The sequence below is a fragment of the Monodelphis domestica genome, chromosome 3 (genome assembly GCF_027887165.1).
Source record: "Monodelphis domestica isolate mMonDom1 chromosome 3, mMonDom1.pri, whole genome shotgun sequence".
Taxonomy (NCBI): Eukaryota; Metazoa; Chordata; class Mammalia; order Didelphimorphia; family Didelphidae; genus Monodelphis; species Monodelphis domestica.
In genome coordinates, this window is record NC_077229.1 from 342,322,926 (window position 1) to 342,385,889 (window position 62,964).

The window sequence follows — 62,964 nt, forward strand, 5'->3', positions numbered from 1 at the left end:
CTTCACTTGATGCTTGATAGGCATTTTAAAAAAATAAATTACCTTTATGACTTTTTTTAAGCTCTTACCTTCTGTCTTAGAATCAATACTATGAATTGGTTCTAAGGCAGAAGAACAATAGAGGCTAGACATTGGGGATTAAGTGACTTGCTCAAGGTCACCCAGCTAGGAAGTATTTGAAACCGCATTTGAACCCAAGTCCTTCCAACTTCACATCTGGCATCCTATTTACTGAACCACTCAGATGCCCCAATCTCTATTACTTTTTAAAAGTTTCCCCTATATATTACGTATTCATATTGCTATAGCAAAATTTTCAAGTACCATTTCATGAAAGTAAATTAAAATCTGGCATCAAAGAATATTTTTTTTGGTATCATTTCATGCTAACATGAAATGCTTGCTAACCAACAGAGATAAAATATATTTTGTGAACACAAAAGGCAATTAATTTGTAAAGCCACCAACTCTGATTATGAAAATAATATTATTTTAGCTATCTTGGCCTCTATAACTCTTTAGCCTATTCCTTTGCCTTTGCCAGATACCTATACTGAATGGCCCCAAAAGAAGAAATGACCTGCCTCCCCTGTGGAAGGATAGACGAATGCTTACCATTTTCTCCCTCATATGACCAGTTCAGGTTTGCCATGTCCTTCTGTTTCTTCTACCAAAGGAGCTGTGATCAGTGTGACTGATGGTGTTGTACACAAGCTCTCTGCTATGGATATCTTAGGTTTCCACCTGTAGTTTTTATAGTTGCTCTCCAGATACTCATGGACTGTTATTTTATAATTGATAACTGTTGACTTTTCTGCATGACTCAGGAAAAATGGAAGAGAAACGACTCTAAAAACAACACACCCATCCACCAAATGCAGGTAATTTTAAGGTACAACAAATCCCTTAGATAATAAGGAAATGTTAACTAAGGAAAAAAAGTCAAAACTTTTACTCCATTTATATTACACAATATGTTTTTTTTTTCATGTCCTATAATTTTTTTTGTTCAGTTGTTTTTCAGTCATGTCCAACTTTTTGTGATCCCATTTCGAGTTTTCTTGGCAAAGATACTGGGAGTGGTTTGCCATTTCCTTCTCCAGCTCATTTTGAAGATGAGGAAACTGAGGCCAACAGGATTAAGTAATTTGCCCATGGTCACACAGCTAGTAAGTGTGTAAGGCTGAATTTGGACTCAGGTTTTCCTAATTCCAGGCCCAGTACTCTATCCACTGTACCACCTAGATGCTTCTACAACTCTTTACTACTTCTTAATTAAAAGATAATTTTGTTTTAAAATATTTAATAATAATAGATACTATGTACCACTTTAAAATCTACAGAGCATTTTACCTCTTTGATCTCATTTATCCTCACAAGAACTTTGTAACCCTGGTACTATTATATTCCCATTTTACAGATGAAGAAACCAAATCTCAGGGAGGTTAGGGGACTTGCCCAGAGTCATACAACTATTAAATGTCTGTTTTCCTTACTGTAAGCCCAGGGCTCTTTTTCTAAACTGTGCCACCTCTCAGTCATTTTTACTGTACTGAATGCTGGAACATGTGTTGATTCTCTTCTTCTCCCTCCCCTTCTGTGGCAAGTGTTATTAAGCAAAAAGAAAAATATGTATGTTATTAACATAATAATAATAATTAATAATCAAGAGAGACTTTCCAACCAGAAGACAAGTCCATCTTTTCTTGGCAACAATGATTCTCAGAGGAGAGATAGGCAAGTCTATTGCTACTGTTACATAGTGTGATATATTGGAAAGAACATTGGACTTGCCTGGAATCTGTAAAATGGGGTTTGAGTACAGGATTTGGCACTTAGTAGTGGGCTTCATCCCCCAAATAAGAATATTAATACTTAGGCTACTTATCTCAGTTGTTGTGATGAAAGCACTTTCTAAAAAAATAAAGTAGGGCAGGTAGTTGGGACAGTGGATAGAGTGCTTTATGTCAGACCTAGGCTCTTGAGTTTGGTGTATAATCCCAGGTGTGTATGGGGGGCAGTCACATCAGTATGTGACCCCAACCAGCAGCATTCTGTCACCTCAGCACAGGTAGAAATGAGAAGTGTAAATTGTTGTTGTTTAGTTGTTCCAGTTGTGTCTGATTCTTCATGATCTCATTTGGGGTTTTCTTGGCAAAGATACCAAAATGGTTTGCCATTTCCTTCTCCAATTCATTTCATAGATGAGGAAATGAGGTAAAAAGGGTTTAGTGACTTTCCCAGAGTTAGTAAATGTCTGAGGCCAGATTTGAACTCAAGAAGATGAGTCTTCCTGACTCCAAGGCCAACACTTCACCATCTAGCTGCCCCCAAATGTAAATAGCTATTGTAAAAAAGAAGAGTCAAGCTTCCTCATTAAAAAAAAAAAAAGAATGGCAAGACCAGTTGGTACACTAGGAAGTCAGGACAAAATGAGTTTTTGCACCCTCATTTTGTCCTGACTCCCTGATATACTAATTGGTCTTCTCATTCATCACAGGCCATTTGATTTTGGTGTTCCATACTCACCCTTCCCTTAATCTGACTTCTTTTTGAATTTACTTCTCTTCCTGTCTAGGACTTTGGCTCATCAACTCCAGGAAGAAATTACTCAATCATAAAATAACTTCTCCCCTTACTTTTTACTTGATCAGTCCTATAAATTCTCTAGCCCTAGCACCAACTTTAACCCATGGGTAGAATATATCAGTGAGATTCCAAAGCAGAAATCTGCCTACCTGGAGAAAGAAGTAAATTCCCTAATCTCCAATGCCTGCCTCCTTTACATTCCCTTTGTTCTTACTTTGGTGTATGCCAACTCTGCCCTGAATCTGTACAGGCTCAGTATCTATGTCACATTCTAAGTGTTTCATTTTTATATGTGTTCTTTGTTTTCACTCAATAACAAACCAAGAAAAAGAATAATTTCAGTTTCCTTTCTTTTCTGCTTTTCAGAGGAAATGATCTCCATGGTTTATGATGAGCAAAACTGATTGTTCATCTTATATGGCCATAAACTTTTAAAGAAGTATTTTTCCAGATGGTAGCTTCTGAAAGAAATACAAATTTATTAATATTTAAGCTAACGAACTAGCAGCTAAGTGCTTCATTGGATAGAGTGCCAGGCCTGTTGTCAGGAAGACTCATCTTCCTGTATTCAAAACTGGCCTCAGACACTTACTAGATATGTGACCCTGGCCAAGTCACTTAACCCTGTTTGCCTCAGTTTCCACATCTGTAAAATGAACTGAAGAAGGAAATGGCAAACCATTCCAGTGTTTTTGCCAAGAAGATCCTAAATGGGGTCATGAAGAATCAGAAATACTTGAAAATAAATGAAAAGCAACAAGAAACTAAAGAGGCTAAAGGTAAAGTATTAAAGTAAAGGTAATGGAAAATACTAAGATTAATGTAAAGTGTTTGATGAACTACTACTGATGCACAGAGAAACAAGAATGAATTGGGGCTAGATGAGAAACTGAAATTTGAATCACCTATGCCAGAAATAATTAATTTCCTAGCTTCTCAACTAACTAGCTAAATCAAGTCACTTCCCTCAGTTTCAGTTTCTTCATCTGTAAAACGTCAGTGTCGGACTTGCATAATGTACCAAGTATTGGTCTTGGAATGAGGAAAACCTTGGTTCAAATCTCACCTCTGACTCTTACTGGGTATTTGTCTTTGAGCAAGTCCCTTAACCTTTCTCAGCCTCAGTTTCCTCATCTATAAAATGAGGTTGGATTAAATGGCTTCTAAAGACACTCTCAATTTCATGTCTATAATTCCATCATCCTATAATATGGTTGTCAATTTTTCTTTCAACTCTAATATTTTGTACCTATATTTTAAAATGCAATTTAAAATTGACAGAAGAAATTCATTTAATTAATCTAGGTGTCATGAAGAGGAAAGAAATAGCAGTTCCAGTTGTTATTATTATTACTGTCCTCATCATAATCATCAGGAATTTATGTGTTTACTATGTGTCAGAAAGTCCCTCAGAGGATTTAAATTCTATGTAATAGAGAGACATGTAAGGAGTGGTAGACAGAGAAGAGAATAAACTTAGTTCTTTTTTTCCTTTTAAACATTATTTTATTTGGTCATTTTCAAACATTATTCATTAGAAACAAAGATTATTTTCTTTTCCTTCCCCCCCCCCCATTGGCGATGCGTGATTCCTCTGGGTATCACATGTGTCCTCCATCCAAACTCATTTCCATGTTATTGGTTTTTGCATTAGGATGTTCATTTAGAGTCTCTCCTCAATCATATCTCCTCCACCCCTATAGTCAAGCTGTTGCCTTTCCTCAGTGTTTTTACTCCCACCATTTGTCCTCTGCTTGTGGGTAGTGTTTTTTTTTCCCCTTGATCCCTGCGGGTTAAACTTAGTTCTTTACAGCACTTTTAGGTTTCCAAAACACCCTCCTTGAAACAACTTTGTAATGTAAGTGATTTAAGTGTTCTTATTTCCATTTGATAGATGATGCTTCATTCGCCCCAGTGCCTTAATAACAGAGACAGCATCCAAACTGTGGTACTAGTTAATACCTTTTCAATGACTAGGGTAGTGATTGCCCAATTGTACCATGTGTACATAGCAAAATCAATATCAAGATATTCAGAGGAAGGTTCTATTCATGTGGATAGATTTCCTGTAGTGGATTTATGGGAAGACATGTACAAGAATGGCCCCGGATGAGAAGGGATAGGATGGGTTGCAATCTACACAGTTGGAAGGAGTATACACTTCAAGAAGACAACAGTACAATTGAAGAAGCACACATTCAGGTTTTTTTATGATTGATTTGAATAACTTTTATATGCCTCAGTTTCTTCATCTATAAAAAGAAGGTAACAATCACACCTTCTTTCCAAGCTTGTGGTGAAGATCAAATGAGATAATATTTGCAAAGTGCTTTACAAACCTTCAATTGCTATATAAATGCTAATTATTATTTTTATATACTGTGCCATTTTGTAAGCTTCTCCTTTAATGTTGATACATTTTTCAAGTAGAAAACCTTTCAATCAATCAAATAAACTATTTTAATAGTCTATTACCCTAATCAATATACATAAACAGTCTGTTGGAGATATTGCTAAATTGTTTAGGATTTTGCAATTTTTAACAAGCTAGATCATTAGTAAAATGTTTACTGGCATTACTGGTTAGAAAGACTTTATTATTATCATTACCATACTTCATACTTGGAGGAAGTAAAATGAGAAACATTAAATGAGTAGTCCAGAATATCTCTTACAAAATGACTGAATGTCCTTGGGAAATTATTTATTCTTGGTTTTGCCTTGGGTCATTTATCTTTAAAGTGAGGGAAAAACTTTTTGTAACTTTTCTCAGATAATTGTCATGAGGCTTAATGAGAACATAGAGCTCTTCTGAGGCAGATGTACAGTGCTCAGCATAATCTTTGGCCCATAAATTTTAGAAAAATGTTTTCTTTCAGCCTCTAGGGAAGTGATGTTGATGCTAGAAAATAAGATAATCAAAATGATGGCTTGTGCACTGGGATTTGAACAATTGCCTAATAGGAGACCCTCCTGCCCCAAGATTAAACTAAGCCCCACATGGAAAGAGAAGTTGTCTTTATCAAGGGAGGTGAAGATCACTTACTGCAGTACCTTTGCCCTAGGCTCCTTCCCTCAACTTCTTTTCACCTTTCTAACCTGATTCCTTGATGGGACCTACTCTAGAAATAATTTTCATTGGCTCTTCTGGTCGGTCTTGGGATTCATCTTTGAAAACTAGAGACCTAAAAGGAATATGCAAGAGTTTGCAGTATTTCTTAAGACACTGAATGTTTCCCCCTTCAAATTCCTTACTATTTAAGCATAGCACTAAATACATTGTAAACCCTCAAAAATCTTTGTGAGATTGAACAGTTAATTAAATAAGAGAGTTTGTTTCTTCACTGTTTCTAGTGTATTCCAGAACTAGAAAAGATGTTGGCCCTTTTTTTTCTTTTTTTATCTGTGAAGCACTTTGATCCAGTGGGCCAGCTACCAAAACACTGGTAGGGTGTACCTTTTGGACTGTATCCACTTGTCTGTAGTCAATGATTAAGTCAAAGAAGGTACAATATCTGATTTCTGAGTATAGTTCATCATATCACACACCAAATATGTGTTCCTTTTTAGTAGTGGAAAAATCCATTTCTGTATAAAGGAGGTTGTCACTTTAATTCACTTGTTCTAGAAGACCCATAAAAGAAACATGTCTAGTGCGATATTTGAACCAGCCATTTGGAGAATGACTCATTGTTTAAATCCAGTGTTAATAGTAGAATAAAGTTACAGATTTCTGTTTTAGAGACCCTGGGATGGCACGGATGGCCTATGCTTTCAGAGACACAAAAATGGGCACTGACCAAGACTTAGAAGAATCAGACATGCTGTTTTCTTTAAAATAGTCTCTGAGTCTTAACTGCTGTCAGGAATTTTTATTTGTATGACCATTTCTTTGAATCATATACAAGTACAATTTGATATAGAAGTTATTGAGAATAAAGATTCCATTTTAATATGAAAAATTTTTTAGTGTCTTGTTGTGTTCAGAGCCATCTCTCCAGATGAAGCATTGATTTAGAGTTGGAAAAGACCTTACCAGTCATCTAGACCAAGACTCATCTTCTAGTTGAGGAAACTGAAGCCCAGACATATTTGATGGCTTACCCAAGGGCATATATCCAATCAATAAATATCAGAACTTGACTCAAGTCCTCTGCAAATATAATGTACCATCTCCACCATCCTCCTCTCCCCACCTACCCCCACCACAGTGCAGTGAACACACACAGATTCAGTTTAAAGATAAGAAGAGAGATTGGTAGTGGAGATATACTTTTGGGAGGCAGCTTATAGGGGTCATACCTGAAGCCATTGCGAATTAAATGAGGTAACCAAGGGAGAATTTGCAGAAAGAGAACAGAGGGCCAAGGACAGAATGTTGGGTATCATCCACCTTAAATGAGCAAGAACAGGGTGAGGAGCCAGCAAATTAGAAAGAAAAATGTTGTTAACAAGGAGAATGAAGTGTCTCTGAAGCCATGGGAGGAGATATTACTTGGAAGGATGAATGGTTAGTAGGGTAAAGTTCTATAAGTGAGGTCAAGTTGGAAGAGAACTGGGGAAAAACAAAAGGTCAATTGGCAACAAGGAGGACAGTGGTGACTTTTGAGAAAAAAAAAATTTCTGTAAAACAAGGTCACAACTCATATTGCAAAGAAGACTTTCAAGGAAGATCAGGAGACTTGGGTTAGGGTGGTGGTGGTGGTGAGGAACAGGACAACTCCAGGCACTGGAGAGGTGAGGGATGGACAGTTTCAGAATCTTTTCTTCTCCAAGCTATACATACCCCATTCATACAAATGATCCACATATATTATGACACCGAAACTGAGGAGATGGAGGGAAGTGGGAAGAAAGGGGGGGAGGGGAGACTTGCCAGAGTAAGTTTTTACTAACACCAAGAGGTGGGAGGATATGGGATAAATGATTTGGAAATTCTGTTCTTTGTTGAAGAGTAGAGATTTGTTTTCACTGTGCCTGGAGGAAACAAAAATGAGAGGATGATGATATTGAGTAAATTTGAGGACTAGAGGATGGAGATGAAGACACTCCCATTAGATGTTTTCCATTTCAGTGAAGTAGAAGGCCAAGGTATACATAATAACTATGAGGTGTAGAGATAGGGTAGGGTAGTGGAGTAGAGAGGAAAAGGTACAGAAAAGTTAATGAGTAATAAGAGAAGGAATCAATAAAAACAGAATAGAAGATTTTATGAGTAGCACAACCAAAGCTGAGGTCATACACCATAAATATTTGGCCTAGCTTTAGATTTATTTTTAATAGGAAGGATAGGAGATAGGCACAGACAGTTGAAGAGGCAATTATGTATGCTTGTTCTGAGTTGGAAGGCTTTCTGAAACTGGTTAGTACATTACTTGGTTTTAAAAAATCTTGAGTCCAATAGAAATAGTTCAGTTCATCCTGTCTTCTCTATTGAGTGACTCAGGCGCATATAAGAATCTCAAGGTCTTTTCAAGAAAACAGTTACTTCCTTTTGTACAGACAGAGATGATCTCTAATATTTCCATAAAAGAAATTAAATTTTTATCATTTTAAGGCACAGGAAGTAGAGTTTTGTGTCCCTGAAGTCATCTATATCACTTCAAGATCTCTAAAAGTTTCCTTAAGATGAGAGATCTTCAAGACTCCACAAAAGACTTTACCTATGGTATCATATTTGTTAAAACCATCTATATTTGTAAGTCCAATGTCAATTACTCAGCTTGGGAAGAGTTAATTCCACATTTGGTTCTGCATGGGGAAAAGTTGGAATGGAAACAGAGACTAGGGGAGAATGGTGCCTCTACTTCCTGTGCCTTGAGGAGTATTCTGTAACTGAAACTTAACTATAATATTTGGCAGTGAAGTAAAGTTTGGGAAATTATGATTAGGGTATCTACTGTGAACAGTATATCGTTCAGCAGAAGACCTTAATTTTAGTTAGTAGTTGGGTGATCCTGGGCAAATTACTGAGCCTTTCAGGGTCCCATACAACTCTCTAAGATTATCTATTATAGACCAGTTGTTATTCTATATAAGTGGAGGGAGTTTCTATGTTGTGAGTTCCCTAGAATGATGAAATCATAGGCCTGGACCAAAATATTTTTTAAATTAATATAAATATGATTTCTTTTTTTGAAGACAGCAGAGATAATGAAGATGTCTGTCCAAAGGGAAGTAGCTGGTTTTTAATGTCTTAGCTATTATTACAACTATTTCCAAGATGAAAAAACTGTGGAAATTGAGGTTTAAGAGGTGTGCTCAGAGATTGGATTAGAACTCAGATCATCCTGACTCCAGGTCTGGTGCTCTACTCCCTACACCACCAAGTGAGAGAAAGCCACTGACAAATTGCATAGTAAATAGTCAATGTTTATAGATCTCAAACTTGAGCTTCTTAGCTGGTCTGTGACAAGTAGGTACCAGTGTGTTAAAACACCTATTTTCCAGATGAGGAAACTGAGGCAGAAGGAGGTTAAAGCCTTTGTTGTGGTCATAGACCCCTTAAGAGTAAGAAGAAGGATTTGAACCCAAGTTTCTACTTACTCTAAGGCTCAGTCTTGTTGCTTTTTTTATGACATTACTCTGCCCTGTCTGGACCAGATTTAGAGAGAGAGAAAGCCAGGGAAGCAGCTGCCTCTTCAGCAGCCACTCCAAAATCAAGACCAGAGAATCCAAATCTCTCCTCCTGGGTCTGAGTAGATAGAAAGAAGCAAATCTGTGGGCAGAAGGCGCAGCTCAGAGCAGTAAAATGAAGCCTCTGAAGGAAGACTGCCTGGAATTGGTGTGGCGTCTATGAGGCAGAGATTTGATCTGGGGAGGCTGAATTTCTGGTGATGAGACTTAGCCAGGGTTTGTTACAATATGATCTTTTGTTGTTCCCTCCCGAGCTCCGCAGGAGTTCTCTCAGAGAGAGGCTGCCAGGGATTTAACTGAGCCGTTCCTCTGGCTGGCACCAGCTGCTGCTGGAGTTCTCTGCCCTCCTTTTTTATTGAGATTGGGTATGGAGACTCCCTGTCCTCCCCTTCTGATGCTGTCTGTGCAGAGCCAAAGAAGTCTGACCAGGATGGATATAATAATGCTTTTTGTAAGACCTTCTGCCCACTTCCAAGGGAAGGTCCCAGGGAAACATCAACTCTTAACTTAGTTACATGGGCACCACGTGTACCACAACTGCACTGTGCAGTGGATACTTATCATGGAAATTGTTTTGTTGTTTGTTTGTTTGTTTTTGAAGAAAACAGGTCACAGGCTGCAAATAAAGTGTCTAAATTTTCGATGGCCTTAAAGTGGGGATGGGTGACACTATTCAGAAAAAAATAAAATCTTCTACTAGTAGACAAATGCACTGAGACTGGGAGAGTGGAAAAGCAACTTCTAATGGCTTTAACCGTCAGATAACTAGCAGCAGTTTTCTGGCACAAAGTCTATTCTTTTGGGAGAGGTAAGCAGGGCACCCAGTCTGTAAAAATCCCAGTGTGCTAGAAAGGCCAGCTTTAATAGATGTGACCTTTTGGTGCCTCTGCACCTGGCATTGCTGTAAAGTAATCCTAGAACACCCATTTTACAATTTGGATGCAGTTGAGACTGACAGGGCAACTGGTCTGCCTAAAAGCAGGGTATTCAGATTCAGATTCTAGACTTTTTCTCCTCTCCTTTCTCTCAAGTGAATTTGGAAATGTCAGCTCTTTAGCCCTCCTAAAGCCAGAGCCTGCAGGGGAGGACTAAATCCTCTTTGCAAGCTGATTTGGGGCTTTCACTAAGATTAAGAATGATGACTAGTTGTCATAGCAAGTGTGTTTTTAATACTCAAATTCTCAAAGGGATCTGCATTTTTACTAATGTGAATGAGCTTTCCAGGGAAGCAGATGGTAAACTGTACATGCTGGTCCACTCTGTGAGGCTCTGGTCTGAGAGGTTCCCTCTCATGGTTTACCCCAAAGGCTGGAGATCTTCACTTTCTCTTGATATCACTGGAGTACCATTGGCCCCTAAGATCCATCCATAAGCTCTCCCTCACTCTTGCACCCTACCCCGCCCATTGTCTTTTTCACTTGATTCCTTTAGTGGCATCTTTTCCTCCTTTGCTTGGTTGGGATCTGTTCATATCCACTGTTGTGGGCTGGGGCTGAATGAGGCCAGTCTCTGGGTATAGTGGAAGAAGATAATATAATCATTTACCATTCAACAGTTAACAAAAGAAGCTTTACCTAGCCAGGGCTGGAAAAGGACATAAAACAAGCCATTCTATAACAAAGATATAAAACATTGAGAATGCCCCAGGTTTGATTCAGCTAAGTGAAGCTCCCCTCTCTGGATTGCGCATCCTGGTCAGCCAGCCTTGTCAGGTGACCAGTAAAAGATGTCAATAGCCTGAGCCAATCAAGTCTGTAGGATGGTTTCACTACCTTTTAAGGAAAAACTAGCCTGATTAGCATGGGAATGGGGTAGGGATGGGCTTCAGGCTGTTACTCCTACCACATCTGTCAGTCCCTTTCCATTTCCCTGTGAGTGAGACTCATTTTTAATCTTTGGAGACTACAATATTTGATTACTTGCAGCCATGTAATAACAGAGGTAGAGTATTGGTGAGCATCCTGTGGTCAAAGCTCAGTTACTAAATTATTTTCTGAGAACACAAACCACAGAGCATAAGACTGGGCTAAAATGAACTCAACCTAGTCATCTCATCACAATAAAAGCAAAGGAAGAAGTAAATGATAGTAAGATTATCTGGTTCTATCTAGAGGCTGAGAGTTAATTGGGTATCCTAGGGTCATCTGAAAATCTTGGCACTTTCAATTTACTTCCCTTGTAGGCTACTGTGTCATAAGCAATTGCTGCACTGGGGTTTCCAAAAGGCACTACTGAGGGGTCATGCTGACCCTAGAGGCATGGTCTGCTTTGGTCTCACCACAGGACTTTATCTACTATGCCACAGAAAACTCTTTACCCCAGAAATTCATTCCACCACCTATCTTCTTATTATTTTGGAAATCTTCTTTGCCTTTTCCCCTGACTGGCTGTTTTTCTCCAGAACTCCATTTTAAAGAGAGGCCCAGGCCAGTCGTTTTTATTCATCGGTAGGCTGTACATCTGATTCTACAGAAGATTTTCTCTATTGGGATCATGTCCAAGAACCTTCATCTTCCCTTTCTTTTTCAGTTTTGCTTTATGTGTTGTCTTCAGCATTACAATACAAGGTCCAGGATAGCAAAGATAGTCTTTTTTTGTGCTTGTGTTTATATTGTTGCTCAGTCATTGCTGTCAAGCCTGACTCTTCATGACGCCATTTGGGGTTTTCTTGGCAAAGCTACCTTAAAGGTTTGTCATTTCCTCCTCCAGCTCATCTTACAGATTAAGAACATTGAGGCAAGCAAGGTCAAGTGGCTTGCCCTGGGCCACCCAGCTAATAAGTGTCTGAGGCCAGATTTGAACTCAGGAAAACTCTAATTGATTCTAAGTCCTTTATCCACTTTGCCACCTAGCTGCCCTGTTTGTACTGCCAAAACTTATCATAGTGCCTGCTACATAGTAAGTACTTAAAAGCTTACTGACCTACTGACAGGTCCTACTCCTAAGGCCACACATTAGCCTGGTTAGGGTACAAGCAATTCTTAGCAGAGTACCGTAAGAGTCATCTGTTGAGTACAGGAGAACATTTTGCCATTGTAATAAGCAAACTATTGTCCTTTAAAACAATGGAGATCATCATGAATCAATTTATAGTTGAACAAATATTTATCTAGCACTTTTTAAGTGGAAAACACATTGCTAGACACTAGATGATACAGACAAATAAAGACATGGTGTTTGATTTCTAGTCTAGTTGAGGGAGGTAGATGAAAAGTTGATGAAATTGATATTAAGATATTGTCAAGTTGGAAAAACACAAAACCTCTAAGATGGTCAGAAAAACCAAATCTTTAATCAGATAAGAGACAAGTTCTTACTATTCAGCCACCACAGAGTCAAGTGCTTAAAAAACACAGAACCAAGGCTCTGGGAGTCTGGGAACAGTGTTCCTGAGAGAATGCACTGCCAAAAATGATTCTCCATAAAGTGACAGAACTTGGAGTCTTATATACCTTTTAGGTTACAAAAAAAAAAAGGAAGTAAGATTGATTAATTCTAATTATCAAAGGAAATGATGAGCTCAGGGCTTGATTAACAGGAAGGGGCTAATAATTTGCAATGGATACAAAAAGATGTTTTCAGTCAGGTGCTGGACTACCTGGGAGGGTCTCTGATACGATGGGAGAAACTTCTTAAGTTAAGACAAAAAGGGTACCTAAGACTTAATTAGATACTAATCTTATCTAAACTGGGATCCTTAAATACTTTAAGGCTATTGTTCAGTTTAGAGATAAATTCAGTTTGGGACTTCCTTCAAAGACAAACTCCTATGGGACAGGAGCAAACTTGTAGGATTCAAAAATGTAGGATCATATAATAGATTTATGACATAGAGGATAAGTAGAAAAAATGGTAAAAACAACATTTCCATATAATACAAGGGCTGGCAGGAGGCACTACACAGTTAATGAAGAAGTGAATAATGTTAATAATAAATAGTAGGGAATTTCAGAAGAGAAATTGGAACATTGATATATATATAGTAGTCTCTCGGTGACCGAGAATGACAATTGTCTTTGTGCGTTTTCATCTATTGATGTACCCTCATGTGGCTTTGGAGTCCAAAGGCTGAGGCGCAGAGTTTGTGGCACATGGGGCATGGGATGCCAGTTGTTACGGGAGGTGCGGTTGTGGCCTGGTGTCGGCGTTCACGCGCAGCGACAAGACGTCGATGTCTCTCATCTTCAAAGGTGGTGGCGGCATGGTGAATGTGGGTTCGCCAGCTGCTTCTGACAGAGGCAGCGAGTTCTAGTTGCTTTGGTGTAATGCCAGCCCACTTCAAGTTGGACTTTAGCTGATCCCTGAATCTTTTCTTTGGGCGGCCTTGTTTCCTGAGTCCGGCTGACAGTTCCCCATAGAATACCTGTCTTGGTATTCGCTGTGGGTCCATGCGGATGACGTGTCCAGACCATCTTAGCTGGGCTTTGAGGACCAGGACTTCGATGCTGGTGGAGTTGGCTCTGTCGAGGACTTCCTGGTTGGTGATTCGGTCCTGCCATCGGATCCTCATGATTGACCAGAGGGAGCTTTGGTGGAATTGCTCCAACTGTTTCATGTGCTTCCGGTACAGCGTCCATGTCTCACAACCGTACAGGAGCGAGCTGAGGACCACTGCGTTGTACACTTTGAGCTTCGTCGCAGTGCTTACACCTCTGTGTTGGAGGACTTTGGAGCGCAGCTGCCCGAGTGCCTGGCTTGCCTTTTTGATCCTGACATTAATCTCGTGGTCTAGGGACCCGTCGTTGGCAATGGTGCTGCCCAGGTACTTGAAGGTGTTGACGTTAGAAAGCTGTATGCCATCGATTGTAATGCATGGCTGGTTAGTTGGCCTCCCTGGTGCAGGTTGGAACAGCACCTCTGTTTTGCTGAGGCTGATAGTCAGGCCAAACAGTTTTGTTGCAGTGGAGAACCTGTCCACAATGGTTTGGAGATGATTTTCTTGGTGGGCCATGAGAGCACAGTCATCTGCAAAGAGAGCTTCCAGGATGAGTCTCTCTATTGTCTTTGTTTTTGCAGTCAGGTGGCGAAGGTCAAATAGTGAGCCATCCAGTCGGTATTTGATGTAGACGCCCAGGTCTAGATCCATCACAGCATGTCGTAATACTTGGGTGAAAAATAGGTTGAATAGTACCGGAGCGAGGACACAGCCTTGTTTCACGCCATTGGAGATGTTGAAGCGATCGGAAGTCTCTCCACCAGATAGGACTTCCCCTGTCATGTCGACATGAAAGAGCTGGATCAGTTTGACGAATTTTGCTGGGCAACCGAGCTTGCTGAGGATCACCCACAATGCGTCCCTGTTCACTGTGTCGAATGCCTTTGTCAGGTCTATGAAGACAATGTAGAGACTCAGGTTCTGCTCAAGGCATTTTTCCTGCATTTGCCTCACCGTGAAGACCATGTCGATGGTGCTGCGATCTGGTTGGAAGCCACATTGTGATTCAGGCAGGTTCTGCTCTGAAACAGATGACAGGAGTCTGTTGAGTATAACACGGGCGAGGATCTTTCCGGCAGTGGAGAGTAGTGAGATGCCTCTGTAGTTGTCACAGGCTGCTCGTGAGCCTTTGTTCTTGTATAGGGCTATGATGGAGGCATCTCTGAGTTCTGGGGGCATGTCTTCCTCTTCCCATATGCTGGTCAGTACTATGTGGAATGCCTGGAGAGCCTTTCCATTTAAGGCCTTGTACATCTCGGTTGGGATCCCATCTTTACCGGGTGCCTTGCCTGCACTCATTTGTTTAATGGCTTTTTGGACTTCCCCTAATGAAGGAGGGACATCAAGTTGTTCAATGGAGTGGTTTGGGGGGATCTGGTCAAGGGCGCTTTGGTCAACTAAAGAGGGTCAGTTGAGAAGCTGACTGAAGTGTTCTTTCCACCTGTTGCTGATGCCTTTTTTATCTTTTATGAGAATGTCAGAGGATAGCAAGGGAGTGGTGGTGGGTTTTGATGGTCCATAGACAGTCTTGAGGGCACTGAAAAATTGTTTGTAGTTTTTCATATCAGGAAACCGCTGGATTTCTTCTGCCTTTTTTTCCCACCATTGGTCTTGCAACTTCCTGATCTCATGCTGCGCTGTGGCTTAGAGAGACTTGAATCTGTCCTTTTTAGGAGCAGAGTTTGGGTTATTTTGCCACTCCATAAAGGCTTTGTTCTTCTTGCTCAATAGGTCTTCAATAGCAGTGTTGTTCTCCTCGAACCAGTCCTGGTGGTTGCGTTGTTTTGGGCCTAGGACTGCCTTTGATGTTTCCTTCACTGCATCTCTGAACTGGTTCCATTTCTTGGTTGAGCTTCCAGTGAGTGGTCCCTTGGCAGACAGCTTGTTGTCCAGGCAGGACTGGAATGTTTGCAAATAAGATGGATCTCTAAGAGGACTCACATTGTAAAATGCGCGAACTGTCTGGGGGCATTTTGGATGGCGAGACGCAATGCGCATTTGAAGAGTCGCTCTAACCAATCAGTGGCCTGTCCAGCATTCAGCTCCTCTCATGGCTCTGGTGATCTTTACATCCTGGATGTCTCGCCGGCGTACAATGATGTAGTCAATGAAATGCCATTGTTTTGATCTTGGGTGCATCCACGTTGTTTTATATTTGTTCACCATTCTGAACACAGTGTTCGTGATGGTGAGTTCGAACTCTGAGCATTTGCTGAATAGCAGTAGGCCGTTGTTGTTCATTTTGCCCATGCCGTGTTTGCCAAGCTCTCCTTTCCATCTTTCATGGTCCTGGCCAACGCGGGCGTTGAAGTCTCCCAGTAGTATCAGCTTGTCATTTGTGGGCACTGAGTGCAGGATGGCACTCAGGTCAGAGTAGAACTGCTCGATGGTCTCCTCTGTCCTGGTCAGTGTAGGGGCATATGCGCTGATAAGCCAAAGAATATCCAGGGCAGAGTTATGAGGGTGTAGAAGACCTCGAATTCATGCTAGATAAGAATGGACAAAAAGAACTGAGATGTTTAGCCTGGAGAAGAGAAGCCCGAGGATGAGGGGAGAATAACTTTTTAAGTGGAAGTGGTATCTGGGGTGGGGTAGCACTAAAAGAAATGGACTGAAGTTTCCCAGAGCCATATTTAGCCTTGGAATAAGGGAAAATTTCCAAGTAACTAAAGCTATGGAAATTCAGAAGGATCTGCTTTAGAAAGCAGTGGATTCCCTCTCTTTGGAGTTCTTCTAGCAAAAGTTGGGAGAGGAGTGGTAGGAAAGAATATGAATCATGTAACTATAGAAAAACATTTTAAATTACTCAATTAAATAAATAAAGTTTTAAAAAAAGTTGGATGATTTGTCCAGTTTGATGTAGAGGGGATTATTGTTCAGTTGTGGGTTGGAATAAGTAGTCATTAAGTTTCCTTCCTGAAAATTCAGAGGCTTGTTGATTGTATGATTCTGAGTGGGGAGAGGGAGCATTGGAGAAATGAATGAAATGAAAAGAATTAGGACTGAATATTAAATGAGTATGGGGAGGAAGTTGGGAAGCATGCTCAGGGCACTGTGAATATATTCTTGTGAGCAGGGTTGGAATTTTGAGAAATAGATACAGGTAGGTTGGGAGCAGGCTACAAAGGACCTTAATTGTGCAATGAAGACATTTCAGCTTTATCTGTATGCAATGACTCTGTGACTAGGCAAATTACTCCTTCCCTGAATTCTTTTTATTCTCTGTAAATGAGAGAATTGGAAGAGATGGCCTTTGTGGAGATATCTAGCTTTAGATCTATGATCCTATGTACTCCAAATCCAGCCCTCTTCCCACTATATTATATTGCTTCTGAGACCCAAGCCATTAACCCTAATATTTACATTGAACATATTTGCAATGCTTTATGAGCAATGGGGTAACCTCCACGTTTTTTCTATATTTAGGATGCTGTCAACATTTCTATAAGATAGAGATTGAGGAGGAGGAATGTTGTGCAGCAGAGGATAAATGAACAAGATGGGAAGAGTGGGGGGATGATGTGGATTGTCTGGAAAGCACGAAGGATATTTTTTCATTGGATTTTTAAGAGATAAGACTCAAAGAGGAATTTAAAGATGATTTGTTGAATAAACAATTGAGGGATGATCTCAATATATAAAGAATGTGTACATATAAAGATCTGTAGTGGCAGGAGGTGACAACATTATTAAATGGTAAGATTTGGCTGAAGCATTACTCTTTTTTTGCCTGGAGATTCTGAATTTAAGTTTAAATGTCTAGCACCTGAGGGCAGGTCTTGTAAGCATCAAGAGTCTTATTAGGAAATTCTGCTATAAAGAGTAGGATCTTGCTCTGATACCATCTTAAGTGTGATTAGGCATTGCCCTCTTGTTATAATAGAAGATAAAAGGTCATTTAACAAATTATATGATTACTTTGTACATAGTGGGGAGAGCCTCTGTATTCCATTTCCCTCCTTGGTAGGCATGGTTCTGGAGACTGATACTAAAACAGAAGCAGGTATCAGTGAGGATATTCCTATCATTGGCAGTGCTCCGAAACCCAGAGCCTGATGAAAGATGTTCCCTTCTCAGTCGTCCAAACCTGTTTATCTTCCTCTTTCTTTGACATCTATCCTACCAAGATTATTTGTGCATCCCCAAGGTTCTAAAGACCACAAAGGCTTGAGACAAGAAGACTCAGTCACTAACATGAGTGCAAATCAATCTGTCAATAAACATTTATTAAGCATTTATTATGTGACAGGAACTGTACTAAATAGTGATGATATAAAGATTAAGCAAAAACAATTCCTGTCCTAGAGGAACCTCTATTATAATGGAGTGACAAGTAAATCAGAACATCAAGATAAATACAGAATAAATGGAAAGTGGTCACCATTAGAGGAGTTAGCACAAATAGCTGGATGAGGTCGCGCGTGCGTGTGTGTTTATGTGTGTGTGTGTGTGTGTGTGTGTGTGTGTGTGTGTGTGTGTGTATGGAAATAACCTAGGAGAGTCTTCTTGGAAAAGGTAAGCTGTCTTAAAGGAAATTAGAGATTCTAAAAGTTTGAAAGGCAGAGTATTCCAGGCATGGTGAAATAGTCAATGCAAAGGTAAGGAGATGGAAGATGGAGCACTATGTTCAAGTAAGAGCAAGTAAGCCCACTACAGCTGGCTTGAAGAGTGTGTGAAAAGGATTAAAAGCATAAAAATCTTGGAAGGAGGAAGGGGTCATATTTGGAAGAGTTCTAAATGCCAAAGTGCTCCAGGCTGCAGTGTTATGCAGTTTTTGTATACTGAGGCTGATCATTTCTTCAGGGGAGCATGGCCCCATGGATTGACAGTGCAAATAAGCTTCTAACATATATCCTAGAATCTCCAAGTTTGAAGAAAGCTCAAAGGCCATCAAGTCAAGCCTGCTCCTAAAGAAGTATTTCTTCTTCTAAAGTAGTCTATTCCATTTCTCATCCTCCCACTTCACTTTTGAATAATTCTAATTATTTCTAAAATCAAGCTAAAGCCTACCTCACTAAAATTTCCACCCATTGTTCTTAATTCTATCCTCTGTGGCCAAGCATAATAAGCCTAATTTGTCTTCCACATGATAGAATTTCAAATAACAGAAGACAATTTGTTATATTTCTCAAAAGACTTGTCTTTTCTAGGTTATCCCAATTTTATCCAACCCTTTGTTTATGATATGACATTAAGATTAATCATCATTATGGTTTTCCTCTTCTTTGAATTTTCTTGTCTTTCTTAAAATGTGGTTCTTAGATCTCAAAAAAAAAATCCTATATGTGATCTGATCAGAACAGAGTCCAGGTTGATTACTGTTCTCTTCATTCTAGAGACAATGGGCAGTCTAAGATCTCATTCCCATTTTTGATTACCATATTGCACTGGACACTCATATTGAGTTTATAACCCACAAGGGTTGGATAAAATGTATATGATAACCTTCTATTCTAGTGTTCTAGCTCCATTATAGATAGTTTCTCTCCAAGCTAATTGTAGAATTATAAGACTTAGAGCTAGAAAAGATCTTTGAAAGCACAAAATATCCTAATTTTATAGGTAGGGTAACCTCACACATCTTAATCATCCAATCAGTAAACAAGCATTTCAATAAGTCAGATCATATACCAGAAGTTGTACTAGGACATGGGGATACAAAGACAATAATGAAATGGTGCCTATTGCTCGGGTAGGTAGATGGCACAGTGAATAGAGTGCTGAGTCTAGTCAATAAGAGTCATCTTTAGGAATTCAAATCTGACCTCAGATACTTACTAGCTCTGTGACTTTGGGCAAGCCACTTAGCCTTTTTGATCTGTTTCCTCTTCTATAAAATGAGCTGGCAAAAAAGATAACAAACCACTTTGGTATTTTTGCTAAGAAAACCTCAGATAGGGTAACAAATAGTTTGAAACGACTGAACAACCACTACAAAAACCTGTTGTTAAGGAGCTAAAATCCTAATGGGACTTAATATGCACATATACAAATATGCACACAATATATACAAAATAATTATAAGACAGTTTTCAGGGATAAAGAACTACTTTATGGGAGGATCAGTAAAGAAATCATATAGAAGGTGGTACCTCAGCTGAAATTTGCAGGAAACAAAGAATTTGAAGATGTGGAAGTCTCTTCCAGGCATGGCAGTGTAAAAATTAGGGTAACAGATTTTCAATTATACAGCAGGAAGGCCCAGAAATTGTTTGACGGGAGATATAAGGACAAGAGGAATAACATCTTAAACTCAATATATGTGAAGCTGAACTTCTGCTAAACTTTTACCCTCTTCAAACTTCCCTATTACTGTATAGGATACAATTCTCCTCCTAGGTATAAAAACTAGGCATTATTTTCTATTCCTCACTTTCATTCCCCCTTCCCTCATCCTTTGCTGTGGGGTGTGCCAGTCTCCCACAGGGGATGGGGTCTTAGAGGTGGGATGGTGTCGGTGAAATGATGGATGGGACACAGCTTTTGCATTCAACCCACAGTACAGGTTTCACAGGATAAACTGCTCCACCTTGGCTGAGGCCTGGCTTTATTTTATACCCTCATGATCACACATCTACTTGGCACACAGTTTCATTCTCAACATATATGTTTCCATGGAACCAAACAGCAGACCAGAAGCCTAGGGAGAAAGTCAATGAAACATTGTTGCTAAGTGCAGGATCAGAGGGTAGAATCAACATGACCCAGATATAGATTAGAGCAGTTGTTCTCAACCTTTCTAATGCTGTGACCCCTCAATACAGTTCTTCATGTTGCAGTGACCCCAAACTAAAGAATTATTTTGGTGGCTACTTCATAACTGTAATTTTGCTACAGTTATAATTCGGAATGTATTATAGTAGTAGTATCTCGGTAACCGAGGATGACAATTGTCTTTGTGTGTTTTTGTGCACAAAGACACTTGTGCATGAAGATTTAAGTGGAAAAGTCGATGCACAGAGACAGTCCCACTCTCTCGGCGTTGGAAGCCTGGGTCCATTGGCATGAAAAGTCGTTACACCTGGATACTTCCTCAGCTGCATTGGGTGGCCATGTTGTCCTTTGTGCTCCAACATGCCCTAAGCACTCCACAGTGCTTTGCTGCGTCGCCCTCTCAGCCATTAAACCTTCTTATTGGTTTCTTCCGCCTGTTCGGCCGAAGCAGTCTTCACATGCTGGGTGAGCAAAGCCCTAGTTCACCAGGGGTCAGCGACGACCCGATGGCTACCCTCACAAGGTTTAGCTGGCCTGTTGAAGCCGTTGCCCGGGGTGTGGCCGCTGCCGCATGCTAGCAGCTACTGGGAGCCACAAGTGAGAGCTGGGTGTCAGGTGAGGGTCAGAGGCTGGAGAGCTGCCCTAGGAGGGCATGACAAGCCCTCCATACCAGAGATACTACCCCTCCCTGAGCACCCCATACATCCCTGATATGCAGTATGTATTCTCATTGCTACAAATCAAACATAACTTAAACATAGTGATTAATCACAAAAACAATATTTAATTATATGTTGAGAAATATTAATCCAGCAGGGGGCAGCCTGAGCACTGAGGTGGGAGGTAAGTCCTGCCTGGGGAGGGGGTCCACAGATGCTGCCTTCTTCCTGTTGTCTCCCTCCAGCTTGAGCTGAGGTTTCACTTTGCTGGGGTTACTCGGCTCCATTATCTGCTCTAGGAGTTATCTGCTCCAGGACTCATTCTTAACCCCTCCGGAGCCAGCACCCGAGTGCTCTCTCTGGGTCTCTGTTTGAGTTGGGTCTCCAGGCAACAGGGTAAATCCATTGCCCCTCATGGGGGAGGGCTGCTGATAAGTAACTAATATTAGTACAATGTGTGGGCAGCAGGGTCCCCGTTCTTTCCGAGATCTTGCTGTAAAGTAGCGCAATTTCTCAGAGGCTAAAGCCATTGGAAATATGTATTTTCCAATGGCTTTAGGCGACCCCTGTGTTTTGGTCATTCGACCCCCACCAGCATCGTGACCCACAGGTTGAGAACCGCTGGGTTAGAGAATTCAAAGCACAGATTTGCCAGAAGTTTTTATGCCTAGAAAAGAGGGTCCTATCTAAGTGGGTATATAAGTATCCTTAGGTTTAATTTTGTAAGTGGGTTCTCCTACTCATATTCTGGGGGGACAGAGTGGGACATCTGTATTAACCCTGCAAGCATGTTGCTCTCATCTATTTTTCTTGGGGCTAAGTAAGAATAATAATCATGGTAATTCCAATAATAAGGGGATGTTAATAATGAAAGTTACTTAGAGGGGTTTCAGTGGGTGTTTCCATCCTTCTTGGGGGCTTCTTTGTAGTCCCTGGTTTCCACATGGACCATATCAAACAGCATGGTCTTTGATGGCTCCCTGCAATCCTTTATCCAATCAAATAACAAATCATGTAAGTTCAGTCTTTTTTGACACTTTCCTTCCTTTCTTCTCTTTGTTCCTTCTTTCCTTTTTTCCTCCCTCCCTCCCTCCTCCTCTGTTTTTCTTTCTTTGTTTCTTTCTTTGTCTCTTTGTTTCTTTCTTTGTTACTTTGTTTGTTTGTTTGTTTGTTTCTTTTTTTCCTTGTATTCTAGTACTTAACACAATGCCTTGGCATGTAATATGTGCTTGATTTGACTTGCTGACTTTAATGAGCCAGTAGATAGAAAGAAACTGAACATTACATAGACACATAAACACACAGAGGCCCATATCCTCAGACACTCTCTTACCTCCAAAAGAACAGAGACAAAGAAAGTGCAAACATAATTCCTAGAGCAAGGTCCGAAAAGAAAGGAGAGGAAGAGTATAAGCCAAAAAAGTTAGCTTTAAAACAACAACAACAACTCTTACCTTCTGTCTTAGTATAAATTTTAAAACAGAAGATCAGCAAGGGCTAGGCAGTGGGGATTAAGCAACTTGCCCAGAGTCACACAGCTAGAACTTATTTGAGGTTACATTTCAACCCAGGTTCTCCTGACTCCAGACCTGGCACTCTAGCCACTGTGCTACTTAGTCACCCCAGAATTTATCTTTGATAAATTATGGGGCCATTGTTTGAGATCAAAGAGAAAGATGACATAAATGAGGACAGATTGATTTGGGGGTGTCAGTGATGGTAGGTAAGGAAACTCATGAACAATGGCATCAATATTTTCAGCAAAGTAATAGGCAAAATGAACTACTATAAGAGAATATTATGGGTGTAAGATTGACAACTTTGATGAATGAGGAGAAAGGTTGTTCTAATCACTGTGGGGATTGTGGCATATTTCACATGATTATCTGATTTTAAGTGACAGTTTTAGTTTATACAAATGGGCAATCAGCTCTCTAAGTTAAGATATTGATTATATAATATCTATTGTAGCATCAAAATCAATAGAGAAATATTGAAAATGGTATTACAGTGCTTTAAGATTTCATAAGTCTGGCTTAATGTAAAATAACACAAAAAAGAGAAATGCATGAAGAACATTTATTCTGTCAAGAAGTGTAAGTAAAAGGAGAATTAATCTCTCCATTCACCTACTCTTTCTTGGGAGGATGTGGAAGGGGAAAATGTCATTCTTTTTTCAATATCTTTTCATCCATATATTTTAATCTGAGGTTAAATCCCAGTTGAATTTCAGGCTTTTCTGTATTTTACCTAAATATTTACACTTAAAATTTTTTTTAAGCATTTCATCATAGTTTATATTTAATTTGCTATTAACTTTGCCTTTTCTGGTCTCATTTTGGCAGAAATTATTTCCAGGGTGCTTAGGCATCTACAGACTTGGGAATAATTTTCTTTAGATACAACAGATCCAAGCTGTATCATATTGTAATTTTCTGATCAAGTTTCTAACTTCTTATGCATGTCATAACATGTTATAAATAGCAATTACGTTTGATGGAGTCCAGGATGAGACCATTCCTTAGTCTTAGCCACTCAACTTGTCATCACTTAACACAAGATGGATGACTATATGTCTGTGTCCCCATAAAGTGCCCTGACCACACTCTGGAAAGCAGTATAGCCCCCACTGTGGCTAGCTCAGTTCCTTGCAAATAGTAGATACTCAGAGGAGGGATTAGACTAGTTTCCTATTGGCCCTGGATGCAGAACTAGCAGAAGCAGATAATTTCCTCACAATTAGAATGTCTCGAAACAGAATATGTAGCCTTGGAAGGATGAGAGTCCTTCTTTCATTAGAAGTCTTGGAGTGGATTCTATATCTTTTGTCAGAGATATTGTAAAATCCATTCTTATTCAGGAATAGGTTGAAATGAAGATTTTGAATACTTTATAAATTGATGATGAATGAAAAGAGGAAAACCAGGAGATATATAACAACAACACTATAAGAACAAGCAACTTTGAAATCACTAAGAACTATAATCAATACAATAACTATTCATGATTTCAGAGGAACAATAATAATAGTGAATTGCATTTATATAATAGGGCGGCTAGGTGGGACAGTGGATAGGAAACTAGGCCTGGAATCAGGAAGACTCATCTTTCTGAGTTCAAATCTGGTCTTAGACATTTATTAACTGTGTGACTCTGGGGAAGTCACCTCACCATGTTTGCCTCAGTTTCCTCATCCATAAAATGAGCTGGAGAAGAAGATGGCAAACCAATCTCATATCTTTGCCAAGAAAACCCCAAATGGGAAAAAGAAGCATTAACCATGAGTGAAAAATGGTTCAACAACATTTATATAATACCATGTACCAGGCACTGAGCTTAACACTTTATAAATATTATCTTATTTGGATCCTCACAACCCTAGGATGTAGGTGAAAATATCTCTATTTTATAGAAGAGGATCCTGAGGTATTCAGGGGTTAAATGACTTGCTTAGGGTCATTTAGCTAGTAAATGTCTGAAGCTGATCTCAACTGGGGTCTTCCTAACTAACTTCAAACCTGCCACTTACCAACTGTACTAACTGATGATGAAAGGTGCCATCTATTACAGTGAAGTCACAGATTTAGGATACCGAATTATATAATTATTATATTTGCATACAATATAAATTATGATAGATTATTATTTCTATAGCTATATCTACATTTATATTTATATCTTTATCATCTAATGTTTATTTTTATATCTATATCTAATCTACATATACAACTATTGAGGGAATTTGTTTTACTTTATTATGCATATTTGTTACAAGAAAATTTTTTTTCAATGGAGTGAAAAGGCTGTAGGGAAAAGAGAATTCAGTTATTTTTTTTAATAGTGAGGTAGAAGGGGGTAATGCAGATGTGAAATGTTTCATGCAATCAAATGAGGTCACAGTATTACTAGTTTTACTTTGTTACAAGAGACCTCTCAAGAAGTGGGAGTAAGCTGTAATAGTATGTAATATAAAAACAAAACATATCAATCAAACTTGAACAGATTGATTAGTAAGCTTCCTTAGTTCACTCCAAATCTGAAATTTCATGATTCTGTGAAATATTCCATGAATGAATGAAATAAGTCAGATATTACTTTTTCTGGCTGAAAAACTAATGTGTCCCAATTCTATCCCTTTCCCCCTCACAGAAGGCATCATCTGGGAGACAGACATGTTCATTATCTCTTTCATGTTTCCGCCTTTCAGTTCATACTCCACATGTAACATTCACAACTTATTCTTCAAATATTAAATCAATAGCTGTGTGTGATGTTCTCTTGGTTCCACTAATTTTGCCATTCATTATCAGTTGTAGTTCCTTACAAGTTTTAAAAAAAATCAATCTGCTGATCATTTCCTATGATGCAGTAGTATTCCATCATAATCATATACCATAATTTGTTTAGATGTTTCCCAATTGATATGTAGCTCATCAATTTCCAGTTCTTGGCCACCACAAAGAGAACTGCTATAAATATTTTGGAACATACAGTTTTTTTCCTTTTCCCCTTTCCCCTGGTCTCCTTGATATACAGTTTTATTTATTAATTAGTTTATTTTTCTTTAAAACCCTTATTTTCTGCTTTGAATCAATCTACGTATTGATTTAGAATCTTGAACCCTAGAGACTACATTTCCCACAATCATCTTTTCCTTTTCCTGTTGTGTGTCATGGGTTTATTTGGTATTCAGTTTTGTTTTGGATCACTTGACTCTCTCAGGGAAGCTCTGGCTGGCTGTAGCAGTGTGGAGCTATGTGTGGCTGGCTTTATTTCCCTTCTGGTTTTACTTTTCTCTTTGCTCTAAGTTGATTTTTAATAAATAGTATTAAAATAATACATGGAGTATTTGGATATTAATTTTAATCTTTATAATTTTAAGGTGGAAGTGTGATTTGAACCCAGGATCTCCTCTCTCTAGGCTTTATCTCTCAACCCACTGAGCTACCTAACTGCACCTGTATAAACAGTTTTATAACTCTCTGGGTATAATTTCTAATTGCTCTCCAAAATGATTGGATCAGTTCACTACTCCACCAACAGTATATTAGTATCTCAATTTTTCCATATCCTCTCCAACATTTGTCATTTTGCTCTTTTGACATTTTAGCCAATCTGATGGATGTGAGACAACATCTCAGAATTGTTTTGGTTTGTAGTTCTCTAATGAGTTTAGAACATTTTTTTCATGTAGCCATATATGTCTGATTTTTTTCATCTGAAAATTTTCTGTTCATATATTTTGCCCAGTTATCAATTGAGGGATGGCTGTTCTTATTATAAATATAATAAATGAAATAGTTTTGATAATTACTACTGTATAATACAATTTAAAGTCTGGTATTGCTAGACTTCCTTCCTTTTCATTTTAAAAATTAATTCTTTTGATATTCTCAATTTTTTGTTCTTCCAAATAAATTTAAGAATTATTTTTTAGCTCAATAGAATAATTTCTTGGTAATTAAAAAGATTCATTGGATAAGTAGATTAGTTTAAGTAGAATTGTCATTTAAAGTATATTGGCTCTGTCCATCCATGAACAATTACTATTTCTCCAATCATTTAGATCTAACTTTATTTGTGCAAAAATATTTTATAATTATGCTCATGTAGTACCTGGGTTTCTTTTGGCAAGTATAACTCCCAAGTATTTTATTCTGTGTGTGTGTGTGTGTGCGTGTGCGCACGTGTGTGTTTTAAACAGAATATGCCTCTCTATCTCTTCTTGTAGGACTTTGTTAGTAATATGTAAAATGCTGATGATATTTGTGGGTTTATTTTATATCCAGCTACTTTGTTAAAATTATTGATTGTTACAACTAACTTCTTAGTTGAATTTCTAGGATTGTCCACATATACCATCATGTCATTTGCAAACAAAGATAGTTCTATTATCTCTTTGCCTATTCTTATTCCTTCAATTTCTTTTTCTTTTATTGCTATGGCTAGCATTTCTAATATTATGTTAAATAATAATGATTATAATCCATCCTGATCTTATTGGGAAGGCTTCTAGCCTATCCCCATAACAATAATACTGATGGTTTTAAACAGATGCTTCATATCATTTTAAGAAAAAATTCATTTATAGCTATGTTTTTCAGTATTTTTTTTAAAGGAAACAGTGTTATATCTTGTCAGAGACTTTTTCTGGATCTATTGATATAATCATATGGCTTTTATTGCTTTATATTATATTATTGTATTAATATAATCAATTGTGTTGATAGTTTTCCTTGCATGAAACCTGCCCTGCATTCCTGGTATAAATCCTTTTTGGTCACAATATATATATACTCTTTGTTACATACATTTTTTGAAAAATCAAGTGTCATATTTTAGTCATAAACTTTTATGTGTCTTTGACTTTGCCTTATCTACTTCTCTTACCTAAATGCATAAATGTTATGAAATTATTAATTACTGTGTAATTAGAAATCTGTTACCCTAAAAACTACATTTCCCAGGAGTCCACTGACTTCCTGTCATTACATACTTCCTATTGACAGAAGGATAAATTGAGTGGAGTTCCTGATCTCACTCTCTTTTCTTCCTGTTGGCAACTGTGGTGGAGTGGGCTTTTTGAACAGGTTGATAAGCCATGGGCTTGTGGTTTTTATTTTGTTACCTTTTATTTCTTTATTTCTAATGATCCTTAATAAATCTCTTAAAATATATTTTTAGTATTTGAGATTAATTTTAATTTTTACATTACTCAAGTATACTCAGATTTTTAATTTCTCAAAATGCTTAGGAATGTTAGAATACAATTCTAGACTCGGACAAGCAGAAATAAGACATACAAAAACAAAACAAGCACACTTGTACACATGTACATAATATATGCATACATACATACATATGTTGCATGTCCACAGATATACATGCCTTTGTTTGTAATCCTTCTAGGTGATGCAGTAGATAAAGCCCTTGGTTGGGAGTCAGAAAGACTTTTTTCCCCAAGTTCAAATCTGGCCTCAGACATTTACCAACGTGACCCTGGGCACTTAACCATTTTTACCTCAATTTCCTCATCTATTAAATGAACTGGAGAAGGAAATGGCAAACTACTCCAGTATCTTTGCCAAGAAGACCTCAAATTATGAAGAGTCAAATATGACTGAAATGACGGAACAACTCATTGATCCCAGAACTTTAATAGCTGAGATTTCCTATTTAATCCTCCTAAAGATGTGGCATCTGTAGCTAGAGACCATTCCACAGTTAACTATCTATAAGACATATTATGGACTTTTAAGCATGTCTTTATTGAAAGAATGAAGTTGAGACCCATTAACTAGATGTTTAGATAAGGCAGTCCTCAAAATACCCCTCAACTTAACATTATCTAGATAATCATCTAGCTAGCTAGGAACATGGGGGAATATAAATGAGAAGTGACTTCAAATTGTAAAATAATAACTCACTTAAAGCTTATCATGCCCTATGCCTATCAGAGTCTTCTGCACATACATAATAGATACCTGTTGAGTTGAATTAAATTCAAGAAATGAATTTCACTTGGTTAGTAGGCAGAACAGTAGCAGAAAAAGCACTAGATTTGGAATCACAAGAATCTGAATTTAAATCTCTTTAACACCAGTTTAGGGAGCATAAGCAAGTTTTTTAACCATATAAAAAAACCTCACTTTTACCATCTATAAAATAGGAAGAACAATAATTCCATCATGTGATGTTTTTATGATGTTTATAATTATAAGATATCATCATTATATCTATGTGATCATTAACTATTATGATTATTACTCCATTTACAAGTGATTGGCTTTGCTCATGGTTCAAATTCTGAAAGTAGTATGGGGATTATAGCTCCTTTTGTCCTTGATCAAGAGACCCATCCTCACTCTTGACTAGGCAAGAATGGACAGCTGAATTCCCCCTTTTTGGATAATAATGAATCCAAGAATGAGAAATCTCTTCCCTTTCCCCTTATCTAGGACAGCACATGTCTGTTATCCTCCTGTCATGAAGGAAATAATTGAAATAATTCTTGCTATCATTGGCAACTTCTCTCAGTAGAGTCTGTTCCTTCTTTTGTACTTGGCAATGTTTGCTCATCATTATCAGAACACATTATTCCATTAGTAATTTTTATTATGACTTTAGAGGAAATAATTATTCACACATATTTAAGTTCAATTTATTCCAAGCTATAATTTTTAGGCACTTGGAATTTTAAAAGTCTTTTTCTTAAAAAATTAAATATCCATGCTTATTCATGAGCCGGAAGCATTTTAAAATTTTATTTCATTTCCCCCCTCCAGAACAGATGTCAAGTCCCAAATCCTTAAACTTCTTCATAAGATGACTTTTGAAAGCAAGAGATCAAATTTTTTTTATGGAAGTAAAAAAATTCTCATATTTTTGGTTAAAATGGTTAAAAAGTAAGGAAACTAAAAAAAAAACATAGGCTTTTGTCTAACTTTAATAAATCCTGTAAGCTGAGGTCATTTTTACCTAGAGGGTATTTTTTATTCACTAGAAAATGTAAATGTCTCCAAATGGCCAAAGTTAGCTGGAAAAGTTGAACTTTAAAAATAACTCACATTTACATTGCACTTTATAGTTTACAGAAGACTTTGCTTATCTCCTCAATCAGTGAAAAAAGTGTATGAGAATTATGATTTCCCTGTCACCAGTGAAGAATCTGAAGTTCAGAGAGGTTCTGCATCACTTGGCAAGTAAATTGTGTAACTAAGACTTGAGCTGAGAAATTCTAATTCCATGGTAGATCTGTTCTTTGCTTTCAATAGCAGGTAAGCACCTGGAGGGTGGTGTTAGGACTATAAGGGAGGATAGATGGGGAGAAACAGGATCAGGGATGGAGGTGAAGGGATAGGAGAGTTGGTGTGGAAGGAAGAAAGTCTGTACTGCACTAATATCTCCCTCATACTTTAAACATATAAGAGGGACATCCCTATGAAGATGAAATGACAGGGATGGATAGGGACCGTGTCCCAGTCAGTTGGCTTCTATGGGTTATGGTGTAGACTTTTCCTCAGGACTTTGCTTGTGCCTAAGACTCCAGAAGCCTCTTCTTGACACATTATTGGGCAGGCTGAATGTCTTCTGCTCTGGGCTTTACTTTTAAGCCAAAACCAAATAGACAGCCTACCCCAGTTTCCTCTTCCTTTCCTTTTAACTCTTCCTTAACTTCTGTAACAACTTAGATCTGAATTCATTTTCTTTAGAAAAGGGGTGGTTTATTTGTTAGGCAAGCAAGAGAGGGATTAGGTCAGAGGGATCAGGAAACCCTACTATTCAAGCAGTTTGTCACTTCTTTCTTTAGCTGAGCCAAAATAGCCCAGGCTTCAGCATTTCTTTTCCTCCTTTCTTTCTATCCATTTTACTATCCTACTCTCAACAGGTCACTAGTGTCCTTGGGAAGGCAATAATAGGATGGGATAGGTCTTCAGGGTGATCCCCATGAGGTTTAGGGGTAAAGGGCCCCTCATCAGCAGTTGTTGTTCTCTTTGCTTCTTTGATCAATGATTCAGAGATGTCAGGGATCTTTCTGTCTTCCAGGGGAAAGGGGGATTGAGGTAAGACTCTGGTACCACAGATTTGGGGTCCTGAGCTCAGGTACTTCACTCCTATCTCTCACAAGTCCACAGGGCAAAAGACCACTTCTAAAGCTCTATCTCCCACAAGCCCCTTTTCTCCACCAACTGCCACTCTTCCCTCCTTCCAACATTTCAAAATGGTTCCTCAGTACCAGTTTCCTTCCTACAGTGGAAAGGGTATATTTCATTTTTTTTTACTCGAAGTACCTAGCTTGTTATTTGGCATATAGTAGGTATTTAATAAATGTTTATTGAATAATGAGAGAAAATTATTTAAGCACTTTCTATAAGTCTAATTCTATGTTACAGACAGAAGATAAAAGTAGAGGAGTGAGACACTACTTTCAAGGGCCTCGTACTCTAATTGGAGAAGATAACAACTAAAGGAAAATTCAGCTATAGGGTACATGCAAAGGTATGGTGGCTCTTGGGTACAGCAGCATGGTGGATGACAAGGTCTATACATACTTAGGATGAATTGGCAGGTCATACGTTAATGTCCAGGAATCTGGACAGTATTAGAGTAAGGAAGCTGATAATCTTTGGAGGACCTCAAGAATCAGTGACAGGGAAGATGGTAAACCCTAGTGTTCTTTCTTATTTGTGATGCAGAGTTTACAACTAGCTTCTTGAAGGCAGAGACTATCTTATTTATCTTAGTATCTCACCTAGTGTCTGGGAGATGCTTAATAAATATTTGCTAAATAAATGAACCCTTAATGATCATAGGGGCAAATGACATTCATCCTTTTCATTAGAATGAAATGTAGACATCTTCATCAGACATCTCACCAAATAAAAGCTATTCACTCTGAATAACTACTTTTACTTTGCCAAGATATCATATGGTTTAAAAAGTATTCTATTTGCCTTAGTAAACCTCTTATTTATTAATGTTTTTAATAGTGTGGTATCAAATTAACAAAGATGATAAAGGGTGGAAATTATCAATTTTGGAAGTACTATGGGAAGTTATGCTACTGAACTGCTAAAGAACTGCAAATTGGTCTAACAATTCTTAAAATGGTTTGAAATTATGCCCGAAAATTCATACCCTTTGATATGCTTTGAAGTAGCTCAGATAGGAAAAAAGTACCCACATATGCTAAACAAGTCATTGTTGTACTTTTTTGTGTGTGTAGTTGCAAAAACTAGATACAGAGTTGGTATTCACTAATTGAAGAAAGACTGGACAACTTATGGCATTTAAATTTTAATGGAATATTATTTCACTATAAATAATGACTATAAGGAATTCAGAGAACACTAGGAAGAAATGTATGAACTGATGTAGAGCAAAGAAAAAAGAACTAGAACAAGAGTTGTACAATGGCTTCAATACTATAATGAAAATGCCATGAAAAAGCAGTTGAAATCAACTTAATTGTAATGATCCATCTTGTTCCTATTGTTACAAGGATTTTGGGGAAAGAGGAAAGGGGTTTTAGGGAAGGGAGAAGACATTGCTAAATAAAATAAGTTTATTAACAAATAGGGAATGATGGGGAAGGGAAGAGGATAATGGGCCAGTTTACTAATAAACCCCAGATACTTAACCCACTATAGTTATTATTTCTAAGCTTAACTTTGTCTAATATAATCTAAATTAAATCTAATTAAGGATAAGTCCACCCAGAAAGTCCATATTCCTCACAGAGTCCTTAGTGGATCAGGCAATAGGGATCCAGCTGTACAGTCCTTAGAAGCTTCAAGGAATGGAGAAATCCTCTTCGATTGACTCTGTCCACCAGAATGAGTGGGGAAACTTCCTCTTTACCTTTGCTTGATGTTATTATAAGACAGCCAGCTTGATAGATGGGTTTGTCCAGGAAGAGTCCATATCCACACCTTCAGGCTTGAACTCCAGACTCCAGACAGACTGAGAGTCAGTTGAAAAACTGCTTTCTCCAATCCCTTAGAATTCTGACAGTATAGGAAAGAACTGGAAATCTATTTTCTTCCTCTTTGTGGTCTGTCAGAGAACTAAAATGGTGGAATGTTGCATAGACATTTCTGTGTTAATTATGTTTGACTCCTCTTTGTAATGAGAGGCATAGAATATTCAAATGCATCATGGTCGTATAAAAAGCAAAATAAATCTATAAAGATTAAAAGTATATCTATTTCTTCTATCCATCTATCAGTCAATAATAGGAATAGATTATCTAGGCTTTTGATATGGTATAAACATTTTATCTATAAAACAATGGTGAACGAAGGTCACTACGGTCTTTGAACAAAAACATTGATTTTTTGGAGCGAATGTTGTCTGATCAATAGAGTGTGTAATATAGATGACTTTTAGTTTTTTAAAAAAATGAATTTTGTTGAAAGTTTCAGGGAAAGTCTATTAGAAATAAAAGTTGGCTAGTTGAATTTCTTATGCTGTTTACTAAAATTTGTTGCTGATTTTGAGCAAAGTAGGGCTTGACAGACAATATAACAAGATACCATAATCTCAAGTTTTGTACTTTTTTAGAAGGACATAGATATGAGGGACAGTGTAACTTTGTTCTCAATTATATTTTTTAGGAATTTGGTGGGGGATCAAGTTGTTCTTTTGCTTGGACTTATCTTTTTGCTTTCCTTTTAAAAAATATATACACACAACAGCATAATTACCATCCAAGAAATATAATCTTCCTGGAACATCTCATGTCTTGGTCAAATTCCTATGCTACATGTTCTACATGTTCCTCCAAGGAATTTTTGTTTCTTATTGGTCTATGGGAGATGATGCCACTAGATAGGATTTGACACAATCGTGTTTACACTGGCAATCTCCATATCTGGGCACTCTGACTGTCCCTGGATGCCCTGGTTGCCTCTTGGAGTATGTTCCTAAGAAAATATCATGATTTATTCATTGCAATGGTGGGTTGCCCTGATACTTTTGGATACTACACATTAATCCAAGAAGGCCAGCAAGGTCCAGTGACTTGGAAAAACTTAAGTGATGAAGGGTTAAAAGGAAGAGGAGAGAAAAGGTAATCCTCATCTCAGGTAGAAGAAATCAGAACTGAGTGAGGACAGAAAATAGAGCTCTGAAAGCCAGAATAGGTTGATTCCAAGTATATTTGCAGAGCACTGAGTTTCAATGGGTTGAAACAAGTGGTTAAAATCATTACCACATAATTTCAGCCTGAGTGAATCACAAGTTGATTAGGGAGTGTCAGGAGTTCACACTTTGTCCAGCTCAACCTGATCCTCTAGAAGCTGAGGCCCCTTTATAGGGCAGCTTGCAATGCACTGTGCCCACTATAAAAGATGTATAGCTATGGGTAGGGTTTGTTTTGCCTCTTTGGTCTCAGGTATCCTTGCTGAGTTGAGCCTCTGTAATAGGAGGTCATAGCTTAGGTATGTTCCTGGGGTATGGCCATATAAAATATCAGTGTAAGATATCTTTACATTCAGCTTCTATGATGTAAATGGGACCAAAATAGCCCAAAGAGTGAACTAAGATGTTTGTTCAGTGTATCCTCTGCTACTTGATTACTGTCTTCTTCTGTACCCCCTTTCTTTTCAGGACCTCTGTTCTGTTTTCTAATCTTTCTCTGCTGTCAACAAAAAGGCTTCTGAAAATATTGCTGCACATTCAGACCAACGCACTATTAACTCTCCTGTGTAATTTGCATTGTATCTTGTGGAAACAGATGAAACTTCGTCACTAAGTGTTATGTTTAGCGATCAGATCTATTAGAAACAATATTTTTTTAGTTGTATCAAATAGCTCTTTGCAAGATGGTTGCTGATTAAGACAATCTCCCACTCTCAACCAAGTGTCCTAATTTGACACAAGAAGTCTGGGTCTTATGCATGCTTGTGAAACTGCTTCAAGAAATTAGAAATTCCCTCATACTATTGGGTTTTCATTAAAGTTCTAAATTAAGAACAAAGTATTTGTCATTTGGGAAGTCAGAGTAAAAATACGATTTTTGACAGTAGATCTTAAAAAACATTTTCATACAAGCACTGAGATGAGATAAAGATATTTCAAATCACAAAGATTTAAACAGTTATTTTAAGGGAACAGACTTATTTTTGTGTGGCCATATGAAAATGTTAGTAATTTTAATGCAATGCATTTTTTATTTTGAATTTTGGCTATATTAATTTGATTAATGACTAGTAGTTTTTAAGATATGGGTCTATTAAATTTAAATAAGTCTCATACATTCCTTAATTTAAATTGTCTACAATTTTGAGGTCCCCAAATTCTGCATCTACAATCTTTAATTTAGAAATGAATGACTCTCTTGGACTTTCAAACAATAGCTAATAAGACAGGTTATTTTTAAGGGGCACATGGGGAAGTTTGACTGTTTCTTTTACCTTAGTTATTTTAGGATAGCTGAGGATATGGTGAAACATAAAAGAGATAACAGAGTATTTTACTGATGGCCTCTCCTGCTTTTCCCTCCCCTCCCTTCACTTGAATACTGTCTCTCCTATGTTTGTGCTCCAAGACTCTCAAAGGTTATAGCCTATTCCTTTGCTACCTCCTTCCATCTATACTATCATTCTTAAAAAATTGCTGTTCTTGTATTCATGTTGCATCATAGTATCAGTGTTAAAGAGATGGGCTTTTGTAGCAATTAAGAATTTGGAGTCATTGAAAGTACTATAGCAATGGTTTTTTAACTTATATTTCTATTCCTAATCTCTCTCCTGGGTTCTACATTTTGATTTCCAATTACTGTCTATGTATTTCCAAATGAGATAAGAAAGGGAGGAGGAGGAGGAGGTCGACCATGACGACGACAACGACCACCACGAAAAAGAATGAGCAACCCTTTCAGGATTCAGTCTGTAAGTATTAGTGGAATTAAGGAAGTGGTCCCAGAGGAGATGTTACATCTACATAATTTATGTTCAAGTTAAGTAGAACTGTTCCCCTTTTCCATAAACTATTTAATTCCATTTAGTTCAATATATTTATTAAGTGACTACTATGTGCAAGGCATTGTGGTAAGTATTGAGGAAATTCATGACCTAATCATATATTCCAGCTTCTATCCACAGGTCCTGTTGGTCCTGTTGCCTAGGACATTGCTGCTTATTGAAATGCTGTCATTCTTTTAAGGTCCAGATCAAATGCCAAGATTCTCAAGAAGCCTCCCTGATCTCTCTTTCTGAAAGGAATCTCTGCCTTATTCTATAGCATTTTGTTTTTCTATTCTGGAACTGTGCACACTCTACTTTGGACTACAGTTAATTGTCTATGGCTTTTTATCTCATCTACTAGATTTCAAGTTCCTTAAGGGCAAGCTCACTATCTTAGCCTTTATTGTATCCTCAATAGCAGCACCTACCTAGCAAAGCAATTTACACAGGGAAGCACTCCCTAAATATATGTGGAATGAATGAATTCAGAAAATCAAATTCAATTTAGGGAAGAGAGTACTAATTATTTTTTGCTCCTTAATTTAAATGAAAAAGCAACAACTTTATATGTAAGCAACCTCAACCAGCCCAATACTAACCTAAACAGTACAGTAATGCATGGTATAATGTGCATTGGATTTTCAATCAAAGAATGTCTCTATGTTATAAATAAATAGGGGTTATGGAAACATCTCATTTCTGGGAAAGGGCCAGATTCTCTGACGCCATTTTCAGGAAGCAATTTCTTTCCCCAAGATTTTTCTAATCTTAGTATATGAAACCTGAAGCATTCTGTTTGGAAGATAAGTAACTTTCACTTGTTAATAGATCATAACTGTAACAGAGATGAGGGTATTGAATTAGCTCAGGCATTAGCCACTGTGCAGCGTCAGTCAGAGGGGGAGTGCAGAGGAGGACGTGGAGTGTCAGCAGGGGGTGTATGTTGGGTTGTTGGCAGTAACAGCTGCAACTTGGCAATAAATGTAGCCCTTCTCCTCTTCCTCTGTTACCAAGGGAGTTTGGGGCAAAAGAAAATGTCTTCAGGGGTCCAAAATGAGAGTAAAGGAGCCCCAGTTAGGACAAGGGATGAGGGAAAAGGACTTTTTACTAGGAACTATCTGTACCAGAAAAGATGGACTGATAGGCCATCATTTTTTGAACAGATTGTTAATCTCTGAATTAAGGTAGTGTATTTGTGAAGAGGGTAACTTGGAAAGCAGAAGAAAGACAATATAAATGTTTTTCAATTCTAGAAACAGGAATAATATAGGGAAACTTTAAGATACCTCATTTTGGAATAGCTAGAAGTCTATATGGACATCAATGCCTCATCAAATGCCTCAGTATTAAAGAATAATGAAAGCAGAGTTTATGCATTCAAACTCTTCTTGTCCTGATAAACTTTTACAGTTAAAGAAATAAAACCTTGCTTAGTTGAACATGTCTTCCCTAATGTTATTTCTGTAGCAGGAATCTCCCACATTGCATGTTTAGGAGCCAAACATGGTCTTCTTGCTAGTGTTCTGAATCAGTTGGATATCACGTCTGCTTTAAAATTAGCTTTGGAAGGAGCTGGCAAATCATTTACTATGTTCTGCTTTTGACTTTTATAAACTCATGGCAAAATTTATAGTTTGAAAATAAATATGCCAGGTTCTCAATCTTTTAAAAGATTTTCTGAATTTCATAAGTAATTATGCCATTTTGATACAGTAGCAAAACTGATGATTCTAAGGTTGTGAAGCCATAGTACTCACCTTTTGAAGAAGTTCCTTATTGCCTTTAAGATAAAATGTAAACTCCTTTGTTTTATCTTTAACCCAGTTCATACTGTATCTCCATTATAATATTATATTATGATAAGTACAATATATTTTGTTATTATGGTATGTTGCCTTAATTATAATGATATCTTGGCACTGGTTCTTTTGTGAACTCTATGATCTCTCTAAGAAGGCCTGCCTTTGAATGGTCTGTCCCTCCTAAACTCTACCTCTTGGGAAGCCTTAGCTTCCTTTCAGAGTTTAGTTTAAACATGGACTCTCCTATATGAGGTCTGTCTTGAATCTATCCTCATGGGTCTGTCTGCCCTTGTGAAATGACCTTACCTGTTGGTATTCTTGGGTCATTCAGTCATGACTGACTTTTTGTGACCCTGTGGACCATATATACTATCCAGGGGGGTTTCTTAGCAAAGATACTGAAGTGATTTGTTATTTCCTTCTTCAGTAGATTTGAGCAAAGAGGGGTTAAGTGACTTGCCCAGGGTCACACAGCTAGTAAATGCCTGAGGGCAGATTTGAACACTGGTATTCCTTACTCCAGGCCCAACATTCTATCAGCTGAGCTGCCTACCTGCTTCCTTGTACCTACTTTGTATATATTTTATATCTACTTACATGTGTATATGTTGTTTACTCCTTAAGGGATAAGAATGGTCCTTTTCAGTTTTTGTATCACAAGCATCTTTGTATTACAGTGCCTGGCCCAGAAAAGGTACTTAAATGGTCACTCATTGATACTTTTTCTGTTCATGTGAAGGCAGGAGAACTAATTAGATGCCTTCTCTTTCCTTTTTATCTTTATTATTCCATCTTAAATAAAGGGAGAATTTTGCTTTTATATAGTATGTCCTTGTTTTTTACCATAAGATCCAGGGGTCTTTGACCTGGGGATCTGTCAACTTGGTTCTTTATCTCTCTCTACACAAAAAAAGTTGAAGAATTCTTGTCCTAAGTTTATAATTAACAGATTTTACTGTGGACTCCACCTATAGAGATAGAATTAAACACATATTATAAAGCTTTCAAGAAATCCAATTTATACTCCCACTTGGAATAATTCAGAATTCCATAGGGTAGACCTAAAATTGTCCTGTACGAGTCAAAATATTCAGGACTTGCTCTTACTAGTCAATTTTATTTTATAAGTCACAAGGATTTGTAAATCATATCCCTCACACAAGGATTCTCTTTTGTTGGAGTAAGATCATTCTCAATCTTTAAACTGCTCTGGTCCAATTTTCATAATGTTTAGCCAATGTTGGAGACTTTGAATGGTACAATTTCTGTTGATAAATCTTTTTGGAGGCATGAATATCTATGATTAATGCTTAGGAGGGGTGCATTTTGAAATATAACCTTTAAATCTACCTTGAGATAGCAATTTTTAGCTCAGGGTACCTGAACTTGATTTCTAGGTGAATGGTTTACTCCACCATATTATACTCTTCCTTTGACCTTTCCTCCCCTATTCTATTACCCATTACAGGTGAATTGGCCATCATAAACTTAAGTTTATTTTGGATGACAATTTAGAATTAGGTATTGACTTTGTGAGAGATCTTACTCTCCAAGTGGAGAAATCTCAGTGAAAGATTCACCCTAGGCAAAACAATAATGTAGTTTGTCTTTAGTCTCCCACCTCTCTTGACATTTTTCTCCTTTCTCATGGTGCCCTTCATCTCTAAGGATCCAGAACTACATGTGATATGCCATTCATTCATTGTACAAAAGAAGTATGGACTTTTGAGTTTTATCTACATCTAACTTCCACAGACAGTGATGAGTTTTCATTTCAAACCACCTATTCATCCATGCCAATAAAACTGTTTTCATTCTATGTTCAGCTTCTTTAAGAAACACAGTTACTGAGATATCTCATACTATAATTATATATAATATAATATATATATAATCTCATACTATAAAATATAATAATCTCATACTATTAACTATAATTCAGAAAGCTGTTTCTACTACTGTGCCATGATCTATGTCATTCACATGCTCAAGAAGTTCCAGTACCTACCTATTGTGGAAGAGGCATGAAGGAAGAGAGAATTTCATGCATGCAAGACAGAGAGTAAAGGACCTCAGATGTCAATCAAGAAAGAACATTTCAAATAGAATGTTCCCAGGAAAGTCAGTTGGAGCCTGGCCAGGAGATGAACTGAGAGACTGCCTTGGCTTCTGACCAAGGGGGAGACTGGCTTGGTTTCTGACCAAGGGGGAGACTGGCTGTTTCTGACCTAGGCTGAAGGACCCTTGGGGGGGGGGGGCTTTTGGAGCTAGGCTGAAAAGAAATTAACTTTTGTTAGTGGCTTTGTGTAATTTGAAGAAGAAAGAAGATTAAACAGTTGTCCTCCCATCTTCTTGACAGACTTTGTGTCACAGCTGTGACAGGACTGACATTTCCCAAAATCCTTCTAACCCTCCTTATAGATTAGGGACAACCTTATCCCTCTCATCTCAATTTCCATCCTTGTCCTGTTTTTCCCAATAAGCCTCTTTACCCGAGAAAGAGGGAAAAAGTATCTTCTCTAAATCTCACAGTTCACCTTTGAGTTACATAGAAAGGTGACTGAGTAACAGTGGGGAGGGGAAGGGAGACAGGAGGGCATGAGTGGAAAACTGGGAGGTGAAGGGTAGGACATATTTTAATCTATTAGCCATCAGTAGTGATCAATAGGCATCCCCAGAATCTCTCTCTCTCTCTCTCTAACAGTATCTCTCTATCTCTCATAAGTATCTCTATTTCTAGTACAAATAGGCACCTTCAGATTCCCCCTAGTATCTCTCTAGTTACAAGCCAGAGTATGTCAGTTACTGAAACTAGAAATAATTCCACAGATTATCCTATTTCTAATACACTATTTCTTTAGGACAGAATACCACGCCCTTTCTTTTCTAGAGCTTCACAATATGGCTTGCACACATTATTCCCTTCCATGTGCCTTCATTCCCTCTACATAATTCAGCCAAATTGGCTTTCTTGTTCTTCCTCACACATGATACTCCCTCCTAGTTCTGTGCTTTTGCACAGGCTATTTTCCATACGTGTAATTCATTTCATACTCACCTCCATATCTAAGGAGTCCCTAGTTTCCTTCAAAGTTAGTTCAAGCATCACAAGAGACCTTTCATGAGTACCCCCCTCTGTTAGTGATTCCCCCTTAATACCTTATATGTGTTGCTTCCCTGCAGGTAATATAAGCTTATTGAAGTTTGTTGTTGTTAAGTTCTTTTTCAGTTGTAACCAACTCTTTATGACCATATTTAGGGTTTTCTTGGCAGAGAAACTAGAGTGGTCTGCCATTTCATTCTCTAACTCATTTTTCAGATGAGCAATTGAGAGAAACAGAGTTAAATTACTTGCCTAGGAACCATACCTAGCAAGTAACTGAGGTCATATTTGAACACAAATCTTCTTGACTCCAGGCCCAACACTTTATCCACTAGTTGTCCCTCACTGTAGGTAATAATTGTTTAAGTTTTGTTTTTATATCCAGAACCTAGTGCCTGACAACTACAAAGAACTTAAAAAATGTTTGGTGACCAATCAATCAATTGATTAATTGACTTATCTAATCAGAAGGTAAAGAAAACAAGAAATTTGAGGGTACCAAAGAAGGTGCAGCTCAACAGAAGATCAAAAATGAGTAGGAATGGAAGTGAGGTCAGGATATCTGATAGGTGGGAATATAGCAAAATAAGGAAAAATGGAAGACAGGAAGTCCACAATGAAAGTGAAAATAGTTATGGGAAGAATAGAGGAGTAGAAGGACAATGAATTATGGTCAGAGAGGGGGAATTTCAGGGTTTGAGATCTGCATGCATAAGGGTTAAATTTAATGGCTGGACAATAATTTTATAAAGTTATGTGGTTGCCAATATTTCTTATACCTTGAGTCAGAAATTTATTTACAAATATATGCAATTAAAGAAGAAACAATAAAAAAGAGAAATACGAAGGTGTTAGAGAGGTTGTCTATCCTATATTAATCCAGGCAGAGATAAATGAGCTCTCGACAAGGAAGGCCAGTAGCGAGTAACCATGAGGCCTCCTCCAAGATGGAAGCTAGTCTCTCCAGAAACTAGGAAAGGAGTCAACCGTTCACTCACCCCACGAAGTAGTCCAGGAGTCTGAGTCCAAGTTGAAGCCATGCTCCAAGCCCACAATCCAAGTAGCAGTCTTCAGAGAAGCTCTCTTGAAGACTCTCTCCAGTCAGGAGTCTATCTCCACAAGACTGACTCAGGCCAAAGAATCTGTAGCTTTTATGGTGACTTTTTGTCCTTGCCCCTCTTCATAGAGGTCAATCACAGTTTCCAAATTGTCTAGCACTGTCCTGGGGGCAGTGTTTGTGGGAACCAGTTCTCACCTTCTGGAGGGGTGAATACTCATCCAAAGGGTTCACAGATTCCCAACTGATTGAGTTTCTGAGGGAATAAACTCTGATCATAGGATTCAAAAGTTTGGGACTGAATTAATAGGGTGGAGCTCTCTAAGTACCTTGCTAGTTTCTCATCTAGTACCAAGTAGGATATTTAATCTTTTGTTGATTCAATTCAAAAGTAGACAAAGGAGAATTAATCCTGTCTTCAAAATCTAAGTAGGGGTACTTAAGTTTATGTTAACTAAAGTGTTAACTCAAAATAGACACAGGGAATAACAAATTCCCTTTTATAAGTGTAAATTCAGAAAAGAGAACAAAGAATTCCCTTTCACACATGCCTGAGCTGCTCAGACAAATCTGTTGTAAAATGTATTACTGGTATGAAGCATGCCTCATATTATTAAAAAATATCATATTCCCATATGAATTAGAAAATGTAAACAACTGCATTTAATACTCAATTACAAGAGTTTTATTTGCTATTGTTATAAATAATCTTGGAGACTTTATACTAAATTTATAAGTATTTATTAGTAAAGAGAAAGAAAGATAGAAATAAGGTTTCCAGCCTTTCTAACTTAAAGTAAGATCAGGTCCCAGATTCCCAATGTGGTTCCTTCCAGTGGCAAGATAGATAAGAGCCACCAGAATGGTTTAAGAGAGAGTCAAACCAGAGAGAGGGGTAGGAGAGTAACCAAGCTTCCTGAGCTGGCTTTTCAAACCTTGTCCAAGCTCCTTTCCCAGATATTTTGATTGGCCAATGGCCTTCATCATCATATTTCCCTGCCCTCCAAGACTTTTGCTGGTCAAGAATCTGGCTGCCCTGCTGGCAGCACAGAAACCTGACTCTGCAAATTTTATGATGAGTTCTTAAAAGATTGGACTGGGTTGGAGGTTCTCCAGATATTTAATTCACACACTATTTTTTATTTAGAATATTTTCCCATGGTTACATGATTTATGATTTCCCTCCCCACCTCCCAATCTTCCCTCTCCCCTCCTTGAGCTGACAAGCAATTCCACATGCATCATTGTTTAAAACCTATTTCCATGCTATTCATATTTGCAATAGAGTGATCATTTAAAATAAAAATCCTAATCACACCCCCTCAAACTACATGGTCAATAATATGTTTTTCTTCTACATTTCTATTCCTACAGTTCTTTCTCTGGATGTGGATAACATTCTTTCTCATAAGTTTTCTGGATTGTCCTGGATCATTGCATTGAGGCTATTAGAAAAGTCTATTACATTCAATTGTGCCATAATGTATCAGTCTCTGTGTACAATGTAATTCACACACTCTTTAACATGCCAATAAAGTCATCTTTTCCAATGTAAATTCCCCTAGAGTATTTTTCTTGCTGTGTTTTCTTTAATGATTTCTGCAGCATTAATGCTACAAAATGTTTTTGAGCTATTTTCTCTAGTGTGAAATTCCTGGTGTCCTTCATTTTACCAGTATATTCTTCAGTCTAGTTTTCATTTTAAAGGAAGAGAAGCATTTTGAACAAATATAAGCTAAATTCAAGAAAGTCCAAATGTTTTTAAACTGGGTAATGCCCAATACATGGTTTTATTTAAAGTTTATGATGTCATAAGACATAATAGCATAGGGAATTATTTTGACAAGTTTTATATATGCATTTTTTCTTGATCTCTTGTTCTTTATCTGTTTATCCTGTTTCCTTTGTTTCCTCATGGCGCTTTAGTAGAAATTTTGTCATTTTCAGCTTCTTCCCAAGAATATAATTTGAATAAACTATGAATTTTTTAAAAGGTGTGAAGAATAAATGAAGAGTGAAAGTATCTGGATAATATGCAAAATGAATGAGCTGTTGAGTAATTGAGGTCTATAATATCATAATATAACATCTACCTGTTTGTAGCATCCTGAAAAGAGTAGGAAATTCACAATCAGAAGCGTGAATTTGAGCTCCAGCACTGCTAGTCCACTTGTTTAGTAACCTTACACACATAATTTACTTTCTCTGAGCCTAAAATATCTTATTTACAAAAATGAATAATAACACTTATCTGCCTTTTGTTGTGAGAAAAGTGACATAAACCTTCAAGTATTTCATATTTTAATCTAAATCTTATGTATACCAGGTTAGATATACAATATGAAATTATATTTTAAAAGTTCACATAACCCTATGAAAGCCTGAGCATTCTCTATTAAACTCAGAGAGAAGCAAGAATTTTGCAAGTCAGACTCCCGAATAGCTTTTAATAGTCTAATCCTGACAGTTAATAAACTCTCTCATGTATAATATATCTTGCTCTTGAAGATAGCTTTATGACGATGAATGAAGGTGTCATCCCAGGTCATATTTTTCAACTCAGATTGTGATTATCCATCTGGGACTATCATTCAAGATACCAGAGCCTTTAATGTAGCTTTTTGAAATCCGTATTATTGATGATGACATTTCTCTCAGAAGACGAATGACTCTATCTGAAACATAAGTCAAACTTCTAATTTAATTTGACAACCAGTATCATATCACAAGTCTTTCTCTTTTCTGGACACTAAGAATTTTAGGAGATTAAAAAATACTTTAATGTAGCTTTGAGTTTCCTTACAACCCCAAAGAATAAGAACTAAAAGAAACTGGCTAAATCTATTTGAAGAAAAAAATTAGTTTGAAGTGACCCCAAAGATAAATTTTTCAATAGATGTTCCTTAGTATGGAGAATTTCCCTTTTTCTGTTTAAAACAGCTGTCAGTTACTGTCAACATCTTGGTGAATAGTAATGATCAGGAGAAGGGTTGTATGAAAATAGCTATTGCATGCTAGAAGAGTAATAGAACACCAAAAATGTTGCCAAGATCTATGTGTGTATGTGTGTGTGTGTGTGTATGTGTATATCCTGTTGAAATTTAGCTTGCAGATATAATATTTAATTTAGGATGGCCTCATATTCATAGGCAGTTGTTAATTTATAAGATAAAAATCAATTGATTCTGATTTTGTTCCCTTGTAAATACAGTACTTTTCATATAATTATTGTCAAGGTGTTTGAAGATATTAAAATGTTCTGAGGTACTCATACTTGTTATTATGATTATTTGGGTTTGGACCTGTAATTTTGACATATAGGAAATTCTTAGAAGGGAAGAATTTTGATGTTGCTCAAATGATATAATTGCAGTTTTCTGGTACATTGAGAGGTTAAGTGACTTGACGTTGGCCAGGCATTTGTTTCAGAAATGAGACTAAAATCGACATCTTCTTGAATCCAAGTCATTCTACTCATCCAATATAGCATATTTTCTCTATTTTGTTACTATATTTAAAATATACTATACAATATTATTGATATAAATGAATGAATTTATCTATAAAATATGTACAAATTATAGTGATAAAACTCTGGAAGAATTTAGATTATTTGGAATATCTGAAAACTCTTGCAGTGGCAACGGAACCTAGACAATAGAGAAGTTGGACCAAAACTTAATTAATCCAATGGTAAGAGAGGAAGGGGAGTCTAGCCCCATCAAGAGTAGGAACCTAGAGTCATAAAGTCACATGGTATGTTGGAAGGCCAGACTCCTGGGTTCATTGTGAGGGTGGGAGGCCTGAGTTACAAGTGGGCAGAGCCAGTGGAACATGGCCATGGAGGTAGAGTTGACAGGGTTTTTAAACACCTATGGGAAGTATAATCTATTTCTGGATTTTCGTAGATGGTACCTATTAACTGGCATTTTTTCTCTCTTGAAGCTGTCCAGGAGCTAGCTCTGAGCAGTGGCTCAGCCATGCAGCAAAATAAAATATCAAATCTAGAAAAGTTTTGCCCTCTGTCTCTGTCTCTGTCTCTGTCTCTGTCTCTGTCTCTGTCTGTCTGTGTCTCTCAATATATCCCTCTTTACTAATAAATACCTGTAAATCTGGCAATATAGTCTCCAGATCAATTTTAACAGGACTTGCTGAAAGCCATGAATAAACCAAAAAATGGAATACCATTTTTTAAACAATCACAAAAGAAACTGACTAGATCCTTTAGGAGCAAACAACAGCAAATGGAAAAAAAATCATTAGTATCCTCTTGAACCATGCCCTCCAAAAGTAAGATGTTATATTCAAAATCCAGAACTACTTGGTTAAAGGGGGGAAAAACAGTTCAGAGATTCAAAAAGAAATAATTCACTTACCAAAGAATCAATTAGTTTTAACACAAAGACTATACTGCAACTACCTTAAAGAAAAGAAAATCTTGGAATACAATATTTTAAAATGCAAAATAAAAAGACTTACAGCTAAGAATAGAAAACTAAATATTGCCCCACAGAGAAAATTAGAATATGAGACTTTCAGTCATTTGTGATGAAAAGATGGGATATGGGTAGAGTCCTGAAACACATAGCACCTGAGGAAAAAAATTCATTTGAGCAATTGGAAAGAGTTAACTAATGATGAAATGCTTACATTCTAATCAGAGGAGAAAATTATCTTTTTAGAATCTCATTGTCAGAGGTTACAGATGGATTAAAAAGAAATACTAGGTCTGGAGAGGGTTTTGCTCTGGTTTTAGGAAATAAAGAGGTGGGGGGAAAGTAATTCACAAGAGAATAAAGGGAAGCAACTTAATATTTCTCATCATTGGAATGCATAGGAAGAATATTGCAACACAAGAGAGGAGGTGGAGAGGAGGAAGTGGGCATCTTATAGACTCCAGTCTCATTACAATTAAGTAAAGAAGAGTTTAATACACACACAAAAAAGTTTGGTAAAGAATCACACTAAATTCAACATGAAAACAGGAAGAGAAAGGGAGAAAATGGAAGAGGAAGTATTAAGGGGGAGATAATTCAGGATATGTAGAAGGAACAGCATACAAGTATTTCATTTCCAAAACAGAAGTAATTTCTAGATCAGTGTTCAACATAGCCATTCCCCAAGAGATAAATGGTTAAAGGCTATGAACAAACTATTCTTAAACCAAGAATTGTAACTATTAGCAATAACATAACCACATCACCAACACTGAGAAAAATGTAATTGAAAACAATCCTGAGCTTTTATTCTACAATCTGAAAACAACATGCAAACTAACAAAGGTGACAAAAGATGAGAATAGTTACTATTGGGTGGGTTCTGTGAAAATAAGCACACTAAAGAACTGTTATTTTTATTTTTAAAAAATCATTACCTTCTGTCTAAGAATCAATACCAAATATCAATTCTAAGGGAGAAGAGAGGTAAGGTAGGCTATTGGGGTTGTAACTTTCTCAGAGTCACTCAGCTTGGAAATATCTGAGGCCAGATTTGAAAGGAGTACCTCCCATTTTCAGGCTTGGGTCTCTGTGCACTGAGCTACCTAGCTGCCCTATAGTGAACTGTTGTTGGCGCTGCAAATTGATATAATCAATTTTGGAAAAAATTTGGAATTTTGGGAATAACTTGACTATAATGTCTATTTAATTTGAAATAGAGCTTCCATTACTAGGCTTATACTCTGAGGAGGCCATTGATAAGAATAAAGTACTCATATATACCAAAATATTTATAGCAGCAGTTTTTATGAAAACAAAGAATTGGAAACAAAGTAGATGCCTAATAGGTTGGGGAATGACTAAACATATTGTAGTATAGGAATGTAAGAGAATCTATTGTATCCTATATATATATATATATATATATATATATATATATATATATATATTCTCCTATATATCCTATATTATATATATATAATATTCTATATTATATATATATATATACATATATATAATATAACCACATAGCAATATTATTTAACTTATTCATCCAGTGCCATATTACCAAAATTTTACTTTGTAAAGAAATAAAAATAATGAATGAAATTTGTTTGAAAGAATGAAAGTTTAAGATTTGCAAATATGAGATAAAAGGAAGATTATAATTGTTGGAGGGGCTATAAGGAAAAGAGATACTAGTGAGCAATTAGCAGAGCTATGGATTGTCTAACTGGTTATTCTGGAAACTTGTTTGAAAACATGACCCAAATTAATTAAATTTTGCATACTCTTTGGTAACACTTTTCTTCATTATTTTTTTCCCTATCCAGAAGTACTACATCTATGTCTATATCTTAAAGAGGTCAAAGAAAGAGGAAAGGAGCTATATCTAAAGACTCTAAAGGTAAGTTAGTAGAAAGAGTCTTGGATTTGGAGTCTGAAAACCCGAGTTCATATCTATACTCAGTCATTTACTGGCTGTGTGAATCAGGCAAGTCACTTAATCTGTATCTGCCTCTATTTCTTCTTTTGAAATGGGAATGCCAATAGCATATACAGCTCAGGATTATTGTGAGGATAAAATATATTTGTTAATTGCCTGGCATGTAGTAGGTACTTACAAAATGTTTGCTATTTTTTTAATGTATGCAAATACTCATTGTAGTTTTTGTTTGTTTGTTTGTTTTGTGGTGGCAAAGAACTAGAAACCAGGAGTCTGTCCACCAATATATAAATTATGATATATGAATATGATGGAATGTTATTATGTTATAAGAAATGATAAAGGACATAATCTCAGAGAAACCTAGGAATATTTGTTTGAATTAATGCAGAAAGTAAAGAGATCCAGAATAATTTTTAACAGCTTTGTAAAGATAATCAACTTTGAAAAACTCCAGGACTCTGACAAACATAATGACTAGCCATGTTCTTGAGGACTCATGATGAAACATGCTACTCATTTACTAACAGAGAGATGCTAGACTCAGGGTCAAGACTTAAGCATAAATTTTTGGCCATGGATAATTCAGAAATTTTTTGTTTGTCTATGCATGTTGGTTTAAAGGGTTTTGTTTTTCTTTTTCAATGTTGGAAATGTGCTGGAGGAAATGAAGGTGAATTTTTGTTATTATAAAATGCTAAAACAAACAAGAAAAACAAACAGAACAAAAAAAGGAATAACAATAAATAAATGGATAGTTTTAGAGAAATCTTGGAAGACTTGTAGGAACTGATTGAGTGAAATGTGGAGAAAAAATTGCAAGAGAATAATTTATAAAAACAGCATCATTGTAAAGACTAGCCACTTTGAAAGACATAAGAATTCAACTGAGGGCAATGACTAACCATGAATGCAGAGAATTGATGATGAAGAATGCTACTCACTTCCTGATCTTGAAATGCTAATTTTTTTGTTTTTTGTTTTACATTTTTTCAAGATTACATGTAGAATCAATTTTAATAATCATTTCCTGACATTTTATAATCTATGTTCTTTCCCTCTCTATAACCCCTCTATCCTCCCTGAGATGTGTATTAAGGAAAGGAAAAGGCTGAAGCTTTTCCATGAAATGCAAATACAACTAGCTTTGTGGTGAAAGTGTTGATTAAGGAAAATATACCTAGATTTGGAGTACCACTAACCATAGACTCTGATAAGGGATCTCATTTCACCCAAGACATCCTGAAAAGAGTCTATGAGAATCTAAGAATAACACCCAAGTATCATATTCCTTATCACCCACAAAGTTCATGTCAGGTGGAGCACATAAATAGGGAACTCAAGACTATGGTGGGGAAAATCTGTGCTGAAACTCATCTCAATTGGCCAGAGATTCTTCCTATAGCTTTGTTTTACCTATGTATGATACCAAGAGCAGATTTACAAATATCATCCTATGAAATGCTCTTTGGACATGCTCCACTAGAGGCAAAAACTTTAAGACATCTCTCTCAGGTGGAGATTGTCAACTTGCTTCATACTTGAGTGCTTTACAACATAAACTCAAAGAGTTACATGATATAGGAGTATTAATTCAACCTGGTCCATTGGATTATTCTCTCCATGATTTCAAACCAGGAGATATGTCTATGTTAAAATTTTTGCTAAAACATCAGCAACACAATAGAGTGGGTTAGGTCCTTACACTGTTGTGCTAGTTTCTCCATCTTCAGTAAAAGTTTTGGGTAGAGATTCGTGGTATCATTGTTCACATATAAAATTAGCACATGGTATTTATAATGAAAACATACAAATCCTTGAAGAAGAAAATGAAGAAAAGATTGTAGAAAGTTAGAATCATCAGTCATATTGAGTCTGTAGTCAAAAAGATCATTAAGGAGAGGACCATTCCAGTGGAAGAGAACAATGCAGATGAAGAGGAAAATTCAGGAATTAATGGACATTATTAAAAGACTGAAAACTTATAAATTTAAAGATTTTGGGAAATTTGCAATGAAGAGGATTACAAGATTAATGGACTAATGAATTAATACTTTGGGGTAATTTATTATATCACAAAATAATAGCACTTATTCACACACAAATACAAATATATTTACTACTATGGAATTGCAGAAGAATTCTTTTTTTTTTTTAATTTTAAACATTATTTTATTTGGTCATTTCCAAGCATTATTCACTGGAAACAAAGATAATTTTCTTTTCCTCCCCGCCCCCCCCCCCCGCCTTTTCCCTCTCCCATAGCCGACGCATGATTCCACTGGTTATCACATGTGTTCTTGACTCAAACCCATTTCCCTGTTGTTAGAATTTGCATTAGAGTGTTCATTTAGAGTCTCTCCTCAGTCATATCCCCTCAGCCCCTGTAGTCAAGCAGTTGCTTTTCATCGGTGTTTTTACTTCCACAGTTTATCCTCTGCTTGTGGATAGTATTTTTTAGATCCCTGCATATTGTTCAGAGACATTGCATTGCCACTAATGGAGAAGTCCATCACCTTTGATTGTACCACAATGTATCAGTCTCTGTGTACAATGTTTTCCTGGTTCTGCTCCTTTCGCTCTGCATCACTTCCTGGAGGTTGTTCCAGTCTCCATGGAATCCCTCTACTTTATTATTCCTTTTAGCACAATAGTATTCCATCACCAACATATACCACAATTTGTTCAGCCATTCCCCAATTGATGGGCATCCCCTCGTTTTCCAATTTTTGGCCACCACAAAGAGTTCAGCTATGAATATTCTTGTACAAGTCTTTTTCCTTATTATCTCTTTGGGGTACAAACCCAGCAGTGCTATAGCTGGATCAAAGGGCAGACAGTCTTTTATCACCCTTTGGGCATAGTTCCAAATTGCCCTCCAGAATGGCTGGATCAATTCACAACTCCACCAGCAATGAATTAGTGTCCCCACTTTGCCACATCCCCTCCAGCATTCATTACTTTGCATAGCTGTCATGTTAGCCAATCTGCTAGGTGTGAGGTGATACCTCAGAGTTGTTTTGATTTGCATCTCTCTGATTATAAGAGATGTAGAGCACTTTTTCATGTGCTTATTAATAGTTTTGATTTCTTTGGCTGAGAACTGCCTGTTCATGTCCCTTGCCCATTTATCAATTGGAGAATGGCTTGATTTTTTGTACAATTGATTTAGTTCTTTGTAAATATGAGTAATTAAACCTTTGTCAGAGGTTTTTATGAAGATTGTTTCCCAATTTGTTGCTACCCTTATGATTTTGGTTACATTGGTTTTGTTTGTACAAAAACTTTTTAATTTGATGTAATCCAGATTATTTATTTTGCATTTTGTAACTCTTTCTAAGTCTTGCTTGGTTTTGAAGTCTTTCCCTTCCCAAAGGTCTGACATGTATGCTATTCTGTGTTTGCCTAATTATCTTATAGTTTCCTTCTTATGTTCAAGTTGCAGAAGAATTCTTCAAGCAAGAGGAGATGAGAAGAGAAGGAAAGATCCGAAGTAGTAGTAATTATATATTGCATGCAATAGTAACATAACACTAACATAACAGTAACACTGACATTACACTAGCAAAACAACATGACATAGCAAAAGTAACAACATAATAAAATATAAACATGGTTATGTTACATTGAATCATTACTTAAATGAGTGAAACAATGTATAGTTAGGATACTAACATTGTTATAATTAGCTATAGATAAGTTAGTTACTAACAAAACGTAGTTAGATACTTAGATTTAGTTTAAGTATAGAAATCTAGTTAGAAGAATTTTGAAGACAGGGATTAGTTAGGTAGGATTAAGTAGATAAGAAAATTAGATACTGACTTGTACTACATCACATATTATACAATGCAAATAACATGACATCACATATCAAACAAAATTGTAAATACATATGTAAATATATGTAAATAGTGTGTGTAATAGGACTGTAAATTAATTGATTATAATGTATGTATATATACATATGTAACATAAAACACATGTGTAAACACAAAGTATATGTGTATATATGTGCATGTGTATAGCTTACATGCATATATTATTTGCATGTACTATATATATATGTGTAAATGATGTACAAAACTCATATCTATTGTTACATGTATTTGCATAAGTGAGTTTAATGTTTGATTTGATTATCCGTGTAAAACTTATACAATGTTGTGCTTATTGTAATTAAAAACATTTTTTTCTCTAAGTTTGATGTTAATGTACTACAATAGTAGTAGAATATTCTGTATTAGCTGATAACAGTAGTATTTTGAGTTTGATGTTTGCATGGAAGCTATGTTCCTCTTTTGTTTTGATGTTACTTGCTTAGTGAGTTTTTGCTTATGTTTGACAGTTGTACTTGTTCATTATTTAATTCTTTTTCCCTTTTTCCTTGTTAAATTCCCTAGAATAGGTTAGTATTAGTGAGATTAAGGTAGTTGAGTGTAGGTTGTTTGTTATTTTGGGTACATATCTTAGTTTAGGTAATTGGTAAATAATTTAGGTTCTGCACAAATTCCAAAATAGTGTTTTTGACACAATTTAGTCTTTGTGAAAAGGGGGGAAAGAAAAGACTGCATTTTGATTGACAGAGACATATGACACAGAATCACATGGGACCCTGGGTCAAGATTCCAAGCAAGGAGAATGGGGGAGGTTTGTCCCAACTGAACAACAGTTTTTCCTTCTGGAGAAAAAGTAAGTGTGGCTGATAGTTTCAATTATAAAAGATACCATTGGTCCTTGGAAGACATCAGCTGTGGAGAGGGACTACTTCAGCCAGTCTGCAGGTCAGCTGGACTGGAGAGTATAAAGAAGATACATCTACTTGGCTGGGAGCTGTTATCTTTCCTTTTGGACTTTGGCCTATCTTGGACTGGACAATTGTGAGATAATATTAATGTGGGACCTAACTTATTTAGCTTAGGGAGTTAGTCAATAGGATAGTTATTAGTTTTGGGGATAAGCTTTAGAAATTTCCCTTCTCCTTGTTACCCTCATTCCTATCTCATTTCCCCATTAATAAACTCAAAATATTTAGATATTTATCTCTTGTTTCTTCCCCTTAAACATCCCAAAATAGCAGATGGCAGGTAATATGATATAGATTGTTCAGGTGCTGTCATGCAGTACATATTTCCATATTCATAAGATTGTAAAAGCACATATATATCACTTATAAAAGTGGAAAATTCATGAAGGAAATAAAGTGAAGAATGGTTTGCTTCTATCTGCATTCAGACTCTATCAGTTCCTTCTGTTAATGGATAGCATTTTTCATCATGAATCTCTTGGATTTTTCCTGGATCCTTGCATTGCTATTAATAGCTGTCATTCATTGCTGATCATTGTGCTTTATTGTTCTTATTGCATATAATGTTCTCCTGGTTCTGCTCACTTCACTTTGCATTGCTTCACATTTTTGATCATCTTGTTCTTCATTACTCATGGCACAATAGTATTCCATTACAATCATACACCACAACTTGTTCAGTCATTCTCCAGTTGATGGATATCCCTTCAGTTTCCAGTTTGTTTTTTTGCCACTTCAAAAAAAAATAGCTTCTATAAATATTTTTGATAAGTAGGTCTTTCCCCCCTGTCTATAATCTCTTTGGGATACAGATCTAGTAGCAGTATTTCTGGGTCAAAAGGTCTGCACAGTTTTATAGTCCTTTGGGCATGATTTCAAATTGCTCTCCAGAATCATTAAATCAGTTTTGTAGCTCTACAAACACTATATTAGTTTCCTAATTTTCCCATATCCCCTCCAACATTTATAATCTCTTTTTTTGTCATATTAACCAGTCTGATAAGTGTTGATAATCTCAGAGTTGCTTTAATTTACATTTCTCTGATTAATAGGGATTTGGAACATTTTCCCATATGACTAAAGATAGTTTTAATTTCTTCATCTAAGAATTTCCTGTTTATATCCTTTTATCATTTGTCAATTGGGGAATGCTTTGTATTCTTTTTTTTTTCCAAACCCCTACTTTCCATCTTAGAATCAATACTGTGTATGGGTTCTAAGTCAGAAAAGCGCTAAGGGTTCTGCAATAGATTTAAATGACTTATCAAAAGTCACACAGCTAGGAAATATCTGAGATTTTAACCCAGGATTTCCCATCTTTAGGACTGTCTTTCAATTTACCAAGTCACAGAGCTGCCCCCAAATGCTTTGTATTCTCATAAATTTTACTGAGTTCTCTATATATTTGAGGAAATTAATCACTTGTCAGAGATACTTGTTATAAAATTTCCCCCAATTTGTTGTTTCCCTTTTAATGTTAGTTGCATTAGCTTACTTTGTGTTAAATTGTCAAAGCTTTTAATTTAATGTAGTCAAAGTTATCTATTTTACATTTCCTTATGTTCTCTATGTCTTGTTTTGTCATAAATTCCTCCTTTATCCACAGTTCTGACAGGTAAATTATTTGTTTTCCATTAATTTGTTTTTGGTATTTTCCTATTATTTGCAAATCATGCATCCATTTTGACTTTACCTTGGTATTTGGAAAGAAGGTTTGTTTAGGCCTAGTATCTGCCATTCTGTTTTCCAATTTTCCCAGCTGCTTTTGTAGAATAATGAGTTCTTCCAAAAGCTTGGATTTGGGGGCTTGCAAAACACTAGGTTACTATGGTCATTTACTACTGGGTAACAAATAGGGATTTAACTTTGTTTTGTTTGGTTCCAGAGGGAAGAATCAAGAAAGAGAGAAGTTGCAAAGAGGCAAAGAGAGTCTTGGTGTCAGGAAAAACTTCCTGACTCTTAACACTCTCTTCAAGTAAAATGAGTCATTTTGAGATCTTAGTGGAATCTTCTTCAAATGAAGTCTTCAAGCAAGGTTAGGTGCCCACTTACTGGGTGTATCATGGTTGATTTTCTTTTGGGGGTGTGGATTGAACTACATGGACTTTAAATTTTCTTACCTTTCTGAAATTCTATGATTTTATTCTTAGATGCTCTATGAGTTTAGGCAAATCACTGTGGTTCAACAGAAAAAATGCTGGACTTGGATTTGGAAGACCTGAATTGAAATCCCAACTCTTCTATTTATTACCTGTGCAACCTCAGCAGAGTATTTACTCTCTTTGATACTCATTTACATTATTTATTTTTTTTAGAAAAAAATTTAAACTAGATGACATTGAAATTCCCTTCCTTTCCTAAATTTGTGATCTTTGTGATTTTCTAGCTTCTCAGCTTTAATGTCCTCACCTGTAAAAGGTGAGTATTGAGCTAGATAATCTGTAGAACTCTTTATACCTTTGATTTTTATGATACATTAAGTAATTATTTGTGGGTTAAAGAAAAATATAGTAATGTCCAGATTTAGGATGGAAAGTATCAACAAAATGCCTGTTTAATCCACTGCAAATATGTCTATTCTGGCACTTTGAGAGTTTACATTTGGTCTGTAGACCTTAAAATTTCTTAGACTTATGAATGTTGGAAATTTCCCCATTGGGAAAATTCATACTGGAAAAAAATTTCCTACTGATAGTAAGAACTCTATTGGAATGTGAAACCCCTTGGCATGGGAGGATCTTTCTCCTCCCTACTTAAGACTACTTTAGGACAGAAACCTTTTGCTAAACAATGGAAAGGGCTTTGACCTATGCTTAAGCATAGAACAGGAAGTTCTTTGAGTCATGATTGATTTTAGAATTGATACAATAGAGATACTTGGAATGACAGAACCAGATCTTGGAAAATACAATCTCCACCCTACTTAGAGTAACAGGATTTAGGAAGGGCTGCAGCATAGATCAAGATTTAATTATTTGAGAATATGACCTACAACAGACATGTGCAAAGGAAACAGACCTCTGGGCGGTCCTGGGTTAAGCTAGAGCCACCATTGGCACAGGGGAGACATCGACAGTGATTGGTAGATGGGAGAACTGAGGGGAGGGGACTTAGATGGTTTCCTTAAAGATAGCGGGGTCTGAGGAGAGGGGAAGGAGGTTTTTGCTCTGATCGAGGTGGCTCTAAAGGAAGACTGAGGAGATTGCTCTGTTGGAGGACCAGGAGAGAAGGCTGGCTCTGAAGGAGGAGAATTCTCTGGAAACATTTCTTGAAAGGAGGCTCTCTTGAAGGTGGAGCCTGAGGTTGGCATGAGAAGCCTTACCTAGAGAGATCTAGGGTGAGTGATAAAACCAACTGACTGATTTATTCATTCTTATTCCTTTCTTACTTTCTCTCTTTTTCTATTGATAATCAGTGTATTATAAATTAAATTTCTCTATAAAACCCAGTTGGCTTGGGCATATTCATAAATTGGGAATATATTCCCTGGCGACCATCTTATATTTATATAAAACCAAGACACAGTAGAAAACATATTTCAGCGGTCATAATTGTTATATATTTCCCTTGCTCCAAAACATTTTAATTATCACAGTTTATGGCTCCCATTCTCTTATCTACAACTATTTAACACTCAAAACTATTTTAAATCTAACAGGTCCAACTTTTTAGTTATATTTCAGGATGATTATTCACAATGTTTTTGTAGCATTTGTAATCATGCCAGTTATGTCATAGTGGACCATATGTATTTCCATTTGTCATATGTTTCCTCTTCCTCCATTCTGGGAGAGAATATCTTCACACCCAGCAGTGTGCCTCTGCAAAAGGAAACTAAATGAACTGTCAAGCTCAGTTGTATAGAAGCATCAGCTCAAATATTTCCTTTCCATATGATGCTTTCCTCAATTCCTATGTTCTAAATAGCTGTAGTATGACCAGTTTTTCTAATTCTATATTTTTCTGTTGCTCAGGATCTCTCATTAGAATAAAGAGGAAAGGGATTGGGGAACATGAATAAAGAAGATTATACTTAAGGTGAGTCATGAAAAAAGGGTCATGGTAGAGAGGGAAAGAAAGGTGTTACACAGAGAAACAAGTACAAAGCCAAAAGACTTGAAATTTCAGTTATGAATTGGGGGATGTGAATTTCTTCCAACATAAATAAGGAGTGACTGTACTGAAACATTCAAATTGACCTTATGACATACAATGAAGCATGATTTCAAATGTGTTCATCACTTTAAACATAAAAACTTGCACTTCACACATAATATGAAAAAAATGTTTTTTCCTTCTCTGTGATGATTTAACTCTAAGGAGAGATCAAGGTCACATTTGGATGACAAAGAATAAGAAAATATTGCTCTCCTAAGGCACAATTATTAGAAAATGTTATTTGTATCTTTTGTAACATCTGAATTTGAATGTGGGGCTTCATAATTCCAAACCCAGTTCTTTATCCACTAAGCTACACTGCATGTGGCTAAAAATTAATATAATTAATACAGATTAATATAATTATACAATTGTCTCACAATTTTGACCACAATTTTCATGATCTCCAGGAATTCAGTCAGCCTCAGAAGAGGATACTTGCTCACTGTGTGACCCTTGGAAAGTCACAACTCTGCTTCAATTCCATCAGCCATAAAATGATAGTGATTTGGAGTTGGAGAAGGAAATGACAAATCTCTCCAGCATTTTTGTCAAAAACAAACAAACAAACAAAACACCTCAAATGGGGTCATGAAGATTTGGAAACAACTGATAAATTATTGAGCAATAAAAATGGTAGAATACATTTTGGGTATATTAAAGAAAATCGATGATTTACATGAAATCTTTGGCAGGAAACCGAAGACCATTAGGGAACAGTTTCCTCAGTTTTGCCTATTGAAGACACAAGTTAAAGAAGAAAAAAAGTAATTTGAGAGATGAATAGTCAGTTAAGAATGTGGCATCTGAGAATAGAATACTATATTCAGCTTCTTACAATATGAGGTAGGCAGATTCCTGGCCAAAGACTTATTATCCTGAAAAAGAATAGTAAGAAAATATTTGCTAGTTGTCATAAGAATCTAATCAAAGGATCTTTAAAATGAAAAAGATAAGGGAGGGAGAGGACTGCACATATATATATATATATATATATATGTGAGAAGTCTACATGTATACATATGTAGGTATGCAAGCATACAACACATACACATCCCTTCACAGAGAATTTCCAAGTTAGGAATAATACAGAATAGCCAACAAAGAATGAAGAATAGATACCTGGGGGGGGGGCATAAATTCAGAGGAGACAAAAAAAAATCTAAGAAAGGAGTCAGTAGTAAAATATTTTGTCTCAAGTATCTTTACATAAATGCGTATACATAATATCTATTCACAAATATCTAGACATGAATGCAATGTTTGTTTAGTTAAAAAATAAGAGGAATCAGAGGACCTAACACGAGTAAGCTCTGAGTGGAGGTCCTCAAGCAGATGCTGACTGACCACTTGGCAGGTAAGACAGAGTAGGAATTCCTTTATGAATGAATTGGATGAACTGAACACTGAGATTGCTTCTAACTCTTAACTTCTGTAATTCTGTAATTTTCCACCTGTCTGGAGTAAGAATTTCAGGTCTCAAAGATTTAAGCCCTCTTCTAAAGTAATTTGCAAAGCATGTCTGAATACTCTGGGCACAAGAAACAGTCATGTACTCTAGGAAGCATCCCCACACACTGAATCCAAGAGGCTTCAAGAATAACGACTTGCAAAAGGACAGACGCTGCCAGTGCTGGAGAGTATTCAGAATGAACCACAGCAGATTGCCAAAGCCTGAGCGGGATTTTCAACAATAGCACTGTTGGAGAAAGAAGCAGCAGAGAGAATCATCCAACTGCACTAATGCCTGGCCACAGCAGATCCTGTGAATCAAGGACATTGTCCTTCCTTGAGAGACATCATGCTGAGTAGAAGGGCTCCCAGCAAATGAGGGTGACATCATAGAATTTGAATCCATTCTCTTTTTACTAACAACACTGCAGTAAAAAAAAAAAATAGGTCAGGCCTATAAAATCACAATGTCCCAAGTGATTGTGTGGAAAAAATAAAGGCGCCTCTACTGTTTCATCAAACTATGTTATCCTAACATGAATAAGTTTGGTACAGCGAATAGTTACAGAATCAGGAGGTTTGAGTTGGAAGGGACCTCAGCAGCTAACTAGCCCAATGCTTATCCAAAAGGAAACCTCAATATAATATACTCCAGCCTTTGCTTGAAGACTTTCAGCAATGGGAAACTTATCACACCTCAATGCAGCCCGATCCCCTTTTGGAAATCTTGAATTGTCAGAAAGTTTTTCCTAAAATTAAGCCTTAATTTCTCTCCTTGAAATTTCTACTGGTTTCTACTTCTGCCCTCTGGAACCAAAGCAAGTAAGTGGTTTGTGGAGAGTGCTGAACTTGGAGTCAAGAAGATCCAGGTTTCAAATCCCACCTCAAACACTTGCTATTTGAGGTATATCAGTCAAGTCATAATCTCTGGGCCTAAATTTCCTCATTTTTGTGAGGGTTTGGACAAGCTCTAAATCTATGACTCTGTAGTCCTAAGTGAAACAAACTCAAGGGCTGACTTTTAAGACAGAAGACTTGAATTTGAATCTCAAGTCTTCCATTTATTACTTGTGTGACCTGAGGCAGATCACTTTATATCTACCCATTTTCTTACTCCTCAAACAACTGGGTTGGATGAGTCTAATTCTAAATTCCCTTTCAACTCTATGTTTGAGACTTTATTACTCTATATTTCTGGCCCACCAGAGCACCAACATTTTCAAACTAATATTATTTCTATTTTAATAGAAAAGGGTGATAGGGTTCTGTTTATGGTCATATGAAATTAAAAAGAATGCTTATTATTATATTTTTCTTATATATTTATAGTTCCTTATTTATAAACATGATTTTCCCTAGCAGCATATAAACTTTTAAAAATATTTTAAATTTATTTCATTAAATATTTCCCAATTTTATATAGGATAAGAGGATTTTAAAAATGGAAGGGACTTTAGAAATACAGTAAATCAACAAGCATTTATTATTCACATTAAAAGATCATAGCTGAAAACCAGTCTTTAAAGACCAGAATTGGGCAGTTAGAAGCTATTGATCTCACAAGACAGAAAGAATTAATAAAGCAAAGTCAAAAGAATGACAAACTAAAAGGAAATATGAAATATATCACTCAGAAAATGATTGACCTGGAAAACCAGTCTAGAAGAGACAGTTTGAGAATCCTATCAAAATCAATGGGATGTAGCCAAAGCAGTACTCAGGGGGAAATTTATATCCTTGAGTGTATATATTAACTAATTAGGGAGGGCAGAGGTCAATGAAATGGGCATGCAAATTAAAAAAACTAGAAAGCAAACAAATTAAAAATCCCCAGATAAAACTAAATTAGAAATCCTAAAAATTAAAGGAAAAATTAATAAAGTTGAAAGTGAAAGAATTATTGAATTAACAAATAAGACTAGAAACTGGTACTTTGAAAAAATAAATAAAATAGATAATGTACTGGCTAATCTAATTTTAAAAATGGAAAAAAGGAAACCAAATTAACAGTATCAAAAATGAAAAGGAAGACCTAACTTCTAAGGAAGAGGAAATTAAGGCAATCATTAAAAACTATTTTGCCCAATTACATGGCAATAAATAAACTTGGCAATGATCCAGGACAATTATGAGGGACTAATGAGAAAGAATGCTATCCACATCCAGGAAAGAACTATGGGAATAGAAACACAGAAGAAAAACAACTGCTTGATCACATGGTTTGATGGGGATATGATTGGGGATGTAGACTCTAAACAATCACCCTAATGCAAATATTAATAATATGGAAATAGGTCTTGATCAATGACACATGTAAAACCCAGTGGAAATGCTCATTGACTATGGGAAGGAGATAGGAGGAGGGGAGAGGAAGAACATGAATCATGTAACCATGGCAAAATATTCTAAATTAATTAAATAAATAAAAATGTTTAAGTAAAAAAATAAATGAAAAAGAATGGCCTCTTGAAAGGTGGTCCCATTTGAGTTTAGTCAAATAAAATTAGAACAGGAACCAGCCTCTACCTTAACTCCCCACCTTCTTTAATGTTCCTGATAAGGTGTTGTGAAAAACTGATTACTGCTACAGAAAGACTTGCAAGCAAGTGTAAGCCATGGAACTTTGAAGATCTGTCAATCAGAAAAATTCCAGAGAAGAACGTGGCCAGGAAGAAGGCAGTTTGAATAAACTGGCACACAAACTGATTTACTCATCTTCTTCCTTGAGACTCTGAGGAAGAAAGCTGACAGAGAGATTTACTCTGTAGCTTCTGGCTATTGATTTCAACTTGAAGTCTTGGGCTTAGCTCTGAGGATCTTTTCAAATCATTAACAATATTCCCTTAAAGACAATTCAATTCTACTTTCTTGATATTGAATTTATAATAGATTAGGGAAACCCAAAATTCCCTCTACCCTTATCCCCCTCTCCCTACCCTTTCTTCCTTTAAAATAAATCCTTTTCTAGCATTTTGAAGTGAAATTAGTCTATTGAAAGCTGCTATCACTTCTCTGAATAGCTGTTAGGATCAAATAGAAGGAAGCAGGAAGTGGGTGGGGGGAGGAGAATTGAGAATTCAGTCTCACCTTGACCTTATTTCTTAGAGTCATTGTTGCAGCTTTTCTCTTTACCTTAAATACCCTAGTAATTGAGCCTCCAATACAGTGTCAACAGGCATTTGCTTGAATCCCCCAATGATGGAAGCTTATTCATGACATTCTTCAGCATCCCATTCCACTTCTAACACCTCTAATCAATAGAGTTTCCCTTTGTATTGATCTGAAATTTATCTATCTACAATTTCCATCTACTTTTCTCCAAGGCCAAGCAAAGCAAGTTTAATCTTCTTTCCCTATGGTAATCTTTCAAATATTTGAAAATAGCTATTGTCACCTCTTTCTCCAAGTCTTCTCCTGACTAATCATCTCTAGTCCTTCCAAACAATATTCAAATGGTAGGATTTCAGATCTTTTTACTGTCCTCATTGGCCTTTGTATATACTACATCCTCACATAAATGTCTTTCTTAAAATATGACACCATGAAATAAACACACAAATCAAGATGTGTCCTGTCTAGAGTAGAGGTCAGGACAATTTTTACATCCCTCATTACAGACACTTTACCATTTTAATACAGCCTAAATAACTAATTAGTTTTTTGATTGTCATGTCAAGCTGTTGACTTATATTGAGTTTGTGGCCTGTTGAAGCCTCTAAGTCTTCATATTAATTGATGCATAGTCCCATATTCCTCCACCTTTATTTGAAAAATTGATTTTGGTTTCTAATTCGATCTTACTTTTAGCCTTATTAAATTTCATCTCATTTCTTTCGCTTACCATTCATTCTAACTGTTAAAATGGCTTTGGATCATGATTATATAATTGAAAATATTTGTTGTTCTTCCCAACTTTGTGCCATTGGCATATTTTTCAAAATTTTATTCAAATAATTGCCAAGCATGTTTGAACAAACTATCATCATATGCCACAGAACCCTGTAGTACCACAGTAGAAATGTCAAAGTTGACATAATTTTATGTTTCTGTGGATTCTCTTACTTTGGAAAAATAGTATTTATTTGCACATTTGTTCTCTCAATTATCTTCCACTCTCTTTCCCCTCCCTGTACTAAAGACAGCATCACTTAACAAAAAAAAATGTATATATAAAAGTATGTTTTGCTATCTTTGCATTATATTAGCTCTTTCTCTGGGGGATTTTTAGGTTTGTTTTCTAAGATGATCAGAGAAAAAGGAAAAGAATTTATATGTTCTAAAATAATTATAGCAGTTCTCTGTGATAGCCAAGAATTGGAATTGAGGGGATGCCTATAAATTGGGGAATGGTTGAACAAGTTGTGACATATGGTTGTGATGGAATACTATTGTGCCATAAAACAAAACTTTCTTAAAAGTATTTTTTATTTTGAACTTAAATGCCAAAAAAATAACATTTCAGTTCAGAGCAGAATATTTAAAAAAATATCCTCTTTGACACCATGAAATTCTACTTCATACTCTTTGCCTTTTAAAAAGCATATAATAAATTCCATGTTACTTTCAAAATGGCCCTGCTTATTTGTGCTTTCTTCTGAAAGAGAATAAGCATTTTTGTAGTATCTACTATGTGTCAGGCATTGGTGCTCAGTTTTTTCTTTTGAACATTTAAAAAAATTTTAATGTCTTTCTTTTTAAAA

At 36.6% G+C, this 62,964-nt stretch overlaps 1 protein-coding gene and 1 long non-coding RNA gene across 2 annotated transcripts in view; one reads left to right on the forward strand and one right to left on the reverse strand.

The window, feature by feature from the left end:
- The window catches only part of CA1 (carbonic anhydrase 1), a 10,828-nt gene extending 10,127 nt beyond the window's left edge, over positions 1–701 (reverse strand). Inside the window, 1 exon segment of the mRNA NM_001032970.1 lies at positions 616–701. Within this exon segment, the coding sequence (NP_001028142.1) occupies positions 616–652 (37 nt within the window). The 5' untranslated portion in view covers positions 653–701.
- A 32,194-nt stretch (positions 702–32,895) lies between these two features.
- Positions 32,896–51,774, forward strand: LOC103094009 (uncharacterized). Its single transcript, XR_464231.3, has 3 exons — positions 32,896–35,426; positions 47,735–47,808; positions 51,287–51,774. It is a non-coding gene; the product is annotated as an uncharacterized LOC103094009 (long non-coding RNA).
- The last annotated feature ends 11,190 nt before the right edge of the window (positions 51,775–62,964 follow it).